Source organism: Pteronotus mesoamericanus, unplaced genomic scaffold (genome assembly GCF_021234165.1).
Source record: "Pteronotus mesoamericanus isolate MK-2021 breed Mesoamerican mustached bat unplaced genomic scaffold, CSHL_Meso_final contig_317, whole genome shotgun sequence".
Classification (NCBI taxonomy): Eukaryota; Metazoa; Chordata; class Mammalia; order Chiroptera; family Mormoopidae; genus Pteronotus; species Pteronotus mesoamericanus.
This window is the reverse complement of record NW_026555133.1, coordinates 2633879-2704832: the sequence shown is the minus strand read 5'-3', so window position 1 is coordinate 2704832 and position 70954 is coordinate 2633879. Positions and strand designations below refer to the sequence as shown.

Sequence of the window (70954 nt, the reverse complement as noted above, 5' to 3'; positions counted from 1 at the left end):
AGTCTGTATTGGCAGTTGAACTGAAGGAGTGAGAGCAGTGAACTTGAACTAGCGAGGCTGTATCAGTCAGTTAGTTCTGCATTAATGGTACATAACAATTCCCGTGTCCGTCCCCGCCCCCTCCCCCCAGAAAAACTCAGTGGCTTAAAACAATAAATATTAATTCTCATAATCAGGGATCTGCTGGTTGATCGCAGTGTGGCTGATGTAGGCTGGGCTCAGCTGGGTGGCTCTGCCTCGGGCTACAGGTCAGCAGGGCCTGGCTTCAGGCATATTGTAGAATCAGATCTGTTTCACATGTGTTTCTTCTGAGGCCCAGTCTGAACCGGAAGCATCTACCTGGCACATTATCTTCTCAGATAGCTCATTGCAGTGAAAAAAAAAAAAAATTCAGCAAACTCAGTTGCATGGAAACATTTAATGCCTCAAATTGCATCACATCTACTAACATCGCATGGTCCCAACCAGTCATGTGGTCAGCCCACAAGTCAAGGAGCAGGGAGGACCATCTGGCCATAGAAAGTGTATGCAAGTAAAATTTATTGCGAAGTACTGAAAGAACTGGAAGCAGAAGTTCAATTTACCACACTGAACCCATATTGGTAAAGAGGAGGAAACGGGTAAACGAGAGAAGCAGAGAGAAAAAATAAACAGAAGCTGGGAGCAGATCAGTGGACAGAGAAGGGGAGAAAAAAATCTATGATACATTTAGGATACTGAGTGAAAAATGTAGTCCCATGAAAGAGAGGGTAAGAGCCACCACAGCAGCCTCTGGGCATTTCTGAGGGACAGCTCTCAAGGTGTCTCAAAGATCCTTCAATGCAAAATGTCACAGGAGCATAGAACTTACTCTATAATAAAGCAGTAAATATAATTTCCTGAGAGTCATTAGGTCCGTCGATGAGAGGAGAGACCAAAAGAGTGACATGGAGCTGTGGATGGCAGGCAGTCGGCTGGCGGGGTGGCGGTGGCGCCAGGTGTGCGTGGCCCCTTCTCCGTGCCAGGCCAGCGCGCCCCTCACCCAGTGCTGCCTGGCCTCTGCAGCCTGGGCCCGCTTTTTTGACATTGCTCTCCGCAGGTCATTGGTGAGTTTCTCCATGCCAAACCCAGTGGACATATGCCAGCCCCCTTGTTTTCATTCTCTGTAGCATGTGACACTGTCAACCACTTCCTTCCTGCAGTTCCCCATGCCCTTGGATTCTGCTTGGTGATTCTCGTTTCCAGCTCCCTCCCATCTCCCTGAACATTCCTTCTCCGCGTGTCTTCCAGGCTTATTCGAATTTTCAAGGAGGAAAATGTTGGCGGTGGAGTTAGAGGAAAGGAGTGTTTGGCAGTAAATGGTCCCAACATCTTGTGCCTTGGAAGCAACTAGCGCCTTGTGCTACCAGTGCCTGCTGTCATATGGAACTGGGTGGGTGGTGAGCTCACTGGGGCCAAGACCGCATTGGAACAGTGACCCGTCCCCTTGTCTCTAGTAATAAATGCTGACAGGAGCTCAAGCCTGGACTGGCCCCGCTGTCATTTCTACTTCCTTCTGGAGGAAGTTTCTGGGGTGGGCTTTGTACCTGAACCATCCGTGCCTCCCACGCAGCCCCTGCACGGCGTCTGGCAAGTAGTAGATGTGCTCTCTTAATTGCCTCAAGTTAATATTTATTGAATATACATACAGAAGGGAGGGAAGCATAGCCTTGAGACATAAGGTTAAAAAATAGGCTTCTCCCACTTCACAACAACCTTCAGCCTACCTTTCCACTCCATCTCTCACCACCCTTCACCTGCCTGCACGCCCCTGAAATTGCTCCCGTGTTAGTCTGAGCGAGCCCACCTCTGCCTTAGCTCCTCAAAACGGCTATTTACTTCCCTACCCTGCCCGCATCTCTTCATTGTTCATAGTTCAGGTCAGATGCCACTTCTTCCAGGAAGCCCTCACTGATGTCCCAACAGGAAGCTATACTTTGCCTCTGAATTCCTGCGGCCCTTTCTCTGCAGCTCTTCTAGAGCATTTATTACTGTCCACTTTGTATCATCCTTACTTCTGTCTGCTGCTTACATACATCCCCACCCGATTGCCAGTTCCTTGCAGTGGGGAGTCTGTTTCAAGTTTGGCTTTTCCCTAATATTTAGCTAAATGTTTTGAATAGAGTAGATCTTCAACAAATAACTGAGTAATAAACAAATTGGGGTGGGAGTGGCCATTTGAAAGAAATCCGATATGTTCTTCAAAAAAGAGTCAAATTTGTTTTTATTGAACCCATCTCCTCTTTGCAGAATTATTTTGTGGTCTCTTTCATTGAGCCAATTATGTTTATGAAGATGAATTACAAAGGCGAGAACCCACTTGCATGGATTACTGTGTGCTAACTATGTAATTAGCGGCCAATGTCTAGAGGGGTAGTTGGTTGGTTGGATATTTCCATCAGAAAGAAAACCACATTATGATCCATAAAAAACAATGAGCAACGACAATTTCATTTTTATCGGTCATTTAAAAACATTCACTGATAATTCTCCAATGTTTAATAGGCATATGTTTGTTTCCTTCAAAATATACCCATAAACTTGTTGCAAAAACCACTCATACACAAGTGTTCATCCTCACGTTCATCATAAAACCTAAATGAAAGTCTTTCAAAGACAGAAAGTGTGGAGTTCATCGAGGGCATGTAAACAGGTGGTACAAGGGATCCGGAATCAGCAGGCTTCTCCAGAGAAGCCCGCCTAGCCAGGCCCAGTACTAAAAACTGCATTGTCTTCAAGCCAAGGGAGTTTCCACACTAGAGAGGATTTATCCTCTGATTTGCATTTGAATTAGAGCAGGACGAGCCCTTGAGAATTGTATCCCCTTCCCTTTTATCGATAATCAAAAGGAGGCTTTAGATCCGTTTAGGGGACTTGAACCCCAGGGCCAGGTCAAAGGGAGACACAAGGGATAGATCTGAGAGAATGACCCTAGGCTGGCCGACTGGCTGAGTGTGCGCAGATGGATAGGTGAAGCTGCACTGAATGAGATTTTGTGTATCCCATCCCTTGAGGTTCTGGCAGAGACTATACAGCCCACTGCCATGGGTCCCAGTTCCCACGGAACGAGGACCAGACTCTTGAGCTCCCAGGGAGGTGAGTTTAGCCTCAGATCCACTTCTCAAGTTCAGAAAGGAAAATGCTTTCATGTGTTTCCAAAACCACTGTAGGAAATGATTTCAATCTTCCTAAGTGGAAATTAAATCCTCCATATGAAATGGGTTTGCTTTTCCTTCTTGCTCCTTTCGGCTACACAGCTCTGTATTCTGGCCTCAGACTGACCCCTGGGCCCCAAGGTCTCCTTTCCAATCCTGTGCCAAGACCAGAAAATCATCCAGGATGAAAATGGAGATTGACGAGCCCATCGGCAGCCTCCCAGAGGGAGCTCTCCAGCCTGCAGGACATGCTGGTTTCTCTTCAGAAATAAGATCCATCAATTGACTTGCGCTTTGAAGTGCTGCGGAGCTTAACAACTCTGAGTGTGAGTGTGTCTACGTGTGCATGTGTGACAAATGTCTGTGTGTTCCCATTTCTCCAGAACCCTCCGTGTGGGACAAGTAAGGAGACGGGCAGACAGGGAACGCTCCAGGGCTTGCCCCCTCTCTCCTTTGGAGCATCAGGCCGGGTGGACGCCAGCAGGCAGTTGGGCCGCTCCTGACTGAGCCCCAGGTGAAGGTGGCCTCTCCGTGAGCTAAGCGTGTCTGCCACATGCTCCCCAGCACCCACGCCTTCTCTGGGCCTGAGAGACAGGTTATTGCTCCCACATTCTTGCATCAGCAACCTCCGCTCCGCCAGCACCTGCAGTTCCCGGCAGGCAGAGCCATAGCTGCAGCCTGACGTAGCCGGCTCTCCATCTGCCCCTTCTCTCATTTCTTATATCCCATTTGGCTCTCTTCTCCTCTCCCAACATCTCCTGCCTGTGTTGCTCTGACACTATGTAGCCGACTTGGAACCGATGACTGTCCCTGTAGGATCATGTGTGGGGGTGCGGATGAGCCAGAGCCATGCGACGCTGTGGACCGGAGATCACCAGAGCACCGCCCTGGAGCCAAGGGATGAGTCGTTCTTCTCCGCATCCATTGGGAATGTGTTTGGAATGATACTCCTGCCGTGACTCTTATAATGTGCGGTGGTGGGATTGCCCTGAGTGGGAGGAAGGCAACCATAGACTGAAGAAGAAAATGATTGCTGTCATTGCTTGGATTCTAGCAAATGCCTTGCTTTAGCCAATGAGGTGGATAATTTGTCTATATTTGTGTGACTTCCCCTTCTTATTCATTTGTGCGTGAATGCATTTGATTATTCATTTAACAAACATTTAATCAGCACCTAATGAAGCCAGTGGGTCAGAGTGATTAGCTCGGGAACTCAGCTACCCTGGCGTCCAAATCTCAGCTCCAGCATTTCCCAGTGTCTTTCAACTCCCATTTCTTGATCTGTTAAGTAGGAGTAAACATAATATCTGCCTCATGAGACTGTTCTGAGGTGTTCAATAAAATCATATTTTAAACCCTCCATGTTAGCTATTATTACTGTTGCTGATGTCATCGTTGTTATTATTACTTTAAGAGCCAAGTGTCCAGCGAGGTGCTGGAGAGACAGCGACAAACAGCGCAGCCTCTCTCCTGCAGACACTCACCGTCCAGCTGCCAAGGGAGGCAGGTAGGAGGAGCAGCAGTGACAGCTTGGAGCGGAATGATGGAAGTGGAGCGGGGCTGGGGGGTGGTGCCGGCAGAGAGACCCGCTCATTCTTCTTCAGGGAACAGAGAAGCCTCCTTGGAGGAGGTGGGTCCGTTCAAGGTGGGCTTTGGATGACATTTATGACTTTAATAGTCAGAGAGATGGAAAAAAGATGTCCCAAGAAGATGGACGAGCATGAGCCTGGGCCAAGGACAGGGTGCCTGAATGTAAATGGAAGACGGCAGCCGCGTGGAGGACGGTGCCGCGGCCAGACTGCAGCGGCCTTGACTGCCAAGCCAAGTGGGGCATTTGGGTTTTATTCTATTGGCCGTGGGGAGTGATTCAGCATCTTAAGCAAGGGAGCAATGGGATCCGATCATTGCCAAGGGTACAACTTACCATTGTAAGAGTAAATACATTTACCCGAGACTCTGAGAAAATTGGCAGGAATAAGTGGCCAGATTTTCAGTGCTTTGCCTGTGTGAGTTTGCTTCCTGCCACAGGCAAAGGGGCCAAGAATAATGATGTCACGGGGGCCGTGGAATGCCTCTTGTCCAGAGCAGGCAGCCAACTTGCACTTACTGGACCATGAGGTAGAGGAGGTGAAGAAGAAGGCATTTAGCACCACGCGGAACTTCCTCCAACCCGGATAGCCTCAGTGGGCTTCTAGAGGTCCGAGGAAATTATAAATGGGAAACTGAGGCAGGTGAGATCAATAACAAGGCAAATTGGAGCCAGATGAACCTGAGTCCAAATCTTCATTCGGCCACTTAACTAGCTCTGTGACCTTGGAGACAAATTGTACAACTTTTCCTGAGGCTCGGTTTTCCTCATCCGTGTAATGGGAATTATATTTCACAGGGTCATTAGGAGGACTCGTGGGGAGAATGTATGGATGGTTTGGGCATATTGCCAGGCCCGCAGCAAGAGCTCATCGAATGGGAGGTGGGAGGAGGGGCTTCGGAGACTTTGAAAAGGCTCGGCACACCAGCCTGTCCTCCCTCCCCTCCCCCCGCTCCCCGCCCCAGGCCTCCTCGCCAGCCCAGGCTGCAGTCTCTCCACGCCAGGTCTGGCTAGACAGGAACAGGAATGAAAAGAGAAACAACCTGCCTCGGAGGCTTTAAAGTCAGATAAAACCAAACCGTATCATGCATTTTTTACCACTTCTCTCCTAAGAGGGTAAAATACATATCATAGATCTTTTTTTCCCAGGACCTTTGAAATTTTTGCTATGAACGATAAAGCACATCAATGAATTTTCCCATGAATATTTATTGAAGTAGCACTTTTAATACAAAGCCATTTGAAAAGTGAAACTCCACGGAAAATGCATTTTGTGCAGCCATTGATCTTAAAATATTTACTATGAATATGCTCATCCTAGAAATATTACACACCATTTTTTATTATTTGTTCTGGATGAAATTGCAGAGATTTGGCCTAGGTGGTTTTTACAAGCTGAACAGTATTGGCAAGATGAGCTTGTGGACTACATTCAGCTTTCTTTCTTCCCAGTCCTTGATTTGTTGGTTTCTGGCAACTGTTCTATAGAGGTCCCTGGGATTCACAGTGGATAATGAAGGCTGACTAAAGCACACCTGTAACAGGTGAGTTCTAAAAACAGATAATTATAGACTCTGGAAGACAAGCTAGAAGGAGCTTAGAGGTCACCTTGTCCAATGCCCTCGCTTCCACATGGAGGTGCTCTCACAGACTGGGTGCCATTTCTCAACCACCCATGGAGTTGGTGAAAGTGAAAGAGCAGTAACTCCCACGATCCATGAAGATGCAGGGAGAAAAGCATTTCATACATTCGGGTGAGACTACGAATGGTTATAGACTTTTTGGAGAGCAGGTCACCGGTATTGATTCAAATTAAAATGTCACATACCTTTGAATCAGCAATTTTGCTTTTGGGGCTCTGTCCTGTAACACTAAAAGCACTCGCACACAGATGTATGTGTAGCGTGATGCTTGTCGCAGCCTTGTTTGTAGTGGCTCCAACTAGAAACAGCCTAGATACCTACCAAAAGGGAAATATGTGAATAAATCATTCCCTGATTCTGCAGACTGGCGGTCTTTGAGTATTTTTGACTGCTCATTTAATAATAGCATGCACCTCCAAAGTATGGATATACATTTGCATATATGAATATCCTACGTGTAAGATCAACAAACACAAAGTGGAAATGGTAAAGAGATTAGAACAAAATCAAAGTTAGGAGGCCCCTGTGAACTCTGGGCAGGAAGAGAAGGTCATGAGGTCAGAGCCAGGTGCTGGCTTCGCCATCAGGCTTGAGTGACAGAGAAGAATCAGAGTCTTCCACAGATGCACAGACAGTTAGTGTCAGAGCCAGTTCTAAAACCCAAGGGGCTCCAGAATTCTAGGTCTGGTGACCTGTCACTCCTCAGAGTTGTCTCCTCCTCCACATCCACAGACTGAGGACCCTAAGCACGATTTGCTCAGTGACTCACAGGATTAGGACAGGTAAGAGGTATCAAAAAGGGGTGTTTCTGTGGTAAAATGGCAGAGTACCTCACAGGGCAGGATGTGGCTTTTTAAAGGAGTGAGACTAGATGAGGGTGTCTCTGGGTTATTTCATTGGTGGTTCGTCTGCAGTCAATAGTCTGCCTAAAACAGTTTGCTTAAGGAATTCGCTCTCCAGTGCAGCTCTAAGGTCTGAAGGCCGGCTGGCACCCTGGGCTTCAACATCCTGTCCCTGGCCGGGTGACTTGGCCTGACCCTGAACAGTGTAACAAAGCTCAGCCATTGATGGCAGCAGGGGGGCGGCAGGGGCGGAGGGGGAGAGATTGCATCCTGTCAGACGGTCTTGCTGGGACCAGGAGGGGCAGGAGATGGAACACGATCCAGGACAATTCTTTGGTCAGAACTTGATGACATCAGGGATGGTCCTACTACCCTTGGCGACTGGGCTATTTGAGGGGAAAATTAAATTATAATCCTAACGTACTTTGTACATCTAGACATTTGTCATAGTAATTAAATTCTAATAAGGTGCGAGAGAGTAAATGGATAGTTTCCTTAAAGATTACCCTCCACCACCCAAGGTCAGGTGGAAATGGTAAGTAATGTAGTGGTATAGTCAGGTTGCTCCGGCTGAATAAATGTCGTGATGAAAGCAAGGAGTCATTCGGTTCTCTATACTTGAACATCTCATTAGAATCTGTGTCATTCAAAGATGTATTGGGTGGCAAAAAGGTGACATTTAAGGTCTCTCACAGAAAGCCAAGCCTTTAATTACCTGATGGAGGTTAATGTGCCTATGGAACGGGGGAGCCTGGGCGTAGCAGGAAATAACGCATTATGCTAAGAGCAGGTCTCACCAGCGAGCCCATGGGGTGCACCACCCCACCAGGATGTCTGGCCAGAGTTTTCCTGCCTTGGTGGCTTCTTGGTAGGATGAAGGTGGGGACCAGGACAGTTCTCTTTGTTACAAGAAAATGATGTTCCCAGCTGCAAGGGAGAAGACTGTAGGCAGTAAACCCCTACCCTCAGCAGTAATGTAGGCAGGAGGCCAGCCAGCCTAAGTGTCCGGAGAAACATTGCGGAGATGCTAGCAGCTGTGGCGCGGCTCTGTGCTGGGGACAGGCCATGGACAAGCAGTGGCAGGGAGGACTGTGAGGGCCTCGGCTGGGTGGGCAGCTACCATAGTGGCTCCCAGTGAGCTCACCTTCGGGTAATCTGCTTCCCTGGATGTGGGCTCGACCTAGTGACTTGCTTCTCACAAATATAATACAGTAAGGGTGACTCCTAAGATTAGGTTCCAAAAAACTGTAACTTCTACCCTGTGGGCACTCTCTTTAGCGGGCCTCACCTTCTCATTCTGATGAGGCCAGCCGCCACGCTGGGACGTGCTTACAGAGAGGCCCACATGGCACAGAACTGAGGTCCTCAGCCCAACAGCCCATGTGGACCCAGAACTGAGGTCCTCAGCCCAACAGCCCACGGGGACCTGGATGCTGTCAATGACACCGGGAGTGAGCTGGGATGTGAGTTCTCTCCCAGTGGCACCTGCAGGAGACACTGCAGGCTGGTCAGCTTCTCGACTGTAGCCACATGAGAGCCCTTGAGCCGGTGGACGCAGCTAAGCTGTGCTGGCCTTCTGATGCATAGAAATGCTGAGATCGTGAATATTTAGTTTAAGTTGTGGCTTCAGGTTATGCCTCAGTTTTGGGTGTGCTTTCTTACACGACGGCAGATAACTAATGCAGTGAGCTTTAGAGTCCATGATGATGCTGTGGTGGGAGGCTCTAGGCTGCCTAGTAGGCAAGGCCTCCCTCCTTTGTCTCTGCATTTCTCACCCTCGCCCCATCCCGTCGAGGGAAAAGACCCACCTGCTCCCAACCTCATGAGTGGGCGGGGCTGGGAGAGAAACCTGCACCCTGCCCTGCCTGAGCCCCCGCAGGGCAGTGGGTCCCAGGGAGAGAGCCTCCCACCTTCCTTTCTTTGCACTAACCCAGACACACCAGTCCTCCTCTGTTGCTCTCAGAAGAAAAAGGAGCAGAGGTCTCTGTGCTATACCATGGGGCATAAAATAGAAAAGAGGTTTTTATTTAGAAGGAAAAAAATGTTTTGCTATAGTAAGGATTATCTTTAGGGAATGAGCTGCAGACCTGAGGAGGCAGAGAAGCCCACCTACCTCAAGGCAGACAAGAAGGGAGCCCACCTGCAGGGGGGGCCCCGTGGGGAGCACGGTGAAGCTCGGACCATTTGACTTTCTTCCTGAACATCCGTGAATGGGGCTTAGAGGGAAAATCCTGCTAATGTTTCCCTTGTTCTTCTCCAAGAGTCAGGAAAAGATGGCTGACCAGGAACTGGTATAGTAATGCAAAACAGCTCTCCAGAGAGGTTTGGTGGTTGCCGTATTTCCTTTTTTTTTTTTTTTTACCTGTAGCACTAGACAGTTATGGCTGAACTCAGTTCCCAAGCTTCTCAATAGGCAGCTGATGGAAAAACTCAGTAGCATCCTCTCAACTCACAGATAAGAAAAGCAAGATACTATATTTGAGGAAGGTGTTTTATTTTCCTGAAAAACTTTAAAGCCAGGTGATTTAGGATTTTCTTGCCTCCCTCCTTCCATTTCACTCCTGCTCACCTGCCCTGTGCTGGAGGTGGAGCTGACAGAGATAGATACAAACTACAATACTGTCCCTGCCTCCAACGGTTTAAAATCTAGTGAAGGAAATATGTGAATACACTTTTCAAGTTAATGAAAAATGTCGGTGAATTGTTTATCAAAATTTTTAAAATGAAGAATGGAAGGAATGAAGAGAAATTATCGTAAGGGTATTTTATCTGGGGGGAGAGCCCAAAGACTGGCTTCTCAGGTGAAGTGCAGTCTATTCTAATGTCTCCGTGAGGGCCTGTGCTTTGAGCAGGGATGGAGACTGTTCCTTTTCACCAGATTATGTAGATGAGATTAACAGAATTTTAGAATGCCAAAGCTGGATGAGGCCTTAGAGAATTTTTATTTCAAACTTTTCATTATTTAAATTGAGATTCAGAGAGAGAAAGACCCTTGTCCAAAGTCACAAAGTGAGCAAACTATGCTTCTAGAATAAAATTCAGGTCTCTCATGCCAAATCAGTATTTTTTTTTTTTTTTTTTTTTTTTTGATGCTTTTAGGTCTTGTTTTCATGATCAAGGATCTGGTCTTCATGATCTTGGTAGGTTAAGCAAGCACTTGCTCTGTGTTTCCCCCCCTGAATCAAATGTGCATGATAACTTAGCTGAGCATGAAAACAAGAGGAGAACCAGAGTGGATCCCAAACTGAACTCTGAAGGATAGAAAACAGAAAGATGAGGAAAATGGCACCCAGGATGCTGCTGGGAGCTGTGCCTCAGAAAGGTGGGTGCTCCCCACCAGGAGGGCAGGGGGTGGCCTGGGGTAGTTCACGTAGCCGTGAGTTGAGGTATCAAACCTGGGACAGCCATGATGGTTGATCCTTGCTCAGTTCTCTTCCCCTTTTATGAACACACAATTGCTAAAACTTTGATGAAAACAAAAACCAAGAAAACGACAGCAAAATCAACAAATGGAAAAATGCACACCCAAGGACACAATTAATAGAGTAATCAGTGGAGAACATTTACATATGTATATTTAATATCCTCAGCTATGAAGGAGTGTCATCCATGAAACGAGCTTTAATCACTTAGAGGTCTTGGGAATAAGAAACATAATTATATTTAGAAATCAACAGGTTGATTGAATAGAAGAATGCACACAGTAAAGAGCAAATTATTATTTTTGACTATCAAAGTGAAGGATTTTCCCAAAACCCAGCCCAGTGGGATTGAGAGACAGAAAAATATGTAAAAAGAGCTGAGATGAGGAAACTAGCTTTTCAAATTCCAGAGTCAGTGTAAAGGAATGCCAGAATGAGGAATTAGAGAAGGAAATATTCAAATCAATAATAGTCGATAATGTCCTAAAATTAAAGAAAGAAGTCCAGATATTGAAAGGCCCACTATGTGTTAAGCAATAAATAAAAAGTGAGTATTGAGGTGGCTGATCTGCATTGGGGATATTCCTAATGAGCCTGTTAATGTCAAGGCAGTGGATAGGGGACATTAGACCTAATCCCCCTGGATGATTCTTCAAAACATCCACTGCATTCAAAGTAATCCAGTGCTCAGCGATACTCTACAGACCATAAGGAATGTACTAATTTCTGGACTTTTTCCATATTGGTATTGTGATGAACAAACCCAAAGATGGTCCCTAATGGTCCCCAGTTCCTGGCATTCATGTCCTTGTATAATCTTCCATCCCTGAGTATGGGTAGGGTCTGTGACTTGCTTCTATCCAGATGATAGCAAAGGTGAAGAGGTGACATTCCTGTGCTTGTGCGATGTACCTAAGACTCTGCCTCACTCTGCATCCAGCTTCGAAGAAGCCAATAGCCAGGCTATGAACTGCCTATGAGAGGCCCACTTATTAAGAACTGTGGGTGGGCGGGGGAGACTGAGAGCCTCAATTCTGTGTCCACAAGTGACTTAATTCTGCCAACAGTCTGAGTGAGTTGGATGTGGACACTTCCCCAGTCAAACCTCCAAATGAGAATGCAGCCTCGCTAACACCTCGATTACAGCCCGATGAGATCAGGAAGCAGAGGATCCATCTGTGCTGTGCCCAGACTCATTACCTACGGAAGCTGTGGGATGAAATATGTGTTGTTTTTAGCTGCTCAGTTTGTGGTAATTTGTTATGTAGTACTAGAAAACTAATCCAGGTGATTCTGGTGAGCTGTGACCTCAACCTTCGGCATGTCTGATGGTACAATGTAGATGGACAAAGGCTGTGTAGAGAGGGAAGTAACTGTGCCTGATACCACTGCTCTGCATTCCCAGGCATCTTCCCAGACATGCTAAGTGTGTGCCGTGCCTTCCAAAGTGGGACTGGATTGCTATGTCACCTGGATGTGGGACCTTTGCCTGAGAGAGAAAGTTATCCAGGTGAGTTGATGCCAAAGTCAGGGGACCAGGCCCTTGCCACTTGTAAGGCTGAGGTAGGCTGGCATGGGATTCAAAGGGCAGTTGTCTGTCAGCAGCTAGAGCTCATGCCTGCACATTGCTGGGCTCAGGTCCACCAAAGATGCTTGCGTATTAATATCATTTAGGAGCAGGGCTTGTCTGCTGCCTGGGACATTTGTGACTCAGGATGAAAACCTTGGACTCCTTTCTTATGGCAAATGATGGTCCATCTCTCTGACTGCACTCCTGTGGAAAGGGCTGCACCATCTGAACAAGTTTCTAAGTACTGGGGATGCTTGATAAATGGCCCTTAAAATTGAATTCAGGTGCCCACAGAAAGTATTAGCAGTGAAATTAATGGGGTCGCTTCCAAATGAGCTTAATGGCACACTTGCCTCATTTCCAGCAATTTCTTGAGGAGTTACAGGAATGCAGTACTAGGGTAATCAGGTGGTTTCATGGAAGAGGCCTCTTTCCAGCCCCATCTCCACCACTCATTCTCGCAGCATGACCTTGGAGGAAACGCTTTTCCATTCTGAGTCTTGTTTTCCTCATCTGTACAATAGAGGATTTGACCGCTGGGCAACATTCTCAGGAACTAAGTTCTCCACCCCCATGGAAATTATAATGTTCATTTCACTGAGGCCCATGTGGAAGGATGTCTGTCAAACTTCATGACTTGTAAGAACACTGCTGTTGTAAATCGTTGCTGGTCATATCATCAAGCCATGTATCTGTCACTGCTGCTGTTTGAATCTAAAACAATGTCTCAAGTACTGAAGACACCTTGGAAAGTTAATTCATTTAGCTCACGCTTAGGCTTACAGCACCAACTGGAATTGTTTTTATTTTTGTTGCCATCAAGATTCTTTATTTTATATAAGCAATTGCGCTTGTTACTTAGGATGGACCTGGACATATTTCCCATGGCAGGGGACCAGATTTCTGCAATGTTTTTGCATGTAAGAGTTCTGAGGAGGGGTCCAAATCTATCTTCCATCACAAAAGGGAGCACTTGGGGCAAATATACTCACATTGATTTCCTGGGATCCTTGGCTTTCTCTACCGACTTTATAGACCTCTATCCTGGCATACTATGTTAGAGTCAGACATCCCAAGGAGAGTTTGAATATAGGGGCCATAACTCCTATCCCTCTAATTTCTGTCACATAGCATGGTTAAAGAGGGGAGGACAGAAGAGGGTACCTCTCAGTTTCATCACCTCACCTCTCCTCCACTGGCAGCAATTCGGCTCTGCCCCGCACTTGCATGTCCCACTCAGCAAAACCAAAGCTGTATGACTTCCCATACCTACCCTCCTTAGAAGGCAGTTTACTGTCCATCAGCTGTTGCTCTACAATGTCTCTTGAAGGAGGCCTCACCTGCAATCCAAATAGCTTATCAAAGAATTCCTTCCAAGACCATATCATATTTTTCATGAAGAGTTACGGTAAATGCAACAGGGCCATACTTTTACAGTCATTAAAGATTGGTGTCCTAGTCCTCTCATCTGTCATGTGGAGATGATAATGAAGTATTGGTTAAGGATTAAATGAGACAATTGATGGTTTGGGCTGGACAATCAAAAGGAATGATTTTCTGAGGATATACAGGTGACTTCACAGTGTACTGACTTAAAAATGCTTCTTGTCCTGGCTGATAAGCACAACTTCCCGCTGAGCATTTCATACCCAGTCCCACTCCTGTAAAAAGCAACTTTCTAATTCTCATATTGATCTGAATTTTGGTCCTTATCTACATCAGCCAGAGACAGAGAATGTCAGAACCCCAGGGCCTTTCAAACCAAGCCCTTTGGACACTGCCCTGGGAAGTTAGTAACAAATACCCAACTCAACCCAACTTAAACACTAAAGGGAATTTATTGGCTGATGGAACAGAACTGTCCAGAGGTGGGGCCAATACCAGGCAAAGCTTGATGCTGTACTTAAACAATGTCACCAAGGACCTCGCTTCTTTCTGCCTCTTGATTCTCCCTTCAATAGTTTCAGCTTCGGGCTAAGAGTGGTTTTTTTTTTTTTTTTTTTTTTTTTACTTAAAGATTTTATTTATTTATTTTTAGGGAGAGAGGAAGGGAGGGAGAAAGAGAGGGAGAGAACATCGACGTGAGAGAGAAACATGGATTGGTTGCCTCTCCTATGCACTCCAGCCAGGGATGGAACCCTCAACCCAGGCATGTGCTCTGGCTGGGAATCGAACTGGCAACCTTTTGTTTTGCAGGCTGATGTCCAACCAACTGAGCCACACCGGTCAGGGCAAGAGTGATTCTTCTTCATGGTCCCCAGCCAACCACCATCAATAGTCAAGATTACCTACTTCCTCTTTCACATCCAGCAGGGTGAATAAAAAGAGTTTCTATTGAACATTCCCAGAAAAAGTCTCGAAATTCCCTGTGGCTGCATTGCCTTAGCTCACATGACCATACCTGAACCAATCACTATAGCCAGAGAGCTGGAATGTGCTGTTGCCTTAGTTTAGGTCATGCGCTCACCCCCAGAGCAATGATAGAGTCAGTTCAGCCAGATCATAAAATCCCCAAACAGAAATCAGAGGCCGCTGGGAAAGGAAATAGGGGAATGAACACTGGGGATGCAACCAACAACATCCATTACATCCCTCATTTTATAGATGGAAAACTGAGACCAAGATTATAGCAGAGCAGGGCTAAGATCACAACCTAGCCTTTCCATCAGCAGACCACATACTATTTCTACTCTACTTCTATTTGTTAGGACAACTTGTCCACTACTGAGTGGTGATCAGTGTGGGTTCAGGCCAATTAATTTCTCCCTAAACCTGAAAGAACTGGAGGCATTGCATTTCAAACACCTCCAACGAGTTTCTAGTCAAAAGAAAACAAATCTATGCTCCAAGGATTTTTGCAGCCACAAAGATCAACCTCAGCACTTTCATCTCTCCTCTGGGGGCCCCCTAAGTTCCAAGTAGCTCCTGCTACTTTTAAGGGGAAAAAATGCATTCTGGTGTGCAAACATTATTGCATATTCATGCACTCAAAATCTAATTTTAGCTGCAAAAGACTTCATTACAAGATGCTCACATAATTAAGCAGCTTTCTTCCCAGGGTATGAAAGTGAAAGTCTGTCTATTCTTTTCTCTCATTTTCATATCACTAGGATTATCAGAATGTGTTTTAGCTTCTTAAAATTATATATTTTGGGTTTTTCAAATTGATCCACAACAGGAGATGAAATCCATGAAAATTACATTTTAACACAGGTTTGTGTAACTCTGTAGTCTTGCTATTAAAGTTGGAATCTCTAGACAGTCAGGGCTTCACTGTTCATAGGCTTCTGATGCATTTACCACATTTCTCCCCTCAATACGGCTCTGCTTTTACTCCTTGGCTGGTTGGAACAGTATTCTCTTTATGGAGAGGCTTTGAGCTATATAGACAAGACCTAACCTGGACACAAACAAAAGGACAGATGGATCCCCTTCCTGTGCTCTGCTCTCCTGCAGAGGCAGGCCCAGGGCTATGGCTGCCGAGAAACAGCAGCAGTGGGTAGGGCCTTTGCCCCTCTTCCCCCACCTCTTTGCTCAGCATCCAGAAGCCCCTGCCAAGTGCCCAGTTCTTAACCATATACAGTGGCTCAATGTGATTTGGATGCACCCTGACCCCATCATTCTACCCATCTGCATGCCTGGCTAAGGTGCATGTAAACTACTAGGCCGTTGGAGCAGGTGACACTCCACCTGCAAGGAGAGGTCTCTGAGTACCTGGTTGCCAGGAATGTACCCACCCATCTGCCAGGATGGGCTGTGCTGTTGCTCTGCTGACTCATCGACGGGGAAGGGAGGATCCCAGGGGACTGTGCCTCAGCTGTGGTCCTGGCTACTATCCAGCCACGCCTCTGCCTTCTCCAGCCCCGACAGCTTCTGAGTCTTCTACTTGAAGATTATCTGGGTAGGTGGCCAGGGACTGAGAGCCACAGCCATGAAGCTAGTCTCGGGAGGAGGCCAGCTTCCCTCTTCTCTATCAGTTGGAACTGTGTCTCCTCTGAGACTCTGGGTTTGCTCTGGGGTACAGAGTCCAAGGCAGCATGGAAACCCCTGGTGGGTCTCAGCTGCTCCTCGAACTCGGGAAATGCAGCCTTGTTGGGGCCTTCGCAGACTTGACCGTGGAGCCATGCTGAGCCAATGCACATTTACAAAGCCCTTGGTGTTTCCAGCTTTGAGCTGAGCCATATGACGCAGTGGGAGGGTCTAGAACAGCCTCAGCATCAGTGTGGGTTTGGGGGAACCTCAGGAAGAATTTGGAGGCCTCCAGGAGCACAGATGCTCAAGCCCACTCATTGGTACAACCAAAGGCTGGGGAGTCTTCCCCCCGAGGAAGGGTGGCTCCCCTGGGCCCTTCAGCCCTTCCTGCCTTCACCAGGGTGGCTCTCAGCTCCCCGCCACTGGCCAGGAAGTGGAGGGTCAGGGCCTCCCCATATAGGGGCTTTCTCAAACCCCTCACCTATTTTCTCCTTATGATGCAGATTGGCTCAGGATGAGGGGATATTGGATGAAGGGGCCCAGCTGGGGTAACCTCAGACTTGGACAAGCTGCAGAGGGGCTGCCCAAGTTCAGGCCTACTCACTCCCCCCGCCGCCCCCTGTCATCCATGTGCAGTTAGGCTCTCTACAACTCTCCCTGCATCTCGCTGTCCCGGGCCATGCTCCCCGGTCCATTCCAACCTCGAGACATGAGCCCCCTGGTCTTCACAGCCTCTTTCCTGAGCCCAAAACATGTAGCAAAGCATAACCCAGGAAGGTAATTAACATCAGCATCTCTGCCCCTCCCAGGCTGAACACTAAGTGGTTGTAAAGACAGAGTTCTTTTCTGCGTCCCACCTCTGTCCTCACCCACCCCCTGTCCTCCTTCTGCTGCAGACTTGGACACATATGGCCCACATCCCATTCACCTCTTCGCAAAACACACCAGGTTTTCCAAGCCTCTGAGCCTTAGCACATGCTGTTCTCTTTGCCTTAATTATGCTTCCCCTCTGCTCTGCTTGAATAATTCCTACAGATTCTCAAGACCAGGTCAAAGTTGCTGTGGTGCATTCCCTGGAAGCCCAGGCACATGGCTGGCCACTGGGAGACCCCACACAATTGCTCATCTGCTACTGGGCCTCTCGCTCTGTTCGTGATGACCCCTCCCCTGGCCCCACCAGAATGAGCTGGGGGTGTGGAGAGGTGCCTTTCATACAGGGCTTCTCCTTCTCCTGGCGGCCAGCACGCAGCAGGTCGCAGCATCTTTGAGTGCCCTTTCCCTTTTTTGAGGAAATGGATGAACAAGTGGGAAGGATAACAGCAGAGCAGAAATAGACAAGGGGTGTGGTGGAGGCTGGTGAAGGGAAGTTGTGGGATAAGAAAGAGAGGAACACAGAGGGCTCAGCCATGGCCACCAGCGGTCAAGCAGAAGCTGCGGCCATGGCCTCTTCCCCACGGGTCCAGGGTTGTGTTGTTGATGGACCACGCACTTCCCCTTCCTCATGACCCAAGGGCAGGACCCATGGAGAACAGGGGCCTGTCAAGATGGGCAGGGCAGCCAGTCGCAGGGGTCCTCAAGGCCTGCCCTTCCTGGGATTCCCCGAGCCCACCCCATGCCCCCACCTGATGGCATACGGGCCCTCGGGTGTAGGGCTCCCCTGAGGCCTAGCCCCTTCTCTGCCCCACTGTCCCCTCACCCTCACACCTTGTATCTGAACCATGAAGTGAATGCCCCGCTTTCCTGGGGACAACTGGAGAAAGAAGCCAGGCAAGGAGGCCCCACGCGGAGGCGCACTCCTGTTGGAAGGGGTGGCAGGAGGGGCACAGAACCTGCAGTGGGTCCTGAGGTTGGTGTGTGTGTTAGAGGTGCTCCACTCTGCCCACGGTGTTGCCAGCGCATCCACAGAGAAGGGGGAGGCAGGGCTGCAGAGTTCGTGGTGCTCAGATGTCACACCACACACATTTATAGGGTGTCTGGGCTGCACAGCCCAGCAGCAACAATGCGTGAGCCCACCGCCATGCCCACGTGCTTGCTGCTCACAGCATGGGCGCCACCCAGCCCAGCGTCCCACAGTCAAGAGCCCTGACCAGCAAGTCCATGCCTGGGGCCGAAGACAGGAAACCCGAGGCCTCTGAGAGCCATGGAAAACGTGGTTCTATAAGTGTAAGAGATGGACAGATTGACAGTCTCTGGGAACACATAACCTGGCGTCTGTGTGTGACTGTGTTTGCAAGTCTGGGAGCATCTGGCACACCCTGCATGGTGTCTCGGGCTTGTAGAAACGGGCACTGTGAGCGTGGAGTGGTGTGTCTAAGAGTGTCTGGCTAGGCGTGTGTGTGTTCTGTGACACTGTGTCTGCCTGGGTGGGCTAAGGGCTTGTGTCTGGTCTCCCTGCACGTGAGGAAGGCAGCACTGGGTGAGCCTCCCAGCTGGCGGCACAAGCAGCCTTGCGTCCCAGCGAGGCCACCACCTGAGCATCGGAGCAGGTGCAGCTCCGGGGGCAACTAGCTCTCAGCAGGGCGGGCAGAGCAGCCGGGCCTATCATCTGGGCACATACTCCCTGGGCAGCCCAGCCCAGTTGTGGTCACGCAGGGCCTTGTCTACTGTCCGGATGTAGCCATTGATCAAGTCCTTCATCTCCGGGGTGAAGGGCTCGGGGTCATGAGGGCGCCGGCCGTGCCGCCGGAAGCTGCCTTCCTTGTTGTTCTCCACGCAGAGCAGCCGCTCTTCGCTCACGGACACGTTGAGGAAGGCCACCATCTCCCGCAGCGTGGGCACCAGGCTGCGTCGCAGCTCCTCGTAGTGCACGACCAGCAGCCGCTTGCCGTACTTGAGCCAGTCCAGGACGTGCGAGGACCACCACGATGCATAGCTGTTGACGAAGTCCGGCCACTCTGGGGAAGAGAGGAGGGGTGCCGCATCAGGGCCCAGCCTGGGAGGGCTGCCGGCCCTTCTGCATGCCCAGGGAAACGGCCAGGATCCCCCATCACCCACGGCCCGAATCTCCTGCTGAGAAAGCCCCTCTGTGTGACTTAGTGTGAATAAGGGTTAATATCAGGCTGGGCGCTGAAGAGTCCTAAGCTGGAAAGATGCGACCTTGAGCCTGCCAGCCCCCAGCAAACACATCAAGTTAAAGTTAATATGAAACGCATGCACCAACAACTGGTTCTCTCTCTCATGTGCTATGAATTCCTTAGGGACGGTCCCTGGCCAGGGAGAGCTGGGCGGGGCCGCAGTGCATGACCCAGCAGCCTTAAAGACAGGTGGGAAGCCAAGGCAGGCATCTCTTTTGAGATGACCACCGTTCATCTTGATCTTGTCTCTGGCCACTGTGCACTTCTACTGTGAACGACAGGACTGAGAGGCATGTGTGGGGGCAGCTGCTGGGCCTCCTGGTGAGAGGAAGATGCTGTGCAGCCTGGACTTGCTCTCCCGGCACCTCCCGGAAACCTGAGTGAGTGAGGTGCCTGGCCGGTGCTCGCTGAATCTGGGGGCTGTGAGGCCGTTTCACGCATGGCACAGCGGGGCAGGAGGACATGCCATGATGCCGTGGATGGGGCAATTGCCAACTTCTGCAGATGACCTCCTTCATGAGATTTCTCTTCCAGCAAATTAAGAAACGAGGTGTTTCGCTGGGAGGGAGGGCAGCGGAGCATGCTAATGTTAAGAATCACCCCGACAAATGTAGTTGCCGTAACTGGGCTACGAGAAGCATTTGTTTTCTCTCATCTTCAACATGACCCTATGGGATAGGGACCACCTTGTTTTTCAGATGAGGAAGCTGAGGCTCAGAGGGATGCCGCTTGCCCCGGGGTCACTGAGTTGGTTAAGGGGCTCAGGAAGGATCAGAGCTTAGCCGGCCTCCATCCAAAAGACGAGTCAGCAAAGGGGACAGGGATGGCTGCGGGGGGCGGAGGTGGGGCGCTGGTTTGGGTGAAGGATGATGGGGAAAGGGGAGGATACGGTCAGCCTCAGCTAACCCAGAGTCGTGCAGGGGCACAAGTACAGCCTGCCCGACCTGTGGCCTTACGTCTCATCGTGTCACCCAGTCAGCTGAACACAGCTTTCTTTCTGACGGCTCAGTTTTATAACACTCACCACTCTGACTGGTACCTCTGTAATTCACTGCCTAAAGGCTGACTGGGAGTACCCTGACCCCTTCCCCGGGGCCCCTGGTGCCTTGCCCAGTGCCTGGCACACAGTAGGACTTCAGTAAGTATGTGTCAGCAGGCTGGCTCTGTGAATAAAACTGTAGCGAGCCCCCCGCCCACTGGCCCCTCCTGTACCTTTGCTCTTCCAGTTGCGGTCAGCTGCGTAGCCCAGGTGCCCAGCGCACTTCCTGTTGAATTCGGCCACCAGGGACCTGTATGGGTTGCGGATCAGCAGGATGGCCGAGTCGAACATCTCGATCTCCCTCCTGCCACTCTCGTGGGTCTTCACACAGATGGTGCGCCGGCTCCGCCAGTGGTCCTTCTCGCCCTTAAACCCTGACCCCGAGAAAGGAGACAGCTGCTTTGTAGGAAGGCACGGTGGGGCCCCCGCTGCCAGGCAGCAGCAAATCCGAACGCTAACCTGCATCCCTGAGGGAATGCTGTCAACAGGGGCACAAGAGAGACCCGTGGATGGCCGACGGCACTGGGAGGGCCTATGGATGGTTAACAGGAGTGGCCTCCTCAAGACTGACCCTGCCCAAGACCGCAGGAGAGGTCTAAGAGTTGGGGAAGATGCGTCTGCTAGACAGAGGAGATAAGGCACCTCCTACGGATCCCCAGGAGTCAGGGGTCAGAGCGCCTGACTGTGCTGCATCTCTATACATGGGAGATGCATACGTTTGGGCATTTTCTTGGTAATTTCACATGAATGTTGCAAATACCCCTGAGAGTCAACTATAGCTGCAAGCATAACGGGATAAGGAGACCGAGGTTCAGAGTGGGTGTGTGACTTGCCCAGCACCATGGCAACAGAGCCAGGGCTCTCTCTACATGGCTGTGTATATCTGACAGGCTCCCAGCTCCCACCCACCTTCCCACAGTACGAGCAGGACCCCCATCATTATGCTCAAGGGCTGTAAGCAGCTAGTGTCCCTCCCTCTGACCTCGTGCCATGGTCCTGTAACAGGGTTCCAGCCTTGCATCCATGGACGTTCTCTGCCTGGGACCTCCCCTCCCCCACAGCGTGTCTGGCCAAGGTCTCATCCGCAATGTTTGAGCCCAGCCCTGCCACATCCAGGGCCCAGTGTCTACGAACAGAGCCCTGCTCCCATGGAACAATCTCTCTGGGCCAGGGATCTGCCTTCTTCCTGGGTCCCTTGGGCTAGTACTGGGTACCTGAGCCTGCACGACTTCTGCCTGAGAAGGTCAGACTCTATCCATCCATACACATCCATACACAGTCACATCTTTATCCATGATGATTATTGTGTGCTCATTCTCTGTTGGACTTTATGTCGGGGATCAAGGCTCAGACCCTGTCTTTAAGCTTACAGTCTAGTAGGGAAATAGCCCAAGTAAACTACAGAACATAGGGGCTTATGGGAGCACAGATTAGGGGGCACAAATTAGAGGGTGTAGTGGGATGGCACAGAAGGCTCCCCTGAGGACAGCCTTCCTCTGAATCTTGTCTCCTGACCATACCCCAGTGTAGCTATGCCAGCCAGCTCTGGGGACATACTCCATAAATGTGCACGGACTTATCCTGGGCTCTTCAAAACATAAATAAGCCCCTACGCCTTCCATGAAAGGCTGGGAAGCATTTGTATCTACAAATGCCTGGAAATTCACAAGCCTCTTTTGATCTGGGAGTCTGGGTCCACCTACTGAAATGCAACATGCTTCAGACTCATCTCTGCCATGGGCCGGACCCCAAAAGTCTTTACTTTGACTCATTCTGTGAAATGGCTGGGAGTTCCCAGGAAAGAAGAGTCCAGCCCTGGGCTGCGTGAACGTGAGGTCTAGTCTCTGACACTTGAGACCCAGGGTGCCTTTCCCACTGGCTGCCTCAGCCTGTTTTCAGCAGCCGCCCCTTTTCCTTGTAACTGCAGCCACGCTCACCCAGGACAGGTCTGGCATTTGGGCAGTGAAGCTGCCTTGGGAACTTCACACCTGTGTGTGTCACTGCTCTGTAAGTGCTCCGAGGCCCATAACTACACCTGGCTTGTCCTGTCAGGCTCAGAGACGTGCAGCTGTGTCACCCAACCCGTTTATACATGGCTCTGTGGATCAGTGGGCCACTTAACTGTGGACCCAAATAACCAGCTGTGCAGGAAAGGTAAAGGCTTTCTAGATGAACAAGGTGGGCGACTGCAGCCTGTGCACAGTGGGTGCTTCCCAGGAGACTAGGCCAGAGTGGGTGGGACCACGTGCTTCCCCGGCCGCGTCAGCCGCAGGTGTCCCGAGGGCACTGGGACTGGGTTAGATGAACATTCTTGGCTTTTTCCCAGCCAGACCGAGGTTGCTGTGAGTGATTCCTGAACCCACTGCCAAGTTCAGGAAGTTTCCGTTTTCTCTAGGATGTTACTGAGAGTATCCTTTTCCTGAACCGAGGTCCAGTTAAGGAACTCAGCTGTTGTAACACTTGACAACAGAGAAATGTTATTTCACCAAATTTAAGTGCCAGTTGACTTATCTGAGGTTCTTACTTCTTAAACAGCCCACAGACTCGAGCCATTTAAGTTTATTTACTTGGCCTAGTGACGCCTCCTGTTTCTACAAGATTAGAAATCATAAAACTCTTGAAGATTTTTGGACCTATTTTCTAAAAACAGCATTTTGATAAACCACCCCTTGCCCCTCCCACCCCCAAAAAGGAGTGAGCAGATACACCTAATTATAGAGGGTTCTGAAAAGTTAGGAAAATCCAAAAAATGTTTCTAGAGAGGGAATCCCAGCTACTTTGAATGCAGACGCGATCTCATGAATTTTCACTCGAGGTGTAGCCCTAGGCCTGGCAGCATCATCGCCCGGGAGCTTGTCACAGAGGGCATTGCCAGGCGCCGCATCAGATCTACCGAACTCGACTCTCTGAGGGTTCGGCCTGGGAATCTGCTGAATGCAACAAGCCCCCCGGAGATTCTGACACACGCTGCAGTGTGAGAGGCACTAACCCAGTGCTCCGAGGGGATGGCCTGGCCGCGGCAGCGGCCCTTCCCCACTCTCCAGCGGCCTTCACTCACCTTTGTTGTAGAGTGTTCCATCGAAGTAATAGCTCCCTGTGTAGAAGCCAGTGGCGTGCTCGATGAGGTGCCGTGCCCAGGTGTTCCCGGCTCCCGGGAAGCTCGACAGAGCCACAAACACTTTGGATTTGGTGGGCAGGAACCTTCTGTCTGTGCACCGAGTGTCTGAAAGCCAGAAGTCATCTTGGGTTACTCACCCCCACGGGACTCACAGACTCGTCGCTGGACCCCCCTAGACAGAAACTGCTGACCCAAGACTCCCACTGGATAGAAGTGTGGACTGAGGCCCAGTAAGGGGCCGGGGCTTACCAGCTGCACGTTGGCTGCACAGCTCTGTGTCTGGCCAGAGAAAGCCCCAGTGACAACGAGGCCCGCAAGGCACATGCAAGAGTGGGGTGCACCCTGGCACCCTGTGGACCCTCAGCCCCTGCTGTCTCCATGGCCAATGTCACGGCTACTGGTGCAGCAGAGATAACTCCAGGGGAGGTGGCTGGGGTCATGGCTGGGCTGACCAATGCCACACACCCAGGTACAGCTGACAATGAACCAGCTGGACTAGTTTCAGGCAAGTAACCTCTCTGAGCCTGCTCTGCCTCCCCGCTCCCCAGGAAATCATCAGGTGAAAGCCCAAAGCCTGGGCTGTGCTGGGTCACAGTAGGTGCTCCATAAAGGTAGCAACATCCCTCCTGTCTGCTCTTCCTCCATTGCTACTCAGGTCAGCTGGGGCACACTGGATGCTCACACCTCACGGCCAGGAGCCTTACGGGTCTCCAGGTCCTGGGCTGGCTCCGGGGAAACCTCTGAGGCTCCTGTGGCCACCGAGCTCCCACACTACCCAACGCCACCGCCTTGCCATTGCTATCACTCTGGGCCCTGCCTCTCTGCTCTTCCTTTCTTCCTCAAAACACCTTCATCCCCAGAGAGATTCAGATAAAGGTCAGTTGCTCTTCAAACTGAGCCCCGCATCCCGTGTCCAGCTTCCAGGGACGGTGGAGGCCTCCTCCATCCCGTTATCCCAAGATAAGACCACCCATGACGATGCCAGGGTTTCTACACAGACGCCTTTCCTTCCCCAGGGCTGCACAGTCAGCCATGGCCAGCATTCCCAAACCCCCAGACCAAATGACACAACCCGGGGCAGGCATGGGGAGGAGGGACTTTCACCCCTGGTCCTCCTCTAGGTGGGGGAGGGCTTACCTTGCACGGGGGTCTGGTAGACCTCACAGTACTCTGCCAGCCTCCGTGCCTCAGGGTCCTGGCCACACAGCGAGCTGTCCACTGCATCCCGCAGGTTGAACTGGGGGGTGGGGTAGGCACAGTAGCACTCCCAGCCTCTGAGGATGGCCAAGGGGAACTCCTGCCAGACAAGGAGAGAAAGAGGAGCATCTCCGGTGAATGCAAGGGCCATGCCTCCTGCAGCTTAGGTGCGTGCTGGCTCCAGGGGATCAACAGGGACGTCCGTCTGTCCTCCCAGCGCCAGGCTCTGTGCCCAATCCTGGGGAGACCAACTCAATGACATGTGACTTCGGCCCTCCAGTAGCTCCCAGTTGGCTGGTGACGAGTCAGCAGGCACAGCACAGTGAGGGTGGCGCGATGACGGAGGGGTAAGCCGGGTGTGGAAGGCGGCGAGCAGAGCCTGGAACCGGATCTTTGAGATGACTGGGAGGTAGTCGGCGTGCTAGGGTGGGAGCGGTCACTCCGGACGGTGGGATCCACGCGAGAACATGCGTGTGTGGGGCAGAATGGGACAGATAAGCCCACGCAGGGCAGTTAAGGCTCAAGGTGTCACGTATTTAAACCAACAGACTGAGAGCCCTGAGGGACTACTTCTGAATTCCAGTAGCTCTGCCGGGGAAGAGACCCTACCCAACCCTTATACCAGACGCCCACTGCAGGGTGGGGTTCAGGGCCAAAGATTCCCACAAACCCACTCTCCGTGACTGGAAGGGTGAGCGCGTATAGACTCGGCCCACCAAGGTACTTGAGTCCAGTGGGGGCTTCCTGGGAACAGAGGGGCCCAGCCTGCGCGCGTGGCAAAGCCCGCTCCTAGCGGTCTCTTACGCCGTTTCTTGCTCGCCCTGAGGAGGCTGCGCTGTAAGATGAAGAGAGCTGGGGCGCTGGCATCTGGAAGGCCTGCATGTGAATTGGGGCTCCCAGGCTGGGTAACGCTGGGGAAGGTACCGAACCTCTCTGAATTTCACCACTGAACAAAAGTAATCAAATCCGCCTTGCACGTTTATTATGAGGACGAGATGAGAAGGGTCCTCACGGCTCGGCACTGGGCTCCCCGCTCTCCCCCCACGGACGTGTGGCTCATCCTCTGCCTCCTCCCCCTCAGCACCGCCACGGCTCACTCAGGAATCTCCCCACCCCCTCTCTCACAGCTGGTTTTTGAGCAGCTGCTGCACCCCGGGCACTAGGTAGGCCACGTTGCCGCATTTCATCTCTGCATCTTGAACACAGGAGACGCGAGCTTGCTGAAGTGTGCAGAGAGGAGAGGAGTCAGGAGTGTGCGCGCGGGAGGGAGGCCGTGGGTGGAGAAGCCTTCTCGCTGCCAAGGGAAGCGCGGCACAAACCTCTTTATTTTTTGCCCACAGCGAAATCTCATAAATAAATAAATAAAAGCAAATCAATAGCGGTTTCTGAGCAGGGCCTGGCAACGCGGAGGATCTCAAAGAAGACAACAGAGGTGGTGTCCCAGCCAAGGGAGGGCACAGGCTTTAAGGGGGGAGGGGAGGAGGTGTTCCTGGGTGCTGCCCCCCGCCTCCCACCCCCTGCCCATGCAGGGCTGCCGTTCCAGGAACAGGCTGAATTCTCTCCCCCATGAGAGCCTCTCCCTGGCTGCCTCGTCCTTTGTCAAGGCTGAGGGGCTGCTTTGCCTCTGCGGGGACTTCGACCACAGCCCACACCCACTGAGCTGTCACGTAGGGGTTGGGGGAGGACAGACGCTTTCACTAATCTCACATTACACACACCTCCCCACCTACACACACACACACACACACACAGAGTCTCTTGCTGCACTCTCTGCTTCTAGAGCTCTGAGCTCCCTTTTGCAATGGAAAAACTCTTAGACCTTCTATATGACCATAAGCAAGTCACCGCCCCTTGGGAACCTTCTTTTTTCTGTCTGTGAGATGGACACACTCCATGAATGGGCCTGCCTGGAAGAGCTGGAGGATCTCATTGCTCGTGGCCCTCTCGCTAGCTTCCCTGGCCCACCCTGGGGGCCGTGCGGCTAGGACAGCTATGCCCAAGCCTTTCCTAGGAGAGGCCTGAACCGGGGATGCGGGTGGGGGAGGCTGTTGCTCTGGGTACCCATGGGCTTCTATGTCAGAAGGAGGGAGCACTGTGTAGTAGAGGAGGTACCAGGTTTATAATCCAAAAGACTTGGACTCAAGTTGCCATGTCATCATTCAGTATCTGTGCGACCTTGGGCAAGGAAGGGCCCTTTTTTCTGAACCTCGATGTTCTCATCTGTAACATGGGGTAATAACATCCCCCTCGGAGACTGCTGGGAGAATGAAGGGAGGATAACACAGGAGACGGACCCAGCCCAGTGTCCAGCACATAGGAGGTGCTCCCCTATCACTATCTCTTAAGCCCTTTCATTGCGCTAGAGGTGGGCCCAGGACCACCTGACACTTAGAGCACCACGAGTTTGTTTCCTAAAGCTCCTCACTTTGGCTCCCCTTCCAAGGCCCCTAATGCTCAGGAGTAAGCGAAGTTGGGCCCCCTTCCCCCACTTAGCACTCATGGTCTTTCATCTTTATCAAGCACATACAGGAATGAATTGCTTTGAAGTGGCCACAGTGAGGCCCTAACTTCGGGACCAGCCACAACTCCAAGCACAGCCGCCCTCAATGTCGGCTGCAGGGACAGCCCAGCACGGGCCACCAGGGCCACTGCCGCAGCGCAGAGCCGAGACAACCGGACTGGGGAGCGAGTGGACAAAGGCTGACAAACCTTGTCCACGTGCAGCTGGATTCCAGCCACCCGGGGGCCCTAGGCCATTTCTGCACAAAGAGCAATCGGAGGCGCGTCCCCCAATCAGAACACCACTGGCTTCCTGGAAGTTCGGCTGACATGAGTTGGTGGAAAGCCATCACAGGAATCGTAGCCACCGGCCTGCCCCGTCACCATCTGTCCTCTCCCACTAAGCCCTCGTGCCCCCTCATCCCGGGTCGACACCTTCATCGCAGCAAGTGGGAACAAGAAGCCAGGGCACCCATGCAGCCGTGGGGAGCGCACGCGGCCACGGGACTGCGTCAATGGCTGCTATGGGCTGAATCGTGCTCCCTAAATTTCATGTGTTGAAATCCTAACTCCCGCACCTCAGAAGTGATTGCATTTGGAGATAAGGTCTTCAAAGAGGTAATTAAGTCTAAATGGGCCATTAGGGTAGGCCCCGATCCAATCTCACTGGCGTGGTTATTAGAAGCAGAGATTAGAGCACAAGCACACATAGGCTGAGGGACAGCCATGTGAAGGCACAGGGACAAGGTGCCATCTGCATCTGCAAGCCCAAGACAGAAGACACCAGCCTTATCCATGCCTCGATCTCAGACTTCTGGCCTCCAGAACTGTAAGGAAAGACATTTCTGTGGTCTAAGCCACCCATCAGTCTGCAGCGCTCTGTGATGGCAGCCTTGGTAAGCTAACACACTAGCTTTCTTTCAGGTCCTTGGCTGTTGTGGTCACATACCAACCTCAGCATCTTTGTCCTTGCTGTTCTCTCTGCCTAAAATGCTCTTCCCCCAGACACCCTCATGGCCCCCGCACCCCCCCACCCCCCGGCTTTCTTCAACTTGCCTTCCCCAGGAGCCTCCTCTGGCTTCCCCGCTGCAAGATGCAATGCTCCCCACACCGCCCCGACACACCCTGCCCCCCGCCCTGCTTTCTAACTTTGTCTCCTTGAGATGTAAGGGCGAGGATGGACTCTGACCCTAAGTGTGCCAGTCAGCCGGCCTTGATGAATGAAGACACATGGCACTTCCCTCACACCAGGCTCCCCAATCCCTTCCCAGCCAGCCCTCCCTCCCGCAGAGCAACTGCTACCCTGATTTCCATCACCGCAGATTCGTCTATTCTAGAAAGTCCTATAAATAGAGTCATCCAATGTCTATTTTTGAGTGTCTGCCTTCTTTCATTCAGAAACACATTTGTTAAATTCACCCATGTCGTTTTATCTGTTAGTAGATTGCTCCTTTTTATCACTATTATTCTGTGTGAATGTACCAATTTGTTAATTCATTCACTTGATGGACACATGGGCTGTTTCTGGCTTTTACCTATTACTAAAAAAGTTGCTATGAATGTTCATGTACAAGACTTTGAGACAATGAATATTTTCAGTTCTCATGGGTGAATACCTGCTTCATTTTTCTCCACTAACTTGTCAGCGTTTGACATATGATCTGATTTACTTACTGACCTGTTTACTGCATGCCTCCATACCCGAGAACTTGAGCAGGGATCTCTTGTGTGCCTGGTGAGCTTTGCTGCATTCTCTGCAACGTGGTGGATGCTTAATGAATGTTTGATGGACAAACCAATGAACAAATGAATGAATTCCTTTACAGACCCCAATTCTCCCTAGAGTTATTGGCAATGGATTTGGGCACGAGCCTTCTAGGTCATTTTTGCCCTGGGCATGAGGGAGGAGAAGAAAACCGCTGCATCTAAGGAAACCCCGCCCCCACTCAAAATCAGGGACCCCAGGGGTCTCAGTTCTCCTGGGATTCCTCTTTGGAGAAGACTTCGCTGCCATGGTAGCTCTACTACGGGTGGCTGGCTGTCTCCCTGCCTGGCTGCCGATGGTGAAGCCTCATGGTCCTATATCCCAGGGCTGGGACAGTGACCTGAACCTTTTTGCTTCCTTGAGTGGATTAAACTGTCAAGTTTCTGGGTGTTTGCAGAGCAACGGGAGAGCTGCAGACAGTAATGTGGTTTTATTTACAACATAACCGCTTCAGCAACATCACTGGATTCTGAAAACACAGAACAATTTTCAGCCCCTTGAGGATTTCTAGGACATGATTTCCATAAAAATTAAATATTGATGAATCTTATCTCTCTGCCAACTTACCCACTCCCCTCCCCCGCCATCCCAGACTTCAGCGAGAGAGAGAGAGAGAGAGAGAGAGAGAGAGAGAGAGACAGGGAGTGCAGGGAGAAAGGAGAAAATGATTCGAAAAAGCAAGGCAAAAAAGGAAGGAAGCTCAAACACAGATGTGGCAGCGTTTCAGTAAAATAGACAAGGGGCTAAAGACGGTGCCGCTGAGCCCGTGTCGGAGAGCAGGGTGGGTAGGCATCCTCACACTCACACTTCCCCTCCAGCCTAAGCCAGGGTGTTCAGCCTGGAGCCAGGTCCTGATACAGCCGGGCTGGGCTCTGCTGGTGGTGGGGATCCGCATGCAAAGGCTTCGCCATGGCTAAAGGGTCAAGGAATGGACATTCCAGCAGCAAGGAGTGAGGCCCCAGGTAAGATCCCTCTACAAATTGGGTCTTATCTCTTCCATCTTCATTCCTCCTTGAGCACTTTTCTTGGGATCTCCATGCTTACACAGAATTCCAGGAACTTCAGAGATCAGCCCTTCACATTTCAGAAGGGAAACTGAGGACTGGAGACAGGCGGTGAGCAGCCCAAGATCTCAGGCCATCAGAGAGGTGGAGCAGAGCCAGCTTCCTGGGGTCTAGCCTGGGGCTGTGTCACACACGCAGCTCCTTCAGGGCCAACGCATGAAAGCATGGATTTTTGGATGAAATCTGCAAACCGGCACAGAGGTTAGTTTTGACTAGTTTTCCCCTCCAGGGCAGCTCCTTTCACTCCAGAGGCAAGTCTGACATTCACGACACAAAAAGGGAATGAAGAAGTCCACAAAGGTGGCGGCATGTGGCTAACGGGCCAACTTTTGCGTTTGCTTTCAGGCAAACGTCAAGTTGACTGAAAACCCATCCGCTGGCATGGGGTGTGTGGCCGAGAGCCTGGGGTCTGACTGTAGAGCCAGGGCTGTGCCGTTTGGAGAGGTGGGGCCAGACCGAGGTTTGGTGTCAGGCTACATGGTGTCAAGACGCTACTGAGCATCCCTGAGCCTTGGTTTTATCACCTATAAAAGGGGTAGAGCTTAACGATTATAGGCTTTGGAGTTGGCAGGTGTGAGATTAAGGGGAGATGGATTGGGTTTTGATTTCTCAGGTGGGTTTGAGGATGGAGTGAAACACCTGAGAGGTGCCTATCAAGGGGGAGACACTCAGCCACTTGGTTGGCCTGAGGCCAGGGGGGCTAAAGGTGTGGGGTGCGGGCAGGGCCTTCTCCAAAGGAGAGCTGACCCACAGTCCCCTTGCATGTGTCCACCCTGGAAGGGGCTGCTTCAAGGTTGTTTGGGGCAAGTGCCAGCGTCTCCGGGGGCCTCTATGGGATGTGCCCTTGGGCAGTGGCTCTCTGCACACACTGAGTCCCAGCCAGTAGACCCACTAAACCCTCCTCATGCAACACCCTCCCTGTCAAAGCTAAACATGCATCAGAAAGAAGAGTCCATTGAACACTGTGTGGCTCGGAACCACCAAACCCCCTGGATCCCAGAGTGCCTGGATTTCCACTGACGTGGGAGAGGACCAGCCCCCGGTGGTGGCAGTTTCCCCCACATCCCATGCACAGCAAGGGAACCAGGGGAAGCTGAGTAATAACGATCATTTTCCCATCATCTGGAATACTCGCTGTGCAAGAGACACCCAAATCACAGAGCTCTTTCATGTCCACATTGTCACTGAGCCCCCTCACTGGCTGGTGAGGGATTTCGGCCACCGCCAATCCTGCTCCGCACACAAGGACACAAAGGCTCATGGCTACATGACTGGCCGGGATCACAAAGTGAGGTGGGGGCAAAGCAGGGCTATGGACCCAGGTCACTGGGACTCTAACGCTGCCCTCCTGCTGTCTTCAGAGTGAGAGGCCAGGCGACTCTCTGCTCAAAATGGGTACTGAAAGTCTAAGTGCACATAGAAAATGTACATATCCTTTGCCCCAGCAATTCTCTATCTGATCATATAGCCCTGGGAAATAATCATAAACATACTCAAAGGTTTACCCACAAAGATGTTCATTCATGGCAGTACTATTTGTAATAACAAAAGAAAAAACAAGAAAAAGCCTAAATGTCCCACAGTAGAGGATGGACTACCTTACAGCCATGAAGGGCATGGTATGGCCAAAGGAAGTTCTTGAAACACTAAATGAGAAAAGGAAACAAATGGGAAGAGTCAATTTATTATATCTCTCTCTATATAGACATAGATGTGTGTATATATACCTACAATAAAAGACCAAAAGTGTGCAAAATGTTATTAGTTGTCTTCTCTGATGTGGTAAAGTTACAAATGAGTTTTAATTTTATTTCTACTTTTCAAAAAATTTCTAAAATTTCCTAAAATAAAACCTCTCTAAACCACCCCCCACTCCGCAAAGAAAACAATACCTGCTTGTTAAAGATACACAGAATAACATCAACAGGTTTACTATAGAATTTTTATGAGAAATCCAAAGCCACACCTATCAGGCACCTACTAGAATGACTCTACAGCATGTTGGCAAAGAAAAGAATCCTTAATATCAAGGTAGTAATTCACAAAACCCAGCCTCTTACACACCCAGCCTTGGCAGAGCACGCGATTGTGTGCCCCACGGAGGCAGCAAGCCCACCAGGACCGACGGTGTCTGTCGGGGTCCAAGTGGATTTAGGCAGAGCGGCCACCCAGCAGAGAACAAACAGGCTCCATGTTAACACGCACTTTTTCATTTCACAGGTGGCTGCGTTAGTGCCGCCATTAAATGGCCAAAGAAAACCCCCTAGAGGAAATGTCAATGGGAAAACATCCAGGAGAATAATATTCTCTAGGAAGAATTTATACACCCAAAAGAGACTAAACGAGGGCAAAAAGAAAGGCTCCCTCTGTCCTCCTCCATCCTGTCCCTCTGACCCCTTTCTCGGTGGAACTGCTAGCTGTGGCTGGCAGATAAAACCTCAGATCACAAGGCATAATAGCTGGTGAAGCTCTGCACGTTAGTAACCTATTTACAGATGGCATTAGATTTCACTCATCAGCCCCGCTGTGGGACTGCACACTCCCACAAATGGTCTATCTGTTTGCACACAAATATAGGGCTTCAAAATTAATTGCCCCCAGATCGGAATTGGTAGCAATGTAAATATCTAAACTCCTTGCTCCCTCCTCATCCTCACCTCTGTCCAAATAAGGAGGCAATAGGTTCTTGGGTACTGAGAGTGAGCAGGTTTCCTTCCATCTCCCATATGATCACAGGCAGCTACACAAGATCATTTTACTGTGTTTAAAAACACATTACATTGGTCAAGTAAGTCCCTCTTGCTGGCGGACAGATCATCAAGATGCTGATAGTCCCCAAAATGTTCTTTTTCTGTCAAACTGCACTCCTGGAGCTCCCCAAATCCATTTCAACTAACTAGCAAAAAACAACAGAGATTTTTATCTGGGGCTTCAAATAAACCCCAGATGGTTACACTAAATTGGGGCACAGCAAGGGGAGCTCCCCTTCTTTTCCTGTTTCCCAGCCCCACCTCTCTCATTGCTGCTGTGGGAGGCAGGGGCGCCAGGACCCAGCCAGACCTAATTAAGCCTTTCCCCCACCCCCAGATTTAGTGCTATTCCATTTTAAATTCTTCTGTGAGCATTTTCCATCATAAAAGTCTCTGAAAACATTTTCAATGGCTGTGTTATAGTCCATGGTCTGGCTGTGGCTTAATGTAACCATTCCCGCATCATAGAACATCTGAGCTGGTCTTTCAGCCAAATTAGGAGGAGATGAAGCTTCTGCTGGGTCAGCCCTGCAGCCTCGGTGCTACTGGCCTTTCTGGAGAGAAAGTGCTTCGCACTGTAGACAGGGAAGTATAACCAGACCTCCCTGAATTCCCCTCTCTCACCCACCCTCAGCATCCAGGACAGGAGAGAAATCCATTCCTGCAAAGAGGTCGCGGGTCACTGCAGGCCTGGGCCAGCGGAACTTCCCCCGATCGCACATCCACCAGACCTCGGCACCAGAGGCCGAATTTCCTGCTGCACCCTCGCCAAACAGGTGGAACAGACAATTGTTCAGCAGGATTCTGACTCCTGGAGAATGCGGGCAGGGCCTGGGCATCGCTGGGCCACCACATGCAAGCTGCCCTCTAGGACAGTGGTTCTGACCGGGCACGAGGAGACAATTGTGGCCTTGTTTGGAGACGGTGAGGGTAAAAGTGCTGCTAAAAATGCTATGATGCACAGACAGATCCTAACACAAAGGGATCCACAGAGAACACCTCCACCCCTCGGCCCTCGAGCATCCTTCCTGCAGCAGTGAAGTGCCACGCTGGGCATACCACCCTCTCCCTGCTATGCCGTCAGTAGCTCCCTCCTTCCCACCAGAAAACATCTGGACTTTGAGGCCGCATCCAAGGCCCTCTGCAGCTTGTCCCCACCCCAGGTGCCACGCCGCACTGTGCAGCCTCCCACTCCGGGCAAGCTGGGCTGCTTTCCACCAGCCCCCTCCTGCTCGACAGCTGCCTGGTCTTACGAGGCATCCCTCACACTCCTTGCCCACCTGTCAACACTGTCCCACATCTTCTGGCTCCAACCCTTTCGCAAGGATGCAGTCCTCTCCTCAAGTCTGCTGCCAAGCCTCCCTCACCCCCACCAGGCACCGACTTCACTCTGCAGGGTCCTGTCCTGGTCCCTCCCAGGGGTGACCTCTGCCTCAGGAGAGGGGGCCTGGCCTCGCCCACCCCTACCCCCATAAGTGTCAGTATTAGGTGTTTGGCCCCATCTCACTGTACGCATCCTGCCAAGACCTGCTTTCAGCATTAAAGCTGGAAATGATGACTGTTCCTCGCAGCTGCAAGCCTCTGAGCATCTAAACAATGGGGCTGGCGGAAACACCCACCTTCCCCTCCCGCCAGACAATACAGGAAGCCAGGGAAAAAAACAAACCCTGAGGGCAAAGGCCACTTCTGAGAACCCTAGGTGCCTTTTCTTCCCTGTTCTGACCTCAGCAACTCCCACCAGCACTGGCCAGAGCTAAGCAGGTAGCTTGTCCTTGAAACACACAATGAGGACAGATGTACAAGGTGCTAAAGTGCAAAATGGTAGGAGAGATCAAGCGCCTGCAGGTACCTTTGGCACAAGCTCCAATGTGAAATTGCAGCAATGTGGACGTGTGCCAGTAAAAATGAAGAAAGGCCGAAAATAGATGTTGAAGAGTTTTAAATCTGAAAGCTGTGTGTCTGTGATCACAAGGCAGAAATCTCTGGGCCCTCGTGGGCTGCCCTCAAGGAGGCGCCCTCAGAATACTGGGATATCTACCTAGGAGGCTGCTTTGAAGTCGCTATCCCTAAAAGGAGACTCACAGGGCGCCTCATTCCCCTCTCCTACATCGCTGATGGGGGGATAAAATTAATATAACCTTGGCCAAGGGCAACATGGCAACATTTACTAACATGATGAGGGCACAGCCTGTGACCCAGCATCTCCCTGGAACTCTATCTCACAGATCCGTCGAAACAAAACAAGCCACCCACAAGGAGAGCCATTGCAGCCTTGTTTGTAAAAGCAAAAGACTGGAAACAAGCTAAATGTGTAACAGCAGGGGATTGGTTAAATAAATTATAGGACATCCGTGTAATGGAATAAAAGATTGGGAAAGCACTTTCCTTGCCAATAGGGAGCAATCGCTAAGACAGATTGTTAAGGAAAAGGAGTCCGGTACAGGGGAGCGGGAGTGGCTCATTCCCATCTGCGGGTTTGCAAACGAATAATGGCTCTGAAAGAAGCAACTGCTTGAATAGTTACAGACTCTTTCTGAGAGTGGACACAGGAAGTCAGGGCCAGAGGCTATCTCCAAGGGAGGACAGATACTAGGGGTGTGCAACCCCGGGGCGAGAGGAAGACTCTCCCCTCTGGGCACTTTGGTGTCTTTTTATTGTGTTCCATGCGAGCATATTACCTATTACAAATAGTTTACGACCCCAAGGACACATGGCAGTGTTGTCTGTTTCCTGTCGCGTCCTCTTGTTTCTTCTCCTCTCTCCTGGTGCCTGCTCGCTGCACCCACCCTCCTGGTCCCCCTCCCTGCAATGCCACACAAAGGGAGCAGCACGAACGCACAGGGGCGCTGCATCAAGAGTGGGCTGTCCGACAGTCACTCCACGCCCATGTGTGAACCGGCGCTGGCTGAGCAGCAACCAGGGATCAGAGCATCTCCCCTCAGGGGGCGCTGGGAGGGACTCGGAGGGTGAAACCAGAGCACTGGCGGGCACAACGCCCAGCGCACAGGACACCTCCCCAGGCCTGCAGCCCAGCCAGGCTCCTCGGACTCCCGCGGGGCTCTCCAGGGACCTGCTCTGACTGCAGGTGTGAAGGCAGCCCCGGGAAGCAGCTTGTTTCCTTGCGCGCACACAAGCAGGTGTCCCTGTTGCCTCTACCCCGGGCTCTGCTCCCACGAGGGGGAGAGGGGAAGCAGAGATCCTCAGGCCAGATGTCTGCAAATCAACAAACTGTTCATGGCTCGCTGCATGTGTCTTGTGATTCCCTGATGCCCAAAGACATCCTTGGCAGAGGCTTTGGAAGTGCTGGACAGGCAAGAGAGCCACATCAAAGGCTGCAGGCGTGCAAGGGGAAAGCGCCCACGGAAGGCTTTGTCTCCACCCACTTCCAGGGGAAGCATCTCAAGAGGGCTGAGAGCACCTTAGTTAAGCTAGCCGTCAGCTGAGGACGGGTATCTCCCATCCTCAGGGGGTGTACCTGTGGAGGGCCGGCTCCTTCATCTGCCTTCCCTGAGGCCCACTTCTTGTGCCCTTCAAACCACCAGCAGGCTATGGAGCTACACTGAGTTCAAATCCTGCCTCCCCCCTTACTGTTTGTGTGACCTCGGGCAGAAGGCTCAAGCTCTCCCTGTCTGTTTCCTCATCTGCAAAATGCAGATAATCATAGCAACTATCCCGTAGGGTTGTTGAGATGATTAAATGGGTTAACATTTTTGGGCGTGGAACAGTACCTAGCACGGGATAAAAGATCAACACACGTTAGCTACTGTTGACAACTACCATCACCTTCATCATCATCATCATCATCATCATCATCATTGCCAAGGCCCTCCTCTCTCCTACCCCACTGTTACAATGCCAGGTATTGGGGTCCCATCAAAGCTCCTGAAACCCCGTACATAGGAGCAGCCCCAAACCCCAGCCCACTGCCACGGAGGGACATCTCTGGGGCTGCAGCATCAGAGCAATCGGGACTGCTGGGCACCATCCCCAGACCTCAGCGCTCTTTGTACAGTCTCTACAGCCTCCCTTAGCAACTCCCTGTACTGTCTTTTGCAAGCCCTATCTTGGCCAACGCTCCCACCCCAAAGCTAACATGCACTGCAGGGACAATGGCCCTTGGTGCCCAGCGCAGCCCTTGCAGAGAGTCAGTTCCACCCCTCCGCCCAGGCTGAGCCAAAGGTGCCCGCCTGACTCCAGCCTCTGAAGTCAGATTCGTGCCCCAACACTGTCAGCACACGTAACGGAAAATCCACCCGCTGTCCCCAAGTCCCGAGCCAGCATCTTCTTGCTGCCAAACCAAGTCTTAAAATTTAACATCTGACACTTGTGCCAAGAGCTCATGTCGAGAAAGGCATGATCCTTTCAGCTTTTACAACCTTTGCTGACAATTCCCCACCCAGCCTGGAATCACCACCCTGAGCAATGGGCTCCCGGCAGGCGCCCTCAGCGACGTCTATGGCGGGGCCTGCCGCTCTGAGAGTGGGCAGGCGTCTGCGGCCCGGCACCGGCACTGCCCCCGCTCTGAGACCACCGCACACGTTGGACTGTGGTGGAACACAATTGGTCTTACTTTCTGGGCACAAAATCCCGAACACGTCTCCACTGTCACGTTGGCCTGTATCAGGGAGTCGGGGAAGGCGTGTGTGATGTTCTCCGGCAGTCGGAAGCACCCGCGGTAGGTGACTGTCCTCCCTAAGGGAAAAAAGGGGTTCCGGTGAGAAACCCTGCTCCTGATTGTTACTGTCTGATCCAAGGGAAGCTGGTGGCTTCAGATCCTGAAACAGGTGTAACTGTCCTCAGGAGGGGCAGATTTCACATCAGAGAAGGCAAACCGCCCTGGATGGGGTGTGGCCAAGCCAAGCTCCTGAGAGAAACCAGGCACCAGAACCTCGGTCACCCAGGGTCACTGACAAGGGGCCACTTGTCTGAAGTGAAGGTCTCATTCTTGCTGCCAGCTCTCGGGGGATGGTGTCCTTCCTCCCTCCCTCCCTCCCTTTCTTCCTTTCTTCCACAAATCTGGATTGTACACCCATCAATGTGCCAGATTCTGCATGAGGTGACCCAAGAGGCTGGCAACCTGGAAAAGTCTATGACTTCCCCGTGAATGTGTGGAAAGAAAAGTCGATTTGGAAATCCGAAACCCTGCCACAGTCCCTCTCACTGTGCCATCGAGTCTACCTCTGTTTTGCTTCCTCCCCAATCTGGAAGTCCCACCAAATTCTAGGAACACTCCTTAAGCCCCTGTTACAGAGGAAGCCTCTGGCCATGCTGTTCTCCAGACCTTCTGGTGGGAAACTGTAGATCCCCAGTTGGCTTCCCTGGTGCTGAACAAACCTTCTGGAATGTTCCGGCACTAACTGCTCATACTTCTTCTTCCAGACTCATCAGTTTCTCTAGACAGCATCCTGATTCTCACCCCCAGCCCCTCTGAACACCATGTCTCCTGGTGCTCAGCGTCTCCACCTGCTCCCTCTGCCTGTCACCGCTCGTGACCAGCCACAGACACCCTCCGCAGCCAGTGCTGCAGTGGGAGGGCTCTCCATGCAGAATGGCAACGCAGGACCAGCCCTGGGTCTGGAAGCCCATCTGATCAACCCCATGGCCAGTGGTATGGACGTCAGCACACCAAACTCCTGGCACAAATGAAGGAAAGCAGCCTGGTGCCAGGAAAACAGTCCAGGCTGAGCATCCTAATGGCTGGAGGTCAAGTCCTGGCACCGCTGGTGACTTGCTCTGACACCTGGCCATGTCATGCACTCAGAGACTGCTTCCTCACCTGCATAATGCCTGGCAGGTAGAGCTGTTCTGAGGGTCAACAACACCCACAAGCCAGCCCCTGATGTGGCTGCCCATAGGGCCTGGGGCGCTGGCTTGTGCGGGCTCACTGAATTCCTTCCTGTCCTGTGGCATGAGTGGGCCCCCAAAGAACAAAACAGCTAGATGGACTGGGCAGTGGTCCTCAGCCAGCTGCTCTGGGTGGGACAGACCCCGGGAGACAGGCTCCAGGGCACGCGACAGAGAGGATAACCAGCATAGGCTGGGCACAGAGGGGTCAGGGTCACGGGCATCCCCGGCTGCAGGGACAGCTCCAGGGGGAGGCTGCAACTGCGTCGCCCCTGTACTCCCCACCCCCAGCCCTGACTCTGACACACAGCAGGTGCCCAATGAGGGCGGAGCGGATGAACAAACCGAACACGACAGGGCCCAGGAGAGCCCAGTGCACACTGCAATGCCAGAGCTGCTGGGGACGGCAGCCTCAGCCGCCTCGACACATCGTCGCTGAGTGACTGCCAGGGAAGGGGCTGTCATCTAGCGCAGCCTCTCCACAACCCCCTCCTCACTTCCCAGGTGACAGCCCCAGGGCCGCTCAGGGCAGAAGGACACCTTCAAGATGAAGTCACTGATGAGCTGCTCTGTTCCTGCCTCTGATCCCACCTCTGATCCCAACCTGGGGAGCACATTCACGGCTCCTATTCCTGTGGGTGCTCCTTGCTAGGGACAAGCTGACATTTAACATGGGTGGTCACCTGCTTGCCTCTTAACAGAGATCCTGCCGGCTTATCCCCTTGTGAAGGGAGTGGGAAGGCAAAGGTCAACCACGTGGGCTCCATGGCCCATCCAAGGGGGCAGCTCCTGCACCGTTTTCAACATTAACTGTAGCATCAGGTCCAGCCAGCTCGAGATCTGAGTCTGGCTTGAACTACTGGGCCATCTCACCCTTAACCAATGGGCAACCTCATGCAAAACTAACTCTCTAAGGGTCAGTGGCTGAGCAGGCACTGCCCCAGGTCCACGCATAGACCTGGTCCTGCTGGCGGGCAGAGGAGAGGGGTTGGGGGGTGCTATTGTTGGGACCCAGGGAAACCAAAGATCCAAGAAGCCAGTCTGGAACATTCTGATCCTTGGGAAGCCCACATGGATGCCTGGGTGACAGGGCAGAACTTGATAAATCCATGCACCAGGGCAACCTCTGCGCCAGGACAGGGCCTGGCACACAGCAGGTGTCACTGACTATCTGTTGAGTTAATGGCCTCATTGGTGAATCTTAAGGAATGTGTTGCCAGGGTTACAACCCCTGCCCCATTCCCCAACCCGGAGCCCCTGTGCCCAGATAGATCCTCCCTGATTATAAGTACTAAAGCGGTCTCGGTTGGCCGGGCCTGAGCACTAAGTCACTCTCCCTGTCACTCTGACCTCGTAAACAGTCACCATGGTTGTCAGAGCCAGGCTTCCGTGCCGTGTGGCAAAGGTTCACGGTCAGCAGAGCTCTCCCAAACACCGGTCTGCAGTTCCAGCTTCTGACCTAAGCCCACTTTTCCTGAGCTCGGCCCCGCCCTTGAACTAGTCCATTTCCTGTCCTGGAGCCCTGGCACTAGGTGCGCAGCCGGAGGCGGCTGTGTCCGTGAATCGGCGTACCGGGGCGCTGGGCTGTGCTCCATCACCAACTGCCTCCCCCTTGCAGCGGTGGGGGGCGGTCTCCCACACTCCGGCTCCTTCCCAGCCTGGCCCTGCCCACTTACGAAAAGGATGGCCCCCAGATGTGCAAAAGTGCACAGTCCTATTTATTTTATAAAGAAGCCTTTTATAATGAGTTTAAGTGGATCTGGGGCTCATCAGCTCGCAATCGGGACAAACTTGAGTTTCGGACACACGTAGCGGGGGCCCCCACCGTTGTCATCTCTATTTGAAAGCACTTTCCGTCGAAATTCTTGGGGGTTCTTGCTGTCCGAAGCATCGGCTGACTTTCCCTCAGGGCTGATTATTTCCCTGAGTTCTGTACTGAAATTGTAAGCTTATCTTCAGTGAGAATTTACCTACGGGGACTCTCTACCTGGGGTTGGCGACACAGCTCCCAGGAGGCACTGCGTTAGCCTCTGCCAGCACCGCCAGGTGGGCCAGGGCCGGCTCTTCTGGGGGAGCTTCCAGGACCAGGCCGATCGTATAAATCTGAACCTCAAAACTCATACACACGCAGGCCCACAATTACAATACAAACACTTAGGGAGATTTTTTTTATTCCACCAGAAGCTCAGGTCAAAATAGACATGTTTTCTTTCTATCTCCCTGAATTAGTAGATGATATTAAAAAACCCCAACAAAACCTACATTTTACTGACTTATACTTCAGTGAAACTGAATCCCACCATATGCAGAGGTTTCCATGTAATTCCTTATCCCAACCAGCGCAAAGCCTCCTTCTCTGCCCCATGCGGACGCTAAAACCTCAGCCTGAGGCCACTAAGCCCAGCAACTTCCCTCTGTGGAGACCCAGAGCTGCACAGCATCTTCTTGACTCTCATCTCACCATTGGGATTTTTAGTTCCCTCTGTTCTGGAGCAAGGGATGGCCTTACTTTCTTCTTAGTTTGGCCATGCACGGAAAATACTGTTTGTTTAGTTTTACCCACCGTTTCTAGGTGTTTCCTATAGCTAGGAAACTTTCAGGTTATCTGGTCCACCCCATCGCTCAAAAATCTAGGCCTGCCTCTGCCCTTTACAAAATAGACTGGAACCCAGAGAGGGAAAGCGAGCTGCCTGAGGCCGCACAGCATGTTAGAGCCATACCTAGGCCCAGGCCTAGGTCCCAGGCCTCCTGATCAGTTTCTCCCTCCTTCAGGGGACAAAGAAAAATGTGCCTCAGTTATGAACTCAAGCAACCTTTGGCACCCTCTAACCCCACTCCCCTCTGTGACGAGCCTGTCCAGGGAAGGTGATAAGAAAGGGAGGGCAGAGTTTCTGTTCCAAGTAATTTGGATGAGGGCCGACAGGTGGGCACAGGGGAGGGCGGGAGTTGGAGAGCAGGGGACAGGCAGAGCTTAGGGGGCAGCTGGCACACTCACGCTTCCTGGAGCTCGGCTGCAGCTCCTCCACTCGGTAGACAGAGAGCCGGCCAACACCCCCGCACACGGAGCCCTTCTCCCCCTTGCACTCGTGTTTACACTCCTCTGGCCCCACGCTCATCACCGGGAGCCGGTTCCCGCAGTAGCACTCCGCCCCAGCCTCCAGGCCGGCGTAGACGTAGGACCTGCAGGGAAAGGGAGGCCTGGGGTGAGCTGCCCGTGGCCCAGAGCTACGCTGGGGCCCTAAAGGCACTGAGTCTGGATGGCAGAACGACAGCTGGGTCTGGGGCCAGGAGGAGGGCTGGGCTTGAAGCAGAGGTCAGGTCTGGGTGAGGGGGTGGGGCCGGGGGCCATGGCCCGCAGCAGGTGGCTGCCCTCGGCGGTCAGTCTCAGCCAGGCTCCGGGGTCATCTGCCCCGGTTTAGGGGACAGTCTTTTCTTTGTGATAAGCTAACTGAATCAGCCCCATGGGCTCCTCTTGTTGGCCCTGGGCTTGGACCCCTAAGGTGCTATCCATGGGAACAGATTATGATGTATCTACAGCAGTGGTGTGCTGTTAGTTGGTTCTGAGGATGGGAGGGAAGGAGCCCTAATTGATGGCATTTGCTAATTTCTGTAGGTGATGTCAAGTTACCAATGGTTTATTAACGGGCTTATCACGTTTCTACAACTTCGCTCTCATGAGCCAGCCAACACGCCACTGGTCCCCAGCGCCCCCACATGTTACAAACGGGCCCCCGGCAGCCTCCTTCCCCCAAAAGGCACTCTTACCCGCCTCTGCCCAGTTGTAAGGCTGTAGGTAAAGAAAGATAGCAAATGGACCCAATGTTGTATCACACAGTATTTTAACTGTGAAAAGAGGCCAACACTTCCAAACTCCCACCTCCGTGGACCTGGGTATAAAAATCCCAGATTAAAAACCCAAACACAAGCTCCTGATCCTCACTGGGCCCCTCGCGAGCTGTGTGACCCTCAATGCCACTTCCTACCTCTGAGTCTCCGTTTCCTTAACCGTTGGGAGCATAACATGAGAATGTGTCAGCCTCAGTTTTAGCTCTCGCTAGACTAGAAAGCACACTTGACAGGGACCCTGCCTTTTCCTTCGCTGGCCTCAGTTTCTCCACCTATAAAATGGGCGTAACTAGTGGTTACCTAGCAGGAGGTAGTGAGGATTTATGACACAACAAATATGAAGGAATCTATGTTTCTGAAATAAACCAAGAGTACCATCTGCCGACTCTATTTTGCCCGTCTGCCACGTGAGAGCATGTGCATACATACGTGCACAGACATACACACGCACACACATGCAAAGGGCACTGGGAGCGCCTCGAGGGCGGGGGCCGTTTCCTGGTGTACACCCAGTGTCTGGGAATGACTGAGTGAGCTGGCAGTAGCGGAAAGAACAAGTCTTGTTATAAACACAGTAACTTTTCCTCCAGAGCTAGACAGGTCCTCAGGAAAATCTGGGTTAAAGCCCTTTATTCTACTTTAAACATAGAAGTAAACTGAGACCCAGGAAAGGAAAAGCACTTGGAGCGAAGTCACCCAGTAAGTCCTTGGCAGAGCTGGACTCGAACCCTGGTCTCCTGGTACCGAGCCCCGGGCTCTTTCCACAACTCCCTGCCACCTCATCAGTAAACTTTCTTTCTTCTGGACAGCTGGGACCTGACCAATCAAGCCCTGATTAGTGACACTCTGACAGCCAACTGGCAGTCAGAGTGTCCCCTCCTTGTGGGGACTGCCTCTTGGCCTCTCTTCCAGTGGAGAAGAGGGTCCGGGGCCCACACTTACCGCTCAGCGCAGGCGTCCTGGCAGTGGGAGACGGTCATCTTTCTCAAGTCAAAAAACACAGTGCCCTTCAGCGTTCTCTCCTGGCCATCGTCACTGAAGCATCCAACATAGGTGCCTGAGGGCGGAGAAGCAGAGCAGACTCAGGCCCCGAGAGAGGGAGGGCTCCTAATCACAGCACCCCCCGCCCTCAGGAAATGCCAAGGCAACCCCCGGTCCTTCCTGGCCAAGGGGACCTCTCAGGGAAGCCAGGGGATGAGGCTGTGGTCCCACTTTCCCAGTAGTGCTTCTGGATACTTCCATCCTGTTCCCTTCCTGCCCCTTTTCTTAGTTGATGGCCCACTGTCCCCCTAGACAGGGACCTGGTGTCAGTGTGAATACTACGTTCTTCCACCCCAACTCAGCAAGTCTTGCTGGCTTCAGTATTGGGTTGGCCAAAAAATCTGTTATGTTTTTTTCCATAAACTAAAAGACACATTTTTCATTTTCACCAATAACTTTATTGATTTGGATATTTTGAGTATGTTGGCTATTTCCCGTTACTGGCTTCTAGTGGGTAGAGGCCGGGGTGCTGCTAAACATCTTCCAATGCATAAGACAGCCCCACAGCAAAGGATTATTTGGCCAAAATGTCAATAGTACCAAAAAACTTTGCAAACCTGTTTTGACATGTTTGATCAGTCACAACACGTTCTCCATATCCTGCACAAACCTTTTTTTGTATTTCAGTTGCATTTTTGAAATATTGCATCACCATAATACATCAAAAATGTTGTGTATCTTCTTCCATCTTCAAAATTAAAATGGCTGCAGAAAAATTAACCAATTTTGATGTTTTTCTTAAATACATGCTGCTATGACAGCTATCGCAATACAATCTAACAAAATTGGGGTTTTGAATGAAGTTAAAGACAAGTAAGCACAACTAGAGCCATCCTATGGGAAAAACGGAACGGACTTTTTGGCCAACCCAACAGCTGCCCTGAATCCTCTTCTTCCCCAATCCCTACCTTTCCTAGGTTTAGAGAGGCCTCCCTATCTCCACAAAAGTCCCAAGGGGCAGGTTCTGTCACCTCCTTGTAATTCAGAAGGCAGAAATTAATTGTGGAAACTGATCTTAGCAATATAAACAAGATCTTGCAAACAGATAGAATTATTTCAAGAAAAAAAAAACAAAAAACCCAGCTGTCTCCGAAGCAAGCAAGCCCCCATCACTGGAGGTGTGTAAGCTCAGTCTATTAGCCTGTAAGAGAGCCGTGCTGTATGGGGCTCAACAAGACCAAGGACTGCTGGGTCCTCGCCAGTCCAGGCACCTCTGATACGCCTCTGGAGGAGGACATGACACCGCAACGCAGCGGCAGTGCCGACCCAACCATGCACATGCCAGTGGGAGTCTGCAGCAGCCCTGTCCTGTCACCCTAAGAGAGGGAGGTATCTCTCCCCCTTCCAGGCAATGACCCTCTCGTGATCCCATCAGCACACATGTGGCCACACCCCGTGTCCTTCCATAGGCACACGCTACACCCCTCCACTCAGGACTCCCAGACCCCCAGACCCTGAAAGCTTTACTCTCTGGTTATGTAAAGTCTCAGGACCCCAGACACCAGAATGGACCACTGCAGAAAGATTTCCCCCAGGTCAGCGAGGATGAGCTGCTTGCCTCCTCAGCCTCCTACTTAGTATAAGAAAACTAATGTTTCAGAAATTTCTCATGTATTGCTCAACGAAGAAGAAATTCTATTATAGCTTTCAATTAAACATCCAAAACACAAGCTCGGGGGTTGTTAAACATTTATCACTGTTGGTGAGAAATTAACCTACAGGTTGTGAAGGTACTTGGGCTCAAGACGCCTGAGGAATGGTACGTACCTGTATCTGGGGGAATAAGGAGCAGCTTTTGGGAATGGGCTGACTTAGGTTCAAATCCAGCCTCCATCATGATCTGGCTGTGTGACCTGGCATGTGCAGCTTCTCCTCCCTGAGCCTCAGCTTTCCCACCTGTGAAATGGGGCTGTGCTCCCGTGGAATTCATGGGGTGGTGGTGAGAATTCCATTACACACAGGAAGTGTCTAACACAAGGCGTGGGATGTTGCTTGTGCTCAGTCATGACTGTTGTGTCAACATTTCATGTTTAATAATAAACATTTAAAAATTGCTTTACTTCCCTGAAACTCAAATTCATCATTACATGGCAGTAGCACCATATACATATAAGGCTGTTTGAAATTAAACGAGATAACAGACGTACATCTATCTACACAGAACAATGCTTTGCCATTAACAGATGTTCGAATAAATAACAGCTATGATTATTCTGATCCTATACTCTAACCTGGGACCTGGTGTGATGATGGATCAGTAAGTAGCAGCTGAAAAATTAACACATTCATAAAAGGCAGAAAGAACTGGTTTCAATCAGTCAGGCTTGGGTTCTTTGGAAAACAGGGAGTGGCTAACCAGTCAGCAGCTGGCCCTCTGTTGGCACTGACCAGTCTTGGGGGGAGCCCTCGCCTGGCTGGCCTGGGCTCAGTTTGCAGCAGGGTCCTGAGCCGCAGATGGCCTGCCTCTCCGTGAGGAGGAGGTGAGCCCTTTCTTCTGGAAAGATAATGAACGGCCTTTCTAACTCCCTGACAGGGGCGAGGATGTGCAGAAAGAAAAGGACTTCCGAGGGATACGCTGGGACACATTCTGAGGTGGATTTATTACTTTCGGCTGAAATGGAGGCAACGCATTATTGTCTGTGACTCCACATCTGTTCATTTGCACATCAAAATGGACATGCCGTGCGGCTATTAATGATGGCTTTGGAGATATTGGAATGTCTTTGGAAATTACTATCAATAAAAAACAAACTGGCTATGGAGAAGTTACTATTTTTCCCCTAGTAAACTTACTGACATTTTATTCCATTATGGATGTTGTCCAAGGTATAATGAAATGCTCAGTGATTGATGGAGCCTCCTGCAGCTTCCGCGGCTCGCGGGATCCCTTTTCAGGAGGATGGCAGGCTGCCCGCGCCTCAGAGAGACGCCCTCTTTGTGCGCAGCCCCGACAGCTGTCCCGAGGGCTGGACGGGGGGCTACCCTCCACCAATGAGGCCTGACTGGCCGTGTAGGGCCCCCCGAGGGGACGGAGGCTCCCCGAGGGCTTTCGGGCCAGCGCCCCGCCCCTCCCCGCTTTCTCTGAAGATTTCCAGCCCGGGACACAACTGCCTCTCCCAGAGTACACGTCCTCCCTGAAATCGTGGGGGATATTAAACATATTTAATAACCTATGGGAGGTTACTGACCATTCGGAATTGCTACCATTCAACACTACAACTGGATGCTGCTGTTCCTGCGGTACCGAGCATTAACCTTTCACTTGCTGGGTCCTAGGGAGGTTTGGGGGTCTCTTTGGGGGGGGGAAGCCAGAGTGTATACGGCACCCCAGGGACGCGGGGCTGTAACCGTGCCAATATTTTAACAACTGATAAGGCCATACTGGTATTTAATAGCTGAACTAACCACAGCCCTTCGGTCTTCCCTGGAGCCCCTTCCATCACTTCCTTGAGTCACTGGAGATGACTTAAAGCAAAGGGGTACCCACTGGGTCTCCTGGACGTACGAACTCTACACCCAGGGCTATAACTAGGTCACCCTGAGCCTTCCCCTCTGCTGGCCAGTCACGCTGCAGTCAGGTTATAAAGAACTAGTCCTTTCTGTCTAATAAGCCCAAAGCCCAACAACAGCCGGACGCTTTCTGGGTGCCCCTCCCATGCAGGCCCCATGACTGGGCCCTGCACGGAGCCTGTGGAACTCAGTGCAAGAGCCCCGACCGGAAGCCAGCTGTCCCTATGTTGGACTCCCAGCAGTGTGACTGCGGCAGGAGTGATCGTGCCCATGTCCCCAGGCCCTGCTGCTTCCAGGCTGCACTGAGATGCCTGCTCGCCCCTCGTCCCGAGTCCCCACCTGCTCCGTCGCACACCCTTCGCTGGCTGTCTCCCCTTCCCTGTCTCACTCTCACTCCCTCACAGTGGTCCTGGGGTCCCATCCCAAATATACCATGTGCACTGGAACTCTTGTTTCAGGGTTTGCCTGCAGGAACCCAAACTAAAAGAAGGACCTCGGGAATTTACTTAAGTTCTTCGTGCCCCCGTTTCTTCATCTGGAATATTAGAATATAATAATGGTGCCCATAAATAGCACATTTACAGGTACATAGGAAATGTCATATGAGTTAGCCTTTTTTATTAAATAATAATAGCTGCCAGTTACTGAATGCCAAACAATACACTAGGTCCCCCAGCCCAGTGGTCTTCAGCTTAGAGGCAGAGCAGAATCTTCTGCAGGGCGCGGCTGCACGGCCCACGGCCCATGGCCCCTGCCCCAGAGCTCGGGATTCAGCAGGCCTGGGAGAACCTGAGAATGGGCACTTGTAAGCAGCTCGCTGGTGATGCTGAAGCTGCTGGTCTGGGACCCCGCTTTGCAAACCACTGCTTTACACGATCACATTTAGTCCTCACAAGAACCCTGGGGTAGGTCTCTCTCTTCATGTCAGAGGGACCCGGAGAAATTAAACGACATGGTCAAGGTTACGCAGCGAGTCTGTGGCTAAGCCAAGAGTCAAGATGAGAATGGTCTGAGCCCAAGGCCTGAGCTCTAAGTGACCTACTCACACATCTTGGCCTTGAGCCACATGGATGTCCAGCTGGTGAGAGAGCAAACTTCAAAGGGCTTCCCATCATGGGCCCTTCCTGTGTCCTGCAGAGCAGGAGGGAAGGAACAATCTGTGAAGCCCGTGGGCCTACAGCGCCTACTTCTCAGCTGCCCCAAGCGCTGGAGAAAGGGGCCACCAATTCTGGGACCCCGAGCAGGGCTCCTGAGAGCAGCTCCCAAAACACACCCTAACAGGGAAACCGGGGCTGGGCACCCACCTCTGCTGCTGGCGGCTGGCCTGGGGGCCTCGGGGCCCAGGGCGGGCAGCCCCTGGGGGTCACCCATGAAGTGGTGGAACCAGCGGCGCCGCAGCTGGCGCAGCTCCGAGTTGCGGCTCCGGAGCCAGCGGGGTCCAGGCCGGGGCCGGGCCAGGGGGCTCTGTAGCACGTCCACGCCGAGCAGCAGCTCTGGGCTGACACGGGGGTCCTGCAGGGCTCTGCTGTCCAGCAGGCCCACGCCCAGCGCCATGGCGGCCACGGGTAAGGCCTGCAGGGAGCCAGGTGCCCGGGGACCCTGTGGCAGGGCCACTCGGGCCCGCTGCAGCAGCAGCAGGCTGCCGGTCATCAAGTAGGCGGCCGTAAGGAAGAAGAGCAGAAACTGTGTTCGGCGGAGAAACTTCTGGAGTCGGAAGAAGGGTTTGGCCATGCCCCTGGGCGGCAGGGCTCCTGGCTGGAGCCTGGGGATGGCTCCTAGCACCCGGGCGGGAGGGAGGCCTGGGCCTCCGGAGGCGTCATCTCCGCATCGTGGAGCCAGCCTGCGCTCCCCGGGGGTTACTGTTCCTCCTGCCCCGTTTCCAGCAGGTGCTCAGATGACACCATCACTTATCTCCAGCCACTGGGCCCTGCAGCGGCAGCTTCCGCCTCCACGTCAGGCCCTTCGCCATCCCTGAGCTCTGTCGACTCTCGTCTCCTGGTTCAGAGACCTGGAGAAGCAGAGAGAAAGCACAAGATGAAATGGGAGGGCCCACCTGGGAGGGCCCACCCTCCACCCCCAGCCCCTCCTCAGGGTCGGGAGCTCCTCACTGCTGGCTCCGTTTACCCCAGCGGTGGCTATGTTGCAGGAGCACTGGACAGGGAGCCGGGTTCAAACCTCAGCTCTGCCCGTGGCTGGCTGTGTGACATCGGGCCAGTTACTGAACTGCCTGGGCCTCAGCTTCCTCGCCTCTTAAATGGGAAGAATGCTGTCCCCCGAGCAGCGGCGAAGACGCAGTAACGACAGCGTCATGAAAGGGGGAGAGCGGCGGCAGCCCTGTACTGACCCCATACTAAGTGTCAGGTGCTCAGCTAAACGTGTTCAGTGTTTCCTCAGTCAGCCCTCCCACCAGCCCAGCGAGGTAGATGCTGTAATATCCCCACACAACAGATGAAGAAACCGTGGCAAAAGGAGGCAAGGAAACTTTCCCAGGCACCGTTGGTGGACAGAGAAGCCACGGTTTGGAGCAGTCTGTACTCAGAGGCCGAGCTCTGAACTACACAGGCAGCCCAGCCTGCAGACAGACACCGCCGCATGTAAGAGCACCCTGCCTGGGGCACAAGTGCACAGTGGGTGCTCCATACGCGCGTGCAATCCGCCGACTCCAGGGGCACAATGCCACTGCAGGCTGTGTTTTGGGAACTGCTTTGCAGAGGCTGGTCGGCTTTAACACAGGAGTGGGTACAGGGGCGGGGGAAGACTTCCACAGTCTTCCCAGGCTTCCTCAAGGCTACAGGCCAAAGGAACAGGACTGCCCAGGGCCCCGCCCCTGCGAACGGAGGCTGGGGTGCCCGACGACGCAGAGAAGGCGGAAGGGCTCTCAGAGCAGCCTTCCAGGGTGGCCCTCTGCCCCCAGGGCTTAGCGCTCACGCCGTGCTTCGGTTCCCGTTAGCAGGGCCTCCGAAGTGTGCTGTACGGGCTGGCAGAGGGCTCCGCAGCTGCCTCGGGCCAGGCGGCTGCATGAGGAGGGCCCTCAGCACAAGGCCATGCTTGTCCCAAGAAGAAAGGCTCTGAGGAGCGTGACTAAGCCGCTGCCCGTAACTAACGTGGCCCGGGACCCCCGCCAGCCTCGCGCGGCCCCTCAATGGCTGCTCTGTGCACTGCGAGCAGCCGGCCGGGTGTGAGAGGAAAGGCAATGTTTGGGCTCTGCGGCCTGGCATTCCAGGGGTGAAGATCCAGAGGAGCCCAGACCAGCACGATCCCTTCTGACTAAACACTGACAGCTGCCAGGCGCTCAGGACTCTGGGGAGGACAGGGATCTGGGAATACGAGGTGTCTGTCCTTAGGCTGGAGTGGGGGCGGCAGGTTGGGGAATCAGCAAATGAAGATGGAATTAAACTCTGAGTCAGGAAGCCATTTCAGATGGGCTTCCAGAGCTTTTATTTTCTCTCTAAGCTGGTGCGCGCCAGGCCCACCCCAGCCAGCTTGTCAGATCTGTAAAACCACAGAGAAAATCCCAAGAAATCCCGACTGATCTCCCTGTCTCCAGCTTTGGCCCCTCCGATCCATCCTCCACAGGGCTGCCAGGGTGATCCCCTAACACGCAAATGTGATCACAGCACGCCCCTGCTCAAAGCCCCTTTCAATAGCTCTCCGTGGCTTTGGGATAAACTCCAAGCTCCTTAGCACAGCACACAAAGCCCCTTCATGAGTCGACCCATCCCATTCATCTCTTGCCAGCCCCTTTCCTTTGGCTTCCCCATCATGCATTCATGCGTGTGCGCGCGCGCGCGCGCACACACACACACACACACACACACACACACACACACCACGGTCCGGCACACCTACCACAGCACATCTGTCTTGGCGCCTTTGTACATACTGCCTCTTATGTCTTTCCCTCCCTCTTTGCCCAGTGAATCCCTGTGTTTCCGCCATGGCTCAGCCTGGGAGTGTTACTTCCTACGAGAAGCTTTCCCTGACTGCCATCCCCCCACCGGTATAGGATCCTCTGTCTTCCCACAGCCCACAGCTGACCCTGTCCTGGCGCTGACATCCTGGGAAGATTCTGATTGTCCGTCTGCTTGTCAGTCATCCTGGGAGGACTGTGATTGACTCAAGGCTGGAGGTCAAACCCCATTCAGTTTGGTAACTTGGGCCTCCAGCGTGAGGCCTGGCAGTGCAGGCGCTCAGTGACGTTTGTTTCTGAACACATTTTTAAAGATGAATGATAAGATAAATTGACAGGTGAATCGTGATACCAGAAGCCCGTTCCTGAGGGGTCTTAGGGCAATGAAATCTCAAGTTCCACTTATCCAGAGCTGTGGGCACTCAGCCTGACAAGCAGGAGACACGGAGCGATGCATGAGCACAATTAAATAAGGCAGCTTAACACAGCTGAAGTCTTTCAGGCACACGGAAGTTAACAAGGTGCCTGAGGTTTATATGTTATCCTTTCTCGACTGTAATTCCATAAAGAGGGGTTTCCAGGGCTGCTCACAAAGGGCTTCTGGTCGCAAGACTAGGATTCTATCAGCACAAAGTCCTATACAATTTAATAAAGGGGATAAGGAAGGGCTCCTGCTCTGGAAAGAAAGGTCCTGAGAAGATGGAGCAGCAATGTGGACAGTTCAGAATTTGGAAGATGTGGTGTGGATCCCATACACATTTTATGTATAGGATTTGGACACGAGCTATAAGCCGGGGTGGCGCACAGTGGGCGGGCCATCGTCAGGGCGACAATGAGGATTGTACTGATGGCACGCAAGTGCCTCAAGGCCTTCCGAAGTCCTCTCTGGGGCACCCCCTTCCCCGAGGGGCTGTCCCTGCTCTGGGGAGGGGAACAGTGCGTATGTAGGCAGGGGTCCGCCTCTTTCAGGCCAGAGCTGCCACTCCAAACTTCTAAAATCACAAAGCCAATTCCCAGCTCAGAACACCTGCCGTGGGCTGCTGGGGGCGGCCTGCCCGAGACACCAGGAACTTGTCCCCCTGCCCTGGACTTCTGCCACACTTCCCACCTATATTATACTTGCCAATCACCCCCACTCTCTGCCATGCCCACCTCTCCTCCCAGCCCCTCTAGGGCACAGATCACACATGATTTATCGCCACGTCCCCGGATCCCAGTCCTCAGCCTGCAAGGCAGGGCTGGCAGCTGCTTGCCGAGTGACTGAACCGGAAGGGGGCGGGGGGCGGGCTGGGTGATGGGGGGTGCCCGCCGGGGGCTTGCAGCCGAGCCACGAGGTCCGTGGGACAGCAGAACTCGCCAGCCCCTGGGGGGATGCCTAGTGGTGCCTGAACGCGCTGGGCCTGGGAGCCCGTCAGCCGTGCCCACTGCGCCCCAAAGCCAGGGGGCTCTTCATGAAAGCAAATCCGCCTGGGAAAATGGCCACACAGGGCAGGGCCTCAGGCTCCTCATTTGTCAAATGGGGATACACCAGCATTGTTGTGGGGCTGAATCAGGGAGCAAAACTTCTATTACCTACACACCATGGCGAACATCTGTTAGGAGGCAAAGAGGCCGACAAGGAAACGCTGAGGGGAGGCCTGCAGCGGCCGGGCCATGGGGGAGGCTGGTTACCCTCGCCTCCTCTCAGCCCCCCACGCGCTGGGGTGCGCCTAGGATCCGTTCTTACTTGAAGCTGGTCCCACGCTAAGATGGCTGCCAGCATTCGCCTTCTTTTTCCTCATCACCATTTATTTATCCCTCGCAATGTTACTAAACAGGCTAGACAGCCTCGGACACTTTACCTGCAGCATCTCGTTCACTCCACACACCCGGCCGCGGCGGATGCCCCGGTCACCCACCCTGAGATCCGAGGCCTCCAAAGCTCCGCCGGGTGGCGTGCATTGCCCAAGGTCAGAAAACAGGGAGGGCCAGCTCTCAGACCCAGGCCACCGGCTTCGGAGCCGACCCCATGCCCATTAAGCTTCCTGTTCTCTCCCCACGCCAGCTCTGGCTTCACACAAGGCAAGATTTATTCCTGAAAGTAGTGTAGTGTGCTTCCATCGGCACCTTTTTGGAAACACGCCACGCCACAGCGCCTGGGGATGGTGCTGCACGTGGCATCTCCGAGCCAAACCTCCCACACGCTGCCACATGGGTACGTGTTCTCGCCTCCTGGGCCCCTCCCCAGACTTCTGGAAGTCTGGGTCATCCTCCCTAGGCCATGCTTCCCATGCAGTGCCTCCTCCCTTCTAGGAACCATGCAACGTGCTTCAGAGGGATGATGGGGGGGCTCCACCTCTGCCTGAGGCTCAGGCCTTCTTGGGAGGGGACGCCAGGGCTGAGTACAGAGTCTCAGGCTGGACAAGGTTGGGCACCTCTGCCATGCCCAGTGGCTTTCTAGAGGCCAAGTGTCACCTCAGAGAAGGGCGAGGCCTGAGGGACGGAGACCTTGAGGTCCCACTCAGGAATAAGAAGAGAATAATAGGACAAAGGGGCTTCTGGGGGGTCTCAGGGAGGGAGCAGGAGCCTAGCCCAGGTGGGGACTCAGACAGCCTGAGCCTTCTTCTGCTCTTTGTTGTTATCCGGGTCCCAGGTAGATGGCGAACATGAAGGTGAGGGAACATTGGGCAGACGGCACCTGCCTCTCACCTAGGTTTGGGGGTCTGAGGACCTGAGCAGGCGAGGGGTGGCAGCAGCAGGGAGAGGAGAGGAGAGGAGAGGGGGCAGTCCCTGGGGGCCTGGGCGCTGAGGAAGGTGCTCAGGGCTGACACAGACCTGACCCGTAGCCGCTGGGGTTCGGTCACGTGACTCTGCCTCCCCACCACCCCTGGACAGAGAGGACCAGCAGTGGCAGGTGAGGGGAGAATGGCCCCGGACACCCCCAGTAGCCTCTCAGCCACGTGACCACTGCAGTGCGGGCTGTGACCCTCGAGGGACCCAGAGCCACGAACTCCTGGTGAGGTGAGAGCCGCGAAGACAGCGGAACAGGACCCAGCGTGCGGCCCTCCCGACCGCGGCACGGGCGCTCCGGGCCCCGGCCTCCGTGGCCGGCAGCCAGGGGGTGGGCGTCCGTCTTAGGACCTCACCAAGCCCCACCAGGGACCCTCGAGCTGGACTCAGCGCTCTGAATTACCCCTCCCTGTCTTCTCCTACCCCACCCCAGCCTGCCTGTGCCCTGCTCAGGCTCAGTGCCTGGCATCTGGACCCCACCCACCCCTACCAGGCTGGCCACTCCCAGGAGTCTGAGGCGGTGATCTTTCTAACACGAAGAACTAACGCTACAGCCTGCAATGGCTCCCCAGGACTCAGGTGGCCAAGTTGAAGCTCCTCAGCCTGGCATTCACTGGCCCTTCTTGGTTCAGTCTCCCAGCCCCTTCCTTTCACCATCGCTTCCAGAACGCGCTCTCCCAACCAGTGTCCCCTGGCCAGCACGAGGTACTCTGTGCCCCTTCATACATGTTTTATCATCGGCCACGGATGCCTGAGCCCTGTCTCATGGCTCTGAAATGCACTGCAGCCAACAATCAATGAGGCATCAGCTCCAATGCCACCTCTTTCAAATGCCGTCCTGATCCCTGGAACAGAGCCGCTCCCCAGTGCTAGACAGCAAGGCTGGAGGCTCTGTGAACTGCGCCCGGTCCTCCGTGGAATCAGGACTCACTGCTGCTCTGCCTACTTCTCCTCCCAGCCTGTGCGTCCCCACGGACACAGCCAGTGCCTCTGCTCACTGCGGGTGGAGCACAGGATAGGCACCCAGGGAATCGGTGCCCGCCAGCCACCTGCCACTGCTCAGGGCCATGCTGCCCTCATCCTGGGTCCCCTGCCTCCGGGCCTTGGAGACTCAGAAAGAGTACAGGACCCACTAAATATACATCTGCTGGCCTTGGGTGGGATATAGTCTGGGAAATGGGAATGGGGTCGGGGTCCCTGACTTTGAAGAGGCAAACTTTGGTATATATGCTGCCAAAGCAAACACAAAAGAGGCAAATCTTTGATCTTCTGAACTTCAGAACTTTACTGAAAAGGTCCAAAGTAAGAAATGTTCCAAAAAAGATATAAAACATAACAGTAAGGTCAAAACTCCATTCCATGCAAAGGAGGGAGGATCCTCCGTCAAATCTACTGCTGAAGTTCATATAAATAAGAATACATTTTTCTATGCCACATTAGAGATTGCAAGGTACTTTCACACACCATCAAGTGTGCTCAACACGTGATTGTCACATAAACCTGTGAGGTCACCATCATTATCACCCCCATTTTATAGATGCAGACTTTGAGGCAGAAGGAGGGCCAGTTAACTTGACCCAAGACAAATAGCTATTGCTAGACTGAACTCAAACTTACAGATTCTAAATTTGTGGTATCCTCTACCGGATCACACAGCCTTTCTTTGTTCAACACCAGAGATGAAGGTTCTTTCAGGTACCACGCTAGGGGCCAGAGCGGCAAAGAAAGACAGAATACCACTCTGGGGACCGGCGTTTTCCCTTTTTGGTTGGTTGACCTGGTGCTCAATCCACTCCTGAAACAGCCAATTGCGTCCTCATCTGGGCTACGTCCAGGTCACCTCTTTCGTAGATCCCTGTTTTGCTCACACGTTCCTCCTACTCAGTGGTGCACTCCTGCGGGTTGCCTAGATCCCACTGAGCGATCTGGACACACTGGGGCGCGTCAGTGGAGCACCCAACCAAAGTCAGCCTTGCCCCTCTCTGGCTCTCTGCCCGCTGTGCCTACAGTCATGCAAGGGGAGGGGACCCAAGGCACCTTTGGCATTCCTATTATCAGAAATCTCCCTCTTGCCCGCCTCATGCCAAGACAGCCACCCTCTGGTTTCCAGCAGCAAGAGAGTGGAACAGAGAGACCTTAACAGCCACCCACAGGCGTACTGCCTTTCACAGATTACAAAATTAATCTAGCCAATTCTTTCCTCTACTTCTCACATCCACACTAGGAGGCAGAGTTCCTCCTCAACCACATTCTCCAGAAGTGCCACACTTCTGATAATTTTGCAGGCAACAAGTCAACATGGATTATTAAAGCCATGTGGAGAGATGAGAAGAAACAGTGTGAAGACAAGACAGTGAGCCCCAAGGAGAAGGTAGTCCAAGGCCCTGTGCATGCACTCACTCCCCAGACGAGCAGCACCTGCCTCTAGCCCCGTTCTGCCCCTGCTGGCGGGTCTGCTTATCAAGTACCTCTTACATCTAAAGACCCCGAGGGCCTAAACACTGAGCTTCCCCCAAGTCCTTGGCCTAGACCTCAGTGTAGTACCAGAGGGAGAGTCAGGGCACCGGGATCCGAGCCCCATAGGAGCACAAACCAGCAGTGTCTACGAAGAGAAGCACCCATTCCCCAGGGTCCTGCTCAGACACGATTCGATCTGGCCCGGAGGCTCTGTATTGCCCGTTCGGGCGATGCTCCAGGGAACCAGCTCTGAGTCTTACTGCCCCAGTGCTGGGCTTTAACTGACTTGGCTGGAGGCTCAGGCTTTAGAAGCTGACCAATGGGTGGCCTGGAATATCCACTTCTGCCTGGTTAGGCAGGCAGGAGGGGAGGGAAGGGATGGGGTCTGGCCTTCTGCCTCATCCATGCTTCCCTTTCCTTCCAGCCAGATATGTTGCAGGCCACAGGACTGCAACACCCTACAGGGCTCCAACGCCCACTAACACCCCCCTCCCCCAAACAAGGCATTCTTCCTTCCAGAGGCGCTGTGGAAATGGTCCTGCTGAGGACAGGAGGGTGCAGCAGCGGGTGAGGGCCAGGGGGCTCCTCCGGGGGAAGGCAAAGCGGCCAGGCTCAGCCCGACAGCCCGCCTGCCCTACTCGCCCAGGCTCAGTCCAACAGCCCCGCCTGCCCAGCTCATGGAGCTCCTTACAGCAAGTGTGCTTGGGAGACCAACACATGCCCCCACTAACCAGCAGAGCCGCTCCTCCTTCTAGAAGGAGCCCCTAGGCTCGGGTCGTCCCCCAGGGCACCTTCTCCACGAGACTCCGAGGGCCCAGCCAAGGGTATATGAGGGAGTGAGAGACATAACTGAGAGCCAGGTCCCCCTTGCCCTCTTTTCCTCACCTGCAAGCATCAGGTGGGGGCTGCCGCAGACAGGGCAGGCCCAGCCAGCTTCCCCCTTCCTCTGCTCCCCTCTCCACCTCCCGCACTTCCTGCGCCTAATAACCTGGGCAATTAAAACGAGGAAATAAAAGGCCCCCATCTCCTGATCTCAACCATGGCGCGGTGTCCCAACCTAGGACGACCCAACCGAACAGCATGCTGTTCCAGCGACAGGACGGACGAGGACATCTGATGTTTAAAAAGTGCAGTGGAGTTCCGAGTCCGTCTGTCTCGGGAGCAGCTGGGGACCCGGCGAGTGCGGGCAGCAGCTGGATCCCAGGGCAGGGCTGTGGGGGCTGGAATGCTTACATCCTGCCTTCCCAGGGCTCGGGCTCAGCAAAGGGACAGAGGCCCGTCTCTGCCCCAGCCTGCCTCCTCAGGGACGAGCCTGCAATGAGCAGGCATCATCCGAGGGCACAGACGCCCAGAAAAAGACACCCCTGGGGTCCCAGAGGCAGGGTACTCCCGAAGGCGTCTCGGTTAAAAAGAAAACGCAATCAGCAGCCTCAGTCTTGAGTTTCCGTTCGCACTTGGGAAGATGCAAAGCTCTACTTGGGGTTGATTTCGGGACAAAATACGTACGTTTCGCTTTAGCCTCTGCCTCTGCTCAAGTTCCCCAAGAGCTGGAGAAAACCCTCGCTGACCGGAAGCCTGGCTCGGTAGCGGAACGAGAGGGAGCTGCCGCTGGGTAAACGTCTCCTCTTAGGAGAGGTGGTGCGCACCCCAGACCGCGTCCTCGCCCCCTCCCCGGCACCAGGTCTGCAGCTCCCTCCGGGGAACCGGACGGTCTCTCACAATTCCCCAGGAAGGGGAATCAGCTTCGGCCACTGCCTGGCGCACCGGCCCCAGCCCGATCGTTTGGGAGCGCTCCCCGCCTCGCGTACACACTCACTCTCTGCCCCCGAAAGGCGCCCCCCGCCAGCCCGCCCGGAAGCCGGAGCAGGTGCAGTCCCACCGCGCTCCCGGCTGCGTCTCCACAAACTTGTTCGCCCGCGGTCGGCCGGGCGGAGACCCTGCCTGCAGCCCGCGCGGGTGTCCCGGTTGGGGCGCCCGGGAGACAGGACTCACCCGCGACCGCGGTCGGCTGGGGCGCCCGCTCTGGCGGCCACGCGCCTGCCTCCCCGGGGCGGCGAGCCCGCAGCCCCGCAGTGCCCGGAGCCGAGCGCCCCGGCGCCCGCACGCCCCTGAGCCGTGCGCGGCGAGCGGCCTGGCGCGGCCCGCGCACTGGGCGCCGCTGCGGGGCTCCCTGGGGCTGCGGACGTCTGGGCTCAGCCGCGGCGGCAGAGTCAGCGGGCGGCGAGCGGGCGGCGAGCGGGCGGGCGGCGGGCTAGCGGGCACCCAGCTCTGCACATGCTCACTCGCGCGGCCTGGGGACAGCGGCCGGCCGCCGCCGGGTCCTAGAGGCGCCTGCGCCGCCGCCCTCCTGCCGGCCCGTGGGAGGGGTCGCGGCGTGCCGGGCAGGGGCCCGCAGTCTCCCGTGGCCCGCGGGAGGAGCCCGCCGCGCGGCCGCGTGCCAGGCAAGGACCCGGACACCCAGTCCCATACACACCATCCTCGTGCGCACGCACGCACACACACACACACACACACGCACACACAGCCTCACTCGCTGTAATACACACACCAGGAAAATGCATTGGCGTTCACACCCAGACACACGTAGACACAAACACACTGGGCACTACCACCCAAGGGAGCAGGTCGCCCCACTCACTCAGATACAAACACACAGGGTCGGGCGCACACTGTCTGATACAAACACGCTGAAACACTGCTTCACAGACTCTCTGCGGCACGCGCAGTCACACACACACTCGGCTCTGTCCCACTCCCTCAGAAACAAGCTGGGACACTGTGACAGGCACACATATACGCACCGCCAGACAGTTTGCAGCACTGTGATACCAACACAGTCAGGCATACTTGGGTCACTGTTCCGTGGGGAGCTAGACCCTGAAACACATATTCTTACACACACACACACCATCTGAAGTAGTCACACACAGAATCACTACCCCACAGACAAATATGCTGACACTATCTCACTGCGTACACACTCAGGGCTCTGCCACCGGCTACTACGCTGCTCCGCGCCAACACAGTGACAGAACCATGCCTTGATATAGTCGTCCACAGAAGCAGTGCCACACAGGAACCCACTAACAGGCACTCTTACGCAGGGAGTTATACTGGGCACGGCGCGCGTGCGCGCGCGCGCGCGCGCACACGCCCCAAGAGGGACAGGTGCTGGTACAGACACACAGGTATGCAACCTCACTACTACACAAAATCCCCTTCTTTAAATAAGGGTTGGATCCAAGCCTAAGGATTTCCCCTCCACGCCCCAGCCCTGCTCTTCAGGAATCCCCAAGCCACAATGTCACCCCTGTCCTGACAGGTGCATCAGTTGGGCCCCATCCTCACCCGTGGCTGACTGTGAGGATGCTCCTGCAGGCTGAGGACCGGCAGATGCTGTGGGAGCAGGTGGCGTGGTTCTAACCCGGTCTTTTGGAAAGCAAGTTTCATGCCTCCGACGCCCGCTAGGGGCAGAGCTGCTTGGCAAGGCTCAGAGGAGCCTTTCAACAGGTGCTGAGTGGCAGGGAGAGAATTAGCCTGGGGACAATTCGCAGCCATGCTTTCCTGTAGGTCAGTTAAATGACACCCAGAGAGAAAAGGGACTTGCTTAAGTTCACACAGCTGGTCAGGCCAAGCACCAAAATTAAATCGGTCAGCTCCCTCAAGGTGGACGTTGGGAGCTCTGGAACTAGTGAGGGTGCAGGGCATTAAGAGACACATCCTGCGCTGTCCCAGCATCCTTGGCTTGCAGAAAAGCCCCTGTGCGCACACCTTACAGAACCCGTGCACACCTCTTACAGAACGTGGATGTGTGCATTGCTGTTATTGTCAACAAGAATAACCATAGCGCGTTTTTACAGTGCATTTGGATTTTCAAAGCCCTCTCCAGGACCTGCTACGTAATGTGCAGAGTCCAATGCAAGATGAAAATGCGAGCTCCTTGTTCAAGAATTATGGAGAATTTCAAGAGACAAGAGCCAGAATATTAGACCAAGTGTGTAGCCCTTCTGAATAGGGGGCCCTGTACCCTACACAAGTCTGATGCCCGTGGAGCTGGTCCTGGCTCTTTCATACCCGTTGCCTCACTTCAAACTCACAATAGGTGGCAGGTGCCTTCATGGGCCCACTTTGCAGATCAAGCTACTGAGGCTCAAAGATGAACGAATACCTCAGGACCCCAGCAAGGGAACCCCAGCAGAACTCAAGCCCAGCTCCTCTGGGAGGCCCGGCTTTGCTCTGCAGCTACCACTGGGGGAGAGGACTCAAGCTGAGGAGTCGATGTGGCCGCCACAGGGAGGAGAGTTGTCTCAAGGAAAGAAAAGAGAGAGCCACAGAAATAGCACAGATATTCTTGAAGAAGTTTGCTTCTTCAAGGCTACAGGAGAATCTCCCGTCCACAGAACATCCAATGGCCGCAGAACATGTGTGCCATTTCTGTGGCCATGCGGCACCCACTTTGCAAAGCCCTCCAGGGACACACCACACGACCCCTGAGTGGGAGACACGTGGGAAGGAGCACCTGATGACTCTGGGAAGAGATGTTGAGAAAGGACGTGCATAAAAGCACAGAGGAAGAAGTGGAGAAGGGCTTGGGACATGCAGCTTGGGCCACCTACAGTGTCACAAAGGCCAGAAGTATTTAGGATGAGGCCCTCCTCTGTAGCAGTGGTGACAGATAAGAGGGTATGAGAAGGCCACCTGGACTAGGCGTGATAACAGAGTCATTCCCAACCCCAGTCCAACACTCTGCCACAGCTCTTCTCTCTACGTAGCTGGGACTGTTTGATATGCATTTGCGTATCATCTTTGTCTATATCCCAGAAGCAATTGTGGGACTCTTCCCACAATTCTTAATATCACAGGGGCTTCTGTGGTGGTCCCATGGTGATGCTGACACATGCCCTGTTACTGCTGAGTTATGTATTCTCCCACCTCCCCTGCAAGTCTGGGACTGGGGATGGGAACAGCCTGATCCCACTAAAATTCCACCTCCCTTGGCTCTTCATTCCATCTGCTCCTCTCTTGTGGCGCCCAATGACTGGATCCCAAATATTCACATTGCGCCTAGCTTCATGTCAGATGCTAGTAGGGGGATAAAATAAGAGTGCTTTGGGATCAGTTCTGCTACTCTATTTGGGAAAATTAAATAATTTTTCCCAGTAGATTTTTAATCTGCAAAATGGGGAACGTCTTTTTAGTGCTCAGTTCCTGGCACAGGGTATATATTTATTGTGATGATTCTCCCAACTGGTGGTAGTTATGATGGTAACTCTAACTAGACCCGGCATGAGGTCTGATGTGGCAGGTGCTAGAATAAGTTTTGCTGGACTGGGTTTATAACTTCCTGACCTCACCTCCCATCCTATCTGCACAAAGACAGCAACAGGGGTGGGGGTGGGGTGAGTGCAGAAGCCGGCTGGTTGGGTTAGATGCAGAGTTTACGGGATCGTTTGTCAACCAGAAGTTGAAAGGGTGCTGGGGCGGTAAGTAGGCCCTGATGCAAGACAGCAACAGAGCGGATGCCCCGCGCTGTTGCTCTGCCGTCTGGTGTGCACCAGCGGGCACGTGTATGTGCTTAGCTGAGGAGGCACCTCATCTTTGTTCCATTTTTATGAACTTCCCTGTAAGTCACTCATTAAAGGCCTTGAACTTGCAAGTAGCTTTCTGAGTTTATAAGCTACTGAAGCACCTCAAGCTTATAGCATGGATGGGTGGATTTGCGGGTGACTAGCTGGGTGTTGTATTTATTAGTTTCCTGTGGCTGCATAAGAAATGACCACAAATTTTAGCAGCTTAAAACAACACCCCTTTATCTCCTCTCAATCTCTGTACATCAGAGTTCAGGGTGCAACCCAGGGTCTCAATAAGCTGCAATCCTGGGCCAGCTAGGCTGCGTTCTTGCCTGGGGGCTTGACTGGGGAGGCGTCTGCCTCCCAGTTCATCTGGCTTCTTGGCAGAATTGGTTTCCTTGCAGCTGAATGACTGAGGGCCCCAGCTTCTTATGGGTTGTTGGCTGGGGGCCACCTTCCATTCCTAGATGTCACCCACAGTTCCCAGAGTCGCCCACAGTTCCCTGTGACATGGCTGTTTGCTTCTTCAAGGCTACAGGAGAATCTCCAGTCCACATATGTGTGCACATGTGAGTGTGTGTATGAGAGGAGGGTGTAGAGCTGTTCATAGCCTTACTGTCCTGGAAAGTGTATGTCTCCCCCATCTGCCTCCAGCTGAGCATGGCAGGGGAAGGTGCTGTTACTTAGGAAGAATACGTGGATTGCTGGCTCCTATGCTAGGAATTTTACATATGGTGCTTCACATAATCCTCCTCATAACTCTAGGTACTATGAACTGTTTTAGTCCCATTGTAAAGATGAGAAAACTGAGGCTCATAGGAGTAAGAAACCAGGCCAATGTCACACAGCTGCAACGTGTAGAAGCTGAGCTGAAACTCAGGTCTGTTTAGCTTCAAAGGGCCACATCCCCATGGGCTCTAACCTAGTCACCCATGTCCACCTACCTGTCCGTTCCCTCATCCCCCTCATAGGGCACACAGGGAAAGAGTGACAGAGGAGGCCACTTCTCTGTTCTGAGAAGGCTCTGGCCTTCATCCCCTCTACAGTCTTCTCAAGGCCAGCACAGACGTGTTCATCCTCCTCCTCTGACTATGAAGGAATTTCATGGAAAAGATGCTGCTGAGTCATTAGAACAGAGGACATGGGCAATGTCATTGTCAGAGCCCAGGGAATTGGGGGCAGGGGGAGGGATAGGCGTTACCCTCTGAGAGGTCCTTGAGCAGGATTGAGGGATCCTCTGGGGAGACAGAGAGAAAGAGCCGTGCCTGCAGCCCAGTACCAGATGCCCCACTTGTGGGTTCACTCTTGGGAGAAAACTAATCCATAACAGGACAGATAAGAGTGGAGGCAGGCAAAGTGACTTGGAGACACAAAGCATCCTTCCATGGCTCTTTGGTGCCTTCGGCTTCCTTTTCTGGGAGCATCCTAAGGGGAACCAAAGGATGGAGATGATAAGAGGCAGAGACGCAGTGGCTCAAGTAACTCACCAGCCCAGACAGGTTGCCACCCACTAACAGTGTGACCATGTGTCCTTGAGCAAGTCCCTTCACCTCTCAGAGCCTCAACTTCCCCATTGGCACAACAGAGATAATGAGAATGAAAGGAGATGAGTTCCATGGGGTCCTGAGCCCTGAGCCTCACATCTTAGTGGCACGACTTCCATTCTTTTTTCCCCCTTTGGATATATGATCATAATCTTTACTTGTTATACATTTTCATTTGGGTGCCTAGTGGGTTAACATCTTCCTCTGAAACCCACAGGTAGGGGCGATGCTCAAGTTCATGAATGTTACTTCCCCAGAAGCTGGGACAGTGCCTGCCGTTGGGCAGGGCCCTGTGAAGAGCTGGGCTCACACTCCGTCCAGCTTTGTCCCCACCACCTGGGACCATGTGTGAGGCAGACGCATGCACCTGGCATCTGGGAGGGTGGAAAGCTGGACGGTAGCGGGGCAGAGCTGGGAGCAGGCAGGGACCTGAGGACATGGAGGTATCTGTATCATTCGGATAGGCCCTGAAGACCCTGTGTGCACCAGTTTGGGCAGCTCAGAAGAGCAAGGAATCTGTTTTGGAGGAATAAAAGTAGAGGTTGAGGAGAAGACTTCAAAAACAGATATGGGTTGATGGAGTGGGTAAGTGGAGGAGAAGAATATTCCAGGATCAGGAGGGGAGGGTGGAAGCCTGTCAAGACTATGGCAGCAAACATACTTGGAATGCTCAGGGAAGGTGAGAAATTCTCTGTAGTTGGCAAGTGGGTGGGCACACGAGGCTAGAAGTGTATTAGGAAAACCTAAGGAATTTGGCCTTCATCCTGGAACTAGGTGCTGGGCAGCCACTGCAAGTTTTTCACCCATTGGTGAAAACAGTGCCACAGGGAAGGGCGAAGGGTGGTGGGTCCTGACCATCCTGACCCCCACTGCCGGGCCTGCCGTTACCATGGCAACCAGTAGCAGGACTGACGTGGGCTCTTTTGTTTCTATATGTATGAGTCTGACCCTCAGGATTTAGGCCTGAGTTTAAGACAAATAGCTGAAGCCTCCTGTTCCCCTCAGAGTCCCCAGGTGAGTAAGCAGTTTCAGCACTGTCCCAGCAAAGCCAAGGCCTGGCGTGTGGGCCCAGTGTCCCTCCGGGTCCCTCCACCTGAGAGATGACAGAAGTCAGGTATGGGTCAGGCTCTCCAAACAGACTCCGCCCAGTTCTGAACAAGCTCCCAGGACCAGAGAAATGGGAAGGGACAGCCAGTGCCAGGAGTCACTAAGGGCCTGTTCCCTGGACTTCCAGGCAGGTAAAGCTAGCTGCAAGTGAATGTGGCACTTCAGAGACACCTTTGCCCCGGCAGGAGCCACTGAGACACGCTAAGGCTTTGCTCCAAGTTGCATTCCCACCCCTGTGGGCCTGCGCCACCCCACCCCTGCCTCCCTCAGCCTGACCACTCCTCCCAGGTCAGGCTCCCGAACCCTGTGTCCAGTCGCAGCCTGGCCCCTGCCTCCCAGGGTCCTTTGCAGAGACAGACCTGGCTCCACCACACCCAGCCTCAAGCTCCTCTTTACTCATCACCATGACATGTTTCCTGAAAAGGAACAACTTTCTACAGTGCTTTTTAAAAATAACCTTGTAAAATTTTGCTTACAATAAATAAGATCCAACTATCCTGGGGTCAATCTTCTAGGAATAATTAATTGTTCCACCTGTGTTCAATTTCTTTATCTTCTTTTATTTTTACTGGCAGATCAAAGGGTTTGAAGCTACCACATCTTTCCCCAGACAGACCTGCTCTTCAAAACAATCTAGACAGTCTCTGTTGGTTACATGGGAGACTTTGGAAGGAATCTCTTCTGGGCAAAAAGTTGGAGAAAAATAACCTCATTTTATATGTGGGCATTTACAGTTTCTAACATGCAGCTCTGGCTAAGTCATGCCCCTCTTTGGGATCCTTCAAGGTCCTGCATGATAAAGAGCAAACTCCTCAGCCACACAAGGCCTGATACAACCAAACTCATTGTCCACGTTTTGCCAGCTTTTCCCAAGACATGACCCTCAGCTGCTGGATTAAATGATCTGGCGCAGCTGCCCAACTGAGCTTATTTGCACTGCTTTTAGTTTCAAGGGGACCCATTTCCAAATTCCTCGAGATATAAATTATCTTAAAGGGCCAATTTGTATCAATGTGGTTGTACAAGCCTGGGTTAGGTGCCCCAAACCCCAGCATAGGCATACATGCACACAGTTGAGTGTGTGTAGGAACACACATGCACACACACACATGCGTGCACACATGTGAACACACAGGACAATGTGTGCACACACATGACCACACATGCACACTGCAACACATGCACACAGGAGCACATATATATGCACACACAAACACATGCAAGCATGTACGCATTCACATATAGGTGTGCATGCAAGTACACAAATGTTTTTTGTTATGTTTTTGTTTTAATCATGACACCGGTAATTCCTACCAGAGTGCCTTTGAGTCTTCTGTATCGCCTGTCCCTCCTCCACACTGTCCCCTCCTGGCCCTCAGGCGGAGGACCGTCCCAGCACCCAGTGAGAGTTCAATGGGCACACTGAGCAGTCAGGAGGCGGGGCTCTGCTGCTGGCCCAGCCACTGCCCTTCTGTGGGACCTGGGTGGGTGTCTGCCCTTCCCTGAGGCTCAATCCCCCACAGGGACGGTGGGTATGGACTGGCTGGGTGGGGCCTGGGTGGGGAGGTTGGAGCAGGCCCCATAGCTCGGGCGGGGACACTGGGAGCCCCGTCTATGACTCCCGGCTGCCCTGGGCAGTCACCCAGCCCAGCTTATTTGCAATGCTTTTAGTTCCAAAAGGACCCATTTCCGAACTCCTCTCTGAGATATAAATTATCTTAAAGGGCTGATTTGTATCTCAGGGGTTGGACAAGGCCTAACCAGAAAGCGCTGCTGCCTTTCAGCAAGTCCCATCCGAGGAGAGAGATGCACTTTTTTCACCCTAATTGAGCACTTCAGAAAGGAGGGTGGAAAACCTTCAATAGGTTTCATTTTTAGGGAAAGCAATTTTGACTTATTAGGCGCTGTTGGCTTCAGAAATATGCTCACTAATGACTTCTATTCAAATATTTTCCTCCAGCTGAGACTTAAAAAAAAAGATACTGTGTTAATGGATTCCACGTCCCCTAAATTAGTCTTTTCCCACCTCGGCCTCTGAACTTTCTTGGCCAGATTCTCACAAGAATTCAAGAGGTCCCACGTGGGCTGTGTTAAGAAAACCGTTGTTGGAATTCCCTACAGAAAGGCTGGCCCCCCGCCGCCTGCCCCACCACCTGGATGCAGCACTCACGGTGATCCGCTGTGTGTAAAGCACAGACTTAGATGGAATCCCTGGCTTCTCAAAACCTTCCGCTGGACTTCAACCCAGCTCTGCCTGTTCCTCGTCCATGTGAAAAACCCTGGGGAGCGCTCAGTGGGCAGCGGAGCAGAAGAGCCCAGTAGCTGAACAAAGCCAGGGTCAGGGAGCAAATCTTAGCTCTGAGCTCCGTGACCTCAGCCACAAGAGTTAGCCTCTCCAAGCCTTAGTTTTCCCATCTGAAAAATAGGACCATCGCCGTCATCCCTACTTCCTAGATTGTTGCAAAGACTAATTTAGAGATCATCACAGCGCACACGGAAGAGTGGCTGGTACCAGTGACTGTGTAATGATGTACTTCACTGTCATTATTCCTTTGTGACTGCGATTTTATGTGGGTCCTCTTATGAGGCCTTCCCTAACTGGGCTCACTCCCCCACCTCAAGTGAGATGGGCCCTCTGCAGCCTCCTCCCTGGTCCGCACGGCAGCTCTGCCAGTACATGGCAACCATCATAATAGTTTAGGGAGACTTCTGTTGGCAGGTGTCAGGAACTCACTCAAGCTAGGTTAGGCGAACAGAGGGGCTGGTCATGAGAACAGGGAGCTGCCTCACAGAACCCCAAGGGCAGGGAGGCAGCTGGCCCCAGGAAGGCCTGGGGTGTGCGCTTGGACACCGAGCAGGGAGTGTGCCCTCTGCCCCATACCCCCGACCCGTGCTCTGCTTTCCCCTGAGTGTTGGCCTCATGCTTCCCTCTCCCCTTCCGTTTCTCTGTCTTTCTGTCTGTCTCTGTCCCTGTCCCTTCCTCTCTCCCTCCCTCTGTTCCTCTCCCCCATCTCACTCTCATTATCTCTCTCTCTCTCTGCAGACCAACATCTTCCTCAATTCAACCTCAAGGGAGACACGCATCACCTTCCGGTAGCTTTCCCTGCTGGCTCCAGCCACTGGAATGTTGAGCAGGTTCTGGTTCGGTTTCCAGCTTCTGCACACAGAGGTCTGATCGGCTTTCCGGGATCAGGTGCTCATCACCAGAACCCAGATTATGGGACAACCTTACATTCCAGAGTGGCTTAATCCCTTTGTATCCGTCTACCACATGTCTATCCTTTCCTAAAGGACCCCCCAAGGACCACATGTTTCTCATCTTTGCCTCCTCCAGTATCCAGTCCATGCCTAGAACATAAATTGTTGTTGAATAAAGGGAGGCATGAAGGGTGAAGGAGGGGCTTGCATTTCTAACCTGGGGCATCATGCAGTCTCTCAGCTCTTCTCTTCCCTGTGGGAACCCAGTGAAGGAGCCTCTCCTGGCACCGAAGCCTCCAGAAAGCAACTCATCTCCCCTCACCCCCCATGCATCCAGGCTGCTTCCCCAGCCTGCGTTTGGAGCAGCCTGCTCACCTGTCCTGGTTGCTGCACCGAAGACAAATCAGGGTTCAGCCTCCCTGAATATGCAGTGTGTGGCTTCAGGATTTAAATTGATTTCTGCAGGAGGGAACCTGCTCACTCAATAAACTTCACTCCCAGAAATTATTAAAGGAGCAGAATTAAATTCACTGGGGTCAGAGGTCAGGGAACACTAGAAACAAGGCAATCCCAGCAGAACCTCGGCTAATTGCCGCAGTCCAACATGCTGTAGGAGCAGAAATGCTGCTGAATTATTTACCTGTGTCCCGATATCAAAGCACATAACAGAGCGTCTGCTCCACTACCAGTGATGCTGTGAACGCAGGGCATCATGACGGTCAGGGAGCCCCAGCGTGTGTTTCCAGGCCTGAGCCCACTGACCCCTGCTGGGAGAGATGGGAAGGGGAGAAAAGGCTGTGCCTGGCAGGATCCCCCAGGCTAAGCAAACCCGACATGCCGACTGTTGAGTTTACAGTGTTCATAAAAGTGCTGGATGGAGGCTCCCTCGTGAATCCAGCTGGATGCCCCCTTCCTGGGCCTCCATCTCAAAGGACAAACAGTGTCGGGAGGGAATGCCTTCTCCCTTAGCCTGGTTTCCATGAGGAAGTCTTTCTCCAAACTCCCTCTGCCCTCTCATTGTCTCTTCCTCCTCTTGGGAGCAAGCAGGCCACCGGGAATGGGAGGGACTGTGCTGTTCTGCCCCACAGGACGAGACCTGCCTCGGTTCAGACCTGGAGCTGCTCCCATCAGTGTGGCTTGATGCAGAGGTGAAAGATTCCTGGACCCTGTTGTTTTTCTTTGTTTGCTTGACTTGTTCAAAACCCAGGAGTTTGTTTTACTGGAGGGTGCTCAGAGGTTCGTACCCATTTTGGCTGCATGCCTCAAAATTCACACACCAAAGTCAACGCCCCACCAGGCCTAGGGCACAACTGTCCTGCACACACCAGAGCCGTTAACCGATGACCACACATTTGGAAACAAACAATACCGTTTAGCCTGACCCACACTTCCAGAAACCGCCAAGATCAAAATCCCCTGCCCAAATCCAGAAGCCCAGGGCCAACCGCAGGCTCTGGCTGTCTCTACATTTGGCTTCCTGAATTCCAGTCTTTTTTTTTTTCCTTCAGTGCTCCAAATACTGAGAATCTTCGAAGCAACCCTTAATAAATGGTACCCTTCCCGGGTTTTGAACAAGTTGTGAAATAAAATAAAAAGCATGCATAGAGGACAAAATGTCAGTTTTATTACTGCTGGAGATCAGGTGGAAAATGTGGCTTTCTGCCTTTGACACAAGTGGCTGGCTAGTGCTAAAGTGCTAGATGCACCCACCTGGTCTCAGGTAGTGTTGCACTGGTAGTATCAGCTCTGTCTGCCCAGAGGTGGTTAGAGCTAACTCAAGAGTTAGGTCCACCTGTTAAGAGCAAGTTCAGAAGAAGTGGTCATCAGATGAAAGATCTCTGCAAATATTGAAGGAACTGGAGCTGTGGCCCTGTCTTCCAGTGTCTTTAAACACCTGCCAGACTGTCATGGGGAGGAGGGAGCAGATGTGTTCTGGCGTCCTCAGCCTATAAGCAGAGGAAGCTTCAATAAGGTAGAATTTGGTACAATATAAAAATGAAAAAAAAAAACCCCAAAAACCTGTATGCCTTGCGCAGCAACCACGTATAAGGCATTCTGCAAGTTGCTTCACATATCTGCAATTGCCTTTCACACCTCCCCGAAGCAGGCATGATTTCCGCCACACTTTGCACACAAGAGCTGATGTGGCTCGCCCGAAGTCCCACTTGACTTTGATAAGCCAGGAGGCAAACTCGAGTCAGATGATTTCATAGCCTGCACTGTTTAGAGCTGACATGGGTAGCTCTGCGCAAGTGTAGGCTGCGTCTTAAGGTGGTGAGTTCCCTGTCACCGGAGCTGGAGAAGTCAAGGCTTGGCCAACCACTTGGTCAAGCTAAGAGAACAGAAGGTAGAGCTGGAAGGACAGACTGACTGGTGTCTCTCCGGTTCCCTGGCTGTGGGTTCCTCCACTCTTGGATCGGGCCCACCCTAGCACCCTAATGGCTTTTTACACAATGGATTTGGTCTGGTGAGCTTACTTTAAATCCGAGCTACCAGTCTTCTGACCCATACTTAAGAGGCTTATAGAGCACACCCACATTAAGTGTAAGCATGGCACATAGATTTTACGTTTCAAATTGATTCAGCGGGTAGTGGCTGCCTGGAGTGTTGCTCAATTCTCAAGCTTTGTTTAGCCTCTGCGGGAAAGGGTGCTTTGATTGATTAGTGATGTCTGTCACGGGTATGGGATAGTAGCTGGCAGACATTTGCCACGTATTTGCCATCCTTGCTCCAGGAAGTGCATTTTAACTCTGAGAGCCCAATTAGATAATAGTGGAAAAGCCACATTCATCTCAGAAAATACCAAAGTACATCATCTGAGAGCCAGAAAGAGGATTAATTTTTCAACATGGAGATTTGCAGCAGTCCAGATTCCAATTCCTGAACATCACTCAACTTGCTTCCTTGTGGGCCTGTTCTTTAATTAGGAGGCTCAGCAAACACTTCAAAGCTGAGCAGCTCCCGGGCCATCCCAGCCCAGCGGCTGTCCCTGCCAGCTCCCAAGCCATCCCCTCTCCCCCCAGCCTCCCAGAGCACCAGACTGGGTTTTGATCATGCAAATAGAAATGGATCTTTCCCACTGTGCAGTAAATAGCCTGGCCCCATGCTCAACCACTGCTTTATTCCTGAAGCCAATTAAAGGCACCTCTCCCTGCAGACCTGGGAAAATGACTCCCTGTTCCTTCCCTTCTTGGGCATTTGGGGGATCCTGTGCTCCCACACTCCAGCCTGTCCAGGCCACCAGAGAAATGAGAGAGCCTTCTTTGGACAAGCGACCCAAGGACGTCTCTGCCCTCCCTGCCTGTCTAGTGTACACTCACCTTACCACGTGCCTCTGTGGTTAAGAATCTGGGGTTTGCAGCCTGATGGTTTGGCCTTGAGTTCAAACCTTAGCTCCACGTATCATGTACTTACTGTGTTACTTTGAGCAAGTCACTCAACC

The 70954-nt window shown here is 52.8% G+C and overlaps 1 protein-coding gene across 1 annotated transcript; it reads right to left on the bottom strand.

Moving 5' to 3' along the window:
* Window positions 1-18166: 18166 nt before the first annotated feature.
* WSCD1 (WSC domain containing 1) lies at window positions 18167-58132 on the bottom strand. The gene is made up of 9 exons (XM_054575634.1): window positions 58086-58132; window positions 48262-48965; window positions 43349-43463; window positions 41556-41740; window positions 37287-37408; window positions 24579-24738; window positions 23382-23546; window positions 20497-20697; window positions 18167-19104 (listed from the first exon to the last, which is right to left on the bottom strand). Exons 2-9 carry the CDS (start codon window positions 48686-48688, stop codon window positions 18752-18754), a joined length of 1728 nt encoding a protein of 575 aa, XP_054431609.1. The 5' UTR covers window positions 48689-48965; window positions 58086-58132; the 3' UTR covers window positions 18167-18751.
* Between the last annotated feature and the right edge of the window lie 12822 nt (window positions 58133-70954).

Bases quoted from the DNA above. Each gene is read 5' to 3' on its own strand.
- WSCD1 (XM_054575634.1), bottom strand. From the start codon at position 48,688: ATGGCCAAACCCTTCTTCCGACTCCAGAAGTTTCTCCGCCGAACACAG. The intron at 37,409-41,555 runs GTGAGTGTGCCA...TTTTTCCCTTAG, and splicing joins GCAGCCGAGCTCCAGGAAGC to GGAGGACAGTCACCTACCGC. The intron at 24,739-37,286 runs GTAAGACCAATT...CTTGTCTGGCAG, and splicing joins CGGGATTTTGTGCCCAGAAA to GAGTTCCCCTTGGCCATCCT.